This window comes from Medicago sativa, chromosome 5, assembly GCF_051527215.1.
Source record: "Medicago sativa cultivar Bolivia chromosome 5, Bolivia_mono, whole genome shotgun sequence".
Taxonomy (NCBI): Eukaryota; Viridiplantae; Streptophyta; class Magnoliopsida; order Fabales; family Fabaceae; genus Medicago; species Medicago sativa.
Genome location: NC_140753.1, coordinates 73225049 through 73297137, shown reverse-complemented (window position 1 = coordinate 73297137; position 72089 = coordinate 73225049). Strand labels below are relative to the sequence as shown.

Genomic DNA, 72089 nt, shown 5'->3' with positions numbered 1-72089 from the left:
ATCTCACCTTTTCAGAGACAAGTTTACTTGATGACAAGTAGTGCTATTAAATCAACCAAAGATAGCAAACTTCAATTAGGTAAAGATGCTGCAGAAAACAAAGACAAGGTGTTAATTGCTATAATTGCTATTCTTTAAGGTTTCTAAATAAAAAAACAGTACTGAGTTCATTAAAAATATCATCATAGTAACATAAAATGAACTATAAATATAAATAAAATATGATAATACACCTCAAATTTCATAATAGCAAAGGGGAAATTTTATACTAAATGAACAAAAAACATCAAACATTCCTAGAAATAAATGATCCTCTTGTTCATCATTCCAAGCTACCTACACATAATCCAATCTTTCTACAATCACATAATCCTTTTGTTTACTATTTTCTTTAATTTCATCTTTAAACCTTTTCACCTCCACCTTTACTATTACAACTTATAGGTAGAACAGTCACAATCATAATTCTCATATAACAAAAACCATGGTTTGTAGAACTCATAAAAATCAAATTTGATTTGATGCAAAATGATAAGACAGAGAAATCAAAAAGATAAAACGAGGCAATCTATAAGACGAGGAAAGCTAGTTATCAATATTAGATGAGAATAGTGAGAAAAGAATTAAAAGAGAAGCCGTTAGGATTTAGATTACCTTTGTAGAAAAAAACCTTATATCAATATTACCTCTACACTTTTTCAAGACTTCTTCCCACTACAGTCAAATCCCAAATAAAAGATAAATTCTATACTGTAAGACAAAAAGAAATCATCAAACAAGGGTGTACCAATTATTGAATATGGCAATCCAAAGTCTTAAGCAAAAAATTCCAGCCACATATGACAATGACATTGAATGAATTCTAATATAGGTAAAGCAAACATATAGCTCTATCTGAGTGGAATATAGGTAAAGCAAACATATAATCTTGTAGTTTCATTATGACATGGCTACAAATTCACAAGAAATAAAAAAAAACTACAGCTACTGAACCAGCCAGCTATATCCAATTTCATTACTGTGCATCATAACCAGCCATATCTGTTGAGTCTTGTAGCATAGACCTTAGTCCAAGTGAGTCTATCAGAAAGAGTATAAAATATGGCCAATTGCTAAATCAAATAATAATAACATATCAGATATCAATTCAAGACCAAGCTCAAACAACTCTGTAGCAACTAAAAAAATAATAGTGTGAACACAATGCACTGTGCTAGAAAGAACTCAAGTACCCACTTAACATAAAGCTTTTAGCAGTAAAAGGCTTAATAAACCATCCAAAAGCTTTGAAAATTATTATAAGACATAGCATCCAATTAAATTGATTCAAGAAAGCCTCTACGATCCAAAACATAAATAAAGTGAGGCATACAACAAATTATTCATGCCTACATAGACAAGCCTATGAATAAGACTTAATATCCTATTCTCATACAGAACTGATTCCATGAACAAGTTCTTTAGTCTGATGCAAAACTTGGATTTCTTTCATGTTTCAACCAATCAATTAAAACTCAAAATATATCATAGTTTTACGTTTTACCACTAATCATAGAATCAACAACCAGACTATACCATACAATAGATAAAACTCGCACAAAATTTAGAAGCAGTGTGTTTACGGTATGTAGTTTGGAAGATCACAACTAGGTGTCATTATATTTTAGAACAAGTTTATAAATCCATCACAAAAAGCACCAAACAGAAGCAAACCAAATATATATCCTATCTCAAGAAAAATTTGTTTGTCACAGCATAAGGAATACTAATATATTTGAGAAAAATTTGTACCTATAACCAGCTTCAACACTTTGTTCCTTTTGCTACCTGAGATGAAAAATTACATTAGTATTGGATTAATAAGGTTCACAACTTTATATTATATTTTTATATTATATTAAATGATTAATTGAATTAAACAATCAGCTTTTGTACCTATTGCACCAAACAGCAGCTGGCCTAAAAGAACATCGCCTATCCTATAAAATTGATGCTTGGACATACATAAAGGAAAGGCCACCTGAGATAATTAAAAATCAACAACAACTGGTCCTTAAATCCATTTTGCGCATACCCCTGCCTCAAAATTAACTAAGGGCACAAAACTTAAAAACATGCACTAAAAATTGCAGCTATTTATCGCCGAAACCAAAACTGCACCTTCTGCATCTAATGACAAAAACACGTCCCACCCTTCTGCCTGGACCTACCAGCAACTGCTCAAGCAAGAGCTAAAGCCAAAACAGTTGAAGAAACCGCCCCTTTGTTGGAGCAAAAATGCTGCTATTCCTCCAAAATCAACACAACAATTCCGCCAATCACACTATTTCCTCAATAGAGGATTGAATTGTGATAGCAAAGGAGAATCACAACACTTTGTGCATCACCAATCCATAGAAAATCATAAACTTAATCACCTCCCTCTCAACAACTTATGAACAGCAACTTCCATGATTTTCCCTTACTTTCACATGTTTTTCTTCCACCAACAATCTCAAATAAAACCATCTCATTATATATATACAAATCTTCCTATTTCAGAGGCTACTCAACATTATTGGAACTCATCAAAATTCAAGGGCTTACTAGTAAGATTTTTAAAACTACTACAAAATTATATATAGGAAACTAAATCCTAAACTTCCAAATCCTAAACTTCACAATCAGCATAGATAAAAGATACAATTATTACTTCAAGAACAACAAAACAGGATTACTGGGTCATCAAATTTCAACACTATAAAAATCCCATTTCAACATTTCACTCAAAATTTCAAAACAGGGTTACAGATTTTAACTAATGAAACAATGGATAACATTACCTTAAAAAATATTCACAACAACAACGTAAAACAAGAAGAAAAGATGAATAAGGTTTTGAGGGTTACCATAGAAAGAGAGAGTTGAGCACCGATTGAGTGAGTGAGTTGAACACCGATTGATTGAGTTGACCATGATTCAGCATCGATTTAGCACCGATTCAGACAGATCCAGACATATCACCGATTGAGTGAGTGAGTTGAGCACCGATTGAGAGGTTAGGTTTTGGGAGTGAACGATTGAGAGTGAGAAGATTCAGGGAACAAAGATTTTGGGGATGAAATTGAGAAAATTTTTGCAATTTGAGAGTGAGATGAAATATTTGGGTCTTAGGGTTTAGAGAAAATTTTGGGAAAGTGAGATGGAGTGGAAGGTGAAACTGAATATTGGAGTGAATGAAAATTTTGGCCAAGCCGAAATGGACAATTAACAACGCGGCTTCTAATTTAATAAAAAACCTGCGACTGTTGACCATAACTGTCGCAACAACTGTTGCAAATATGCACATTGAGGCAGTTATAAGGTAAGGGTCGCAATTGAAGTGTCGCAAAATGCTGATTTTCTTGTAGTGATTTGATTTATCTGTAACAATTGAGTCTTTTATCTTTTTTTTTTTGCCTCGTTCATATCCTTTATCTTATTTATTCGTGACATTTGAGTCCTTTATCTTTTTTAAGTCCCATGCAAATCATGTATCTCTTAGAACATGTACAAGTTAGTCATTTCTTTATTTTTTTTATTCAAAAAAAGCGTTGAGGTGGCTTGCCATGTATGATTATTACTTAATAATTTTAATTATAAATAAATTTTATCGTTAAAAAAACTCATAAGAATTTACCCTTTTAATTTTTTTTTCTCAAAAAAAAATTAGTTTTATTAATTAGTGTAAAAGATATATAGTTTTATTGATTAATATCATAGTAAAGTGACTGATCTCAAATACAAGCGAAAAACACCAACACACGTTGGCTCAGTTGGTAAGGAACGGGCCACTTCCTTGCAGAAGGTTGTGTGTTTGATTCCCTCTGCCGATGTGAGAGCAGTGTTGGTGGGTGATCTGTAAGTACCTCTATAAGTGCCCTTTGGGCCCGGAGGCGTGCCCTGACCCTGGTGGTGACCGGAGCCGAACCCACCTAAACTTTTCTGTAACCAAAAAAAATACAAGCGAAAAACATAAGTACACCCAACATAGCCAAACTAAAACTAGAAGGAGAGAAGTGTAACAAATAGTGGACAATAATTCACTATCTTCCTAAATCCCTCACTTCCCTTAAACTTATTAGAACCACATTTATTCTTTACCAGTATGATATACTAATCTCACTTCTCATGATAATAAAATTCTTTCAGCAACTAAGTGAATGTTTGAATAACTGATAAGATGAACAAAATCACGATGACACCACGATTTTATTAAACATGTAATATTTACTAAAATCGTGATAGCTCACCATATATCAGCCAATCTTACTATCAATCCAAACAAATTGGAGGTCTATATAACTGAAGAACTTTATTCCATGATGGTCTACTACTTATATCATCCCACCAAGCACTTACATTTTTCCTATCCTTTATCAAATGCTCTTTCCCCATATGGTTGACAATATAATCCATAAATGGAAGGTGACTTATATCTGCGCCTCTCTTCATAAATGTTCAACACCTTGCCCAACTTTGCTTCATTCTCTTCAATTACCTTAGGATTTGGAGGGCTGCCAGCTAGTAGTGAAGGGAACAAAATATGAACTGCCAAGTTGTATGCTGGTGGGTTGAAGCTGTGTGCTTCAACTTCTAACCATTGTTCCACAAGACCCTTTTCTTTCATTGTCTTTCCTAGCAACTCAACTCCTTGAGATCTATACTTTTCTGCATAGTATCTCATTATTGCCCGAGATTCTGCACAAATAAATTAATTGAAAGATTAAAGAAAGTAAAGAAACAGCATAATACTAGCATGCTAATATTTTTTTTTGGTAGATAGACGAAATGACAAAGTCATTATAGACTCACACACACAAGTGGAGGTACTAGGGTTCGAACCCCGGTCATGACGTCCGGCCTAACAATTTCGGCATTTTGCCAGTTGAGCTAGGACTTATGGACCTAGCATGCTAATATTTATTAATAAAAAAAATTTAAATAAATTTTTTGTTCTTGTAGACATACAAACTTTCGTTTTTATCCTTATACAAAATTTTAGGCCAAATTTTCGTCTCCCCTAAGTATTGAATCTTTGGCAGTTTTGGCCCCCAACGCTGACGTGGCACCCTAAATGAGGTGCCACGTGTCATTTTTTTTATTTTTTTTTTGCCTTGGGGGGCCAAAACTGCCAAAGATTCAATATTTAGGGGGCTGTTTTGTATTTAAATTAGTTAGGGGGCTGTAACCGCAAGTTTTGGAAAGATAGGGGGCCAAAAGTGCAATTAAGCCTTATTATTATCAACAAAGAACATCAGTGATGAGACAAAAATAATAGTATAAAGTTTTAAAACAGACTTTTGATAATATTCTACGTACCACATGCAGACATTTATGCTGCTATTTTTGGAAATAATATTAAGTATCAACTGAATGTGTAAAACCTTGAATAGAATATGTTTGGCACATTTAAGAAAGACGAAAGGAAAAAAAGAGATGAACATGTAATTTAAGGTACTCAGGATCCTTGTTTTCTCCCTTGAAGATGTCTATAGGGACAACCTCAAATTGGATTTCCTTCTCAACTAGACAGACCAGCACCCGTTTGGTTGAGGCACAGTGAGGACCATACACCTTCACTACCATGGTTTGATTTCTAAAAAAAAAAATTTAAAAATAATGCTTCAACAAGAGGGAAGGGGAATTATTTTTTAAAATTCTTGTGCACTTTCCTTTCATTTCATTTCATTATTTTTATAGTGTGCTCTCCTCTACAAACCAACAAGAATTCTGCTCTTTACCCAAATGGTTTAGCTCATTCCCGAAGTAAATGTCCAAAATACCCCTATGGATGTTAAGTCACGCAGCGTGAGTTAACTCATGTTAGTTAAATTTCTCTTCTTTTCACCATCAGCCACCAACAACAACACCTATTCTTCTTTTTTCTGCAACTTCCCCTTGTTTTTCATCCACTTATAATATCTCTCAAATTATTGGCTTGTCCTTTCCTTCTCTCTTCCATAATTCCTTCTCTCAAATTATAGAATGTTGTTGAGTTTTAACAATCGGAGTTGAGTCTTAAAATTATTAATTTTGATAACAAATTAAGTATGAAAGAGATGAGATGCAAAAATCTATGAAATTTTGCTCAAAAAAAAATCTATGAAATTGAAGCTTCTAAGTTGTTAAATTATTGTTTATTCTTACTATTTTTTTTGTTGGATGTTCAACAAATTGAAGCTTCTGATTTTTTTTTTTTGAATTTGTCTTCTTCTTGGAAGTGTTGTTGTTACTTGTTGTTGATGATGGATGATATTGTGACCAAAAAGGATACTAATAATGGCTGTGAATAAATATGTGGATGTGGCTGTGAATAAGAGAAGAGGAAAAAGCAATTAGAGGGTAGAAGAAAAAGAGAAGAGTACGATAGAGGGAAACGAAGGGAAACAAAAGGAGAGAGTGAAATTGTAGCAGAGGGTCGTGGATCAAGTTTATTGCTGGGTAGTGTAGCATGAAATAAGGAACGAATGGCTGAATGGCTGCAGTGAGAAAGAAACCAGCGTGAGTTAACTTAAGCTGGGTTTTTAGTGTTAATTTTCAGCGTGACTTAACTCACGCTGCGTGAGTTAAGTCGCGCAAAATTAACGCTAGCATGAGTTAACATGCGTAGGGATATTTTAGACATTCACTTTAAAAATGAGCAAAACAGTTTGGGTAAAGAGCACCACTCAACCAACAAAGCTGAGGTTGATGTGTGGAATCCTGGGACCCATCATGTGGGGCAAAGAGTGAGATTAATATAAGCACGTTTTTTTTCTAGAATATCATACTCTTTCTATTATTTGTCGCATTGTAAATATTAATATATTCTGGTTTAAATCCCTCTAAAAAAATTATGGTTTAAATATTTTTTTTGAAAGAAGAGTATGGTTTGAATATGTATTTTGTAAAAAAAACAAATTATACTTTAAAGATATCTAGTTTTAATTTTTTTGTCCTTCTTATTTTGTTTTAATTACTCTAAAATTTGTTCATATAAGAACTGATAAATGTTATATTTATTTTAGTTATTTATCTCCATCATATCGGAGGAACTAAAATCAAATGTTCTATTTATTACAAAGACCAATTCCGGTGTAGTTAAATTTTGTAGGAACTAAAACATAACAATAAAGACAAAAATATAAATGTGATATATTTGCAAGGTTGAAAAACAAACAAAAAATATTACTAGGACTAAAAGTATAAATTTGTCAAAAAAAAGTATAAATTTGTCAAAAACAAAAAAAAATGTATACTTACAGAGTCTAAATGTATATCTAAACCATAGACTAGTAACCAATATAATTTGTTGGTTGGTCTAAGTGAAAATTTTATGTTATGTGTCAAACATATTTTTCTACAAAAATTGGTCTATATATTGATCTAACAAAATTTATAATATCATTGCTTTTTGTTTTCTCTCAGGAGACTCTAGTATTTTAGAGTTCGGCCAGAAGATAAATAAAATCCGATTAAAGTACAATACTACTGTGGTTTTGATCCATGACTCATAGTTGAAGGAGGGGTTTAGGTGAGAGGTTTAGTATATTTTTGGTTTGGTATTAGACAAACAAATTTATGTGGTTAGACAAACAAAGTCAGGGCCTCAGGGGGTACTCCGTTGAGAAAGTCTATATATAATGATTTGATGCATTTTGGTAGTGGAAAATCTTCCTTTTACGAGGTTTCAAGGGATAAAATGTTTCCTTAAAAATTCTGCATATTCGCTTGGTGAGTGTTACACAATAAATTGCCAACAAACAATAATATAGTGAAAAAAGACATTTTAAATTATGGAGTTTGTGTGTGGGAAGGTGTTGTTTTGAAGAATCTATTTCACATTTATTCTTTGCTTTTCAATTTTTAGGAAGGTTTTGTGCTTTGAGTTTGCAAGGAATGAACGATAGAGAGAAACATCATGGTATTTGGTTTGTGTGCTTATGGTCTATTTAGAAAGTTTGGAGAAGATTAAAATTACCTCGTTGTAGTTGTTCAAATTTAAAGGTAACAGTTTCAGTTACGATTTCAATCATTAGTGGATACAACCTTTCAACATCTTCAGAGGTTGATGTTCTTGTAACTTTGTCGTTTTTCATTGTAAGTTTTTTTTTTTTTTTGTCACGTGTCTTTTGTGCTTATTTTTAATGTTTGTTTGTTTATGGGGGCGGTATCATACTATCATATCCTTTCTGATTTTATTTTTTTGAATCGGTATTATCCTTTCAGATAATTAGTGTTTGTCTTGTATTCATGCACATTTTGTGGTTTGAATAAATTTAATAATACTATTTCGGTTTTTAAAGAAGAATACAAAGTATTAGTTATAGACAAAGAAAATTGCTGTTCACACATTTGAGAAGGCTGGGACACACATGTAAAATACGCTTTTACCCCCTCGGTAGCTAACTGTCGAGGAATTTAAAATTCGGCTGCAGTTAACTGCCGAGGAAAACCTCGGCAGTTAACCTCGGCAGTTAACTGCCGGGGAAAAGCAATTTGATTCACAAACCCACAAGAAGCTCGTACCAAGCTACCATTTTGACTGTGTATTCTTTATACTTTTTTTGTTCCACAAGATGCTCTTCTTTGTCAATTTTTGTTCCTTCTTCATCTTCCAATTCTTGTTCTTCAATATATTTTTTTCTTCTTGCATGCTCACCAGATCCAAACACACATTACACCAATAAAAAATAATTGAAAATCTTAAGTTGAAGTGGGATAAAAATTCTCCTTTTTTACCACTTATCCCCTTCAATTATTCTTCTCTGTAACAAATTATCATTTTGGCAACACCATGGAAGGAGAATCCACTTTGGAAAATCATTTAATCCAGCTCGGTAATCACCAAATTCAGATCCATTACATCAGATCGGATCATGAGTGTTCTCACAGCTTGTAACAGTGACATCAGGTTTCATAGATATCCTTCCAACCATCACCCACCCTTATTGTGTACAAAGTCACCTTTTTAAATAAACAAATCTGACATCTGAGAGTTTTCTTTAAAATAGAAAGGAAGATTAGATATATAAACAAATGGTGACTCTTAGATTAACATTGTGGGATCTAAGGTCAATTAAATATCAGATTCTCCTTCATGGATTGTGTGTTTGTTGAAGCTTGGTACGAGCTTCTTGTGGGTTTGTGAATCAAATTGCTTTTCCTCGGCAGTTAACTGCCGAGGTTTTCCTCGGCAGTTAACTGCAGCCGGATTTTAAATTCCTAGGCAGTTAACTACCGAGGGGCAAAAGCGTATTTTACATGTGTGTCCCAGCCTTCTCAAATGTGTGAACAACAATTTTCATAGACAAATCATTATTTTGGTTATTCTAAATCAAAATATAACCTGAAACCATTCATCTCTTATGTTTGGTTTGGAGAAGAAAGTTAAAGGAAAGAAAATGAAAGGATAGATAGTATAAGGAAAGAAAGGTAGAAGAAAGTGAGATGATTGTTTTGGTTGTTTGGTATAAAAGAAAGTGCTTAGATTGTTAGAGGAAAGAAAGATATGTATATTTGAAAAATGACAATTATAACCTTAAAAAGTTTTAGCTGAATGTGTTTGTTTTAAATTAATTATACTATCTACACATTTAAACATTTTATTAATAAATATTAATTTACATATAACATTTGTTAATTTTTTATCAATTTTTTTTTTCAAAACATCACGGCAAGAGAAAAAAGAGCATGTTTCAAAATCATAACCTGCTTGCTTACCAATGCTTGTTGAAGTTGAACACATTAAAATTAATAAATTATAGAGGTATTTTTGACTTTTTACAAAAAGTTGGTGCTTCTTTGTGTTTTCCGTCAAAAGAAGGGAGGAAAGTTTTTAGAGTGGGTCCCACATCAAACTTTCTTTCCTCTTATTTTTTAAGTGCTGCCAAACCATGGAAAGATAATCTTTCCACAAACTTTCTTTCCCTTCACCTCTCTCTCCTTTATCTTTCTCTAGATCCAAACACAGCCTTAGAGCACCTCTAACAGGAGGTATTTTGCACTATCCGCCAGCATGTAATTTGGAAAAGTAAGATATTTGGTAAATTATACCACTCGAGTCCGTCAGAGTGGAATGCTTGTTACTTTCTGAAGCAACTTTGGTGACACGGTTCTCAATAAAAGGTACAATATTAAAATGTGAGTAGTAATAAAATTAAATGTGAATAAAATTAAATATGAGTAAAATAATAACATATGAGGAAAGTTGTGGGACCAAATATAAGTATTTTAAAGTTACACCATTGGAGCAAAATGTAAATGAGGTTTTTCAAAAGAGAAATGATATTTGAACAACCATTTTTTGATAACTTTTGTGACAACTTTCTATCTCATACTCACATTCTCCTTCTACTTTCTCTCTCTATTATTTTGATTTTTGTGCCACTATCTAAATTTCTGTGTATTATTTGGTTGTCAACAAGTTGTCACACGAAAGGGTTGTTCAAATAACATTGTTCTTTTCAAAATGATGTGGCAATGTAGACCCCATTTAAGAGATATACTTGGGTTGCACCATTGGAGGTGCTCTTATGGATAAAGGAGAAAGAGAGTTAGAGAGATAGAGTTTCTCTCTCTAAAAAAAAAAAGGTCATGTCGCTACTAGGGTCTTTTGCTTTTCTGAAAGAATTTTTTTTCTCTTCCTCTTGTTTCATCCGCGCCTTCCAAAATTATTAAAATACTCTCGTTTGTATTGTATAATCAAAACATCTTTTGCAGGATCTACGTTGACAATCAATATCATACCATCTATGTAAAAATTGCACATCAATTTTGAGGATAGTATGAATAGTCAGCAATGATCATGATGTCATAACTCATGCTATGAAATGAATCTTCCTAAATTGTCTTGTGTTCACATTCCATCTTCTCCAAAGGTGTGTGTGAAAGGGACGACAAACATTTACCTCCTTCTCCCTCAATCTCAGGGTTGTTCCTAACGTTTTACGGGCCTTAGACATAGTATGAGAAAGTGGCCCCTTAGATAATACATCATAAACTTTTTTAGCTCATTGTTATGATTTTATTAGCTCTTCATTTCATTTTTTTTCCGCTTTTCACTACCAGATAAATGTTTTTTTAGACAACATCTTAAAATAAATCGAATACTCAATAGAAACTAAAACAAAACAAAAAAATCGTAGAAGCAGAGAATAATAATATAGTCCTATTTTACTTTTTACTTTATTAAGGAATAAAAAATACAAGAACTCTTTTATATGTTACAAGTTCTTCATTCATCTTTTTATATGCGACAAGTATCTTTATCAAGTTCATTGTGATGATACAATGTCAGTGTTAGACTGTTGTTAATATTGTGCCTCCCATTGGGAATTTAAGCAAGGAATAAAAAAATACAAGAACTCTTTTATATGTTACAAGTTCTTCATTCATCTTTTTATATGCGACAAGTATCTTTATCAAGTTCATTGTGATGATACAATGTCAGTGTTAGACTGTTGTTAATATTGTGCCTCCCATTGGGAATTTAAGCACTCTTAACCCTTATATGAATAATTTTATCACACTTATGATAAGAAATTGTCTCATTGTCTCATTGAAATTAATGAGACATGTGTTAATTTTGACGGTTGATATGTCAGCTATGTTGACATCCCAAAACATCGTGTATTAAATTCACCCAATCCTATATATTATTGATAAAAAGGAAAAAACACAACAAACAAAAAAAATGGGGTGGGTCGCATGATCTTAATTGTCTCACATCGTGTTTCATGATCATGAATGTGTCTCACATGATTTTGCATTATCAAATTCAATTCTACAATCCTTTCAATCAATCCAAGAAAGTTGACACTATTATATTAATATAATTCATTTTTTTGGATCCTCTAAAGGAAGATTAAGATTGATTTCTCAAGTGGGCTCATTTTCAACTAAAATATCATTTGTTTTGTTAAAAAGATTCTCCAAATTTCTTGAATAATAAATATCACTAACATTTTTATAATTAGTGAGACACATTATTAGGAACAAGGACCCATAGGAACAAAAGGCCAAAAAAAAAGTATAGGTAGGGTGTATATAGAAAGCTATGTTTAATATGGGAGTATATATAGCAAATCGTATCAAAAGGGGCAAAACATTAGTAGACTTCAGTTCAGCCCATCATCATTTTTTTGAAAACTCAGTAGTCAATGTTTGGGGCCTCTTGATCCAATTTGCTAAATATACCCCGGTAAACCTAGGCTATCTATATACACCTCTCCCCTAAAAAAACAATGACACCATACCCCGGTAAACCTAGGCTATCTATATACACCTCTCCCCTAAAAAAACAATGACACCCTACGGGCAAGGGCCTTAGGCCGTCGCACCCCCAACCTATGCCTAGGGTTGGCCCTGCTCCATATTCTTGTGCGGCAGATTTAATGTTAGATGGCTAATATTTTTATGTAATAAGTCTTGTGTTAATGTTTTATTAATTATTTATCAAATAATAATATATGTTGCATTCTTGCCAATATATATTATGATCTTTTTTTAAAAAATTCATTTTACTTTATGTCATTTTAATAATCTATATCATTATAATGAAAAACTAGTTGAACACAATTTGAATTTCTTAATCTGAAAACTATCAAATATGTTTTGGATTATAAAATCTGAATAGTGTAAAAAGATCAAAATGAAAGGCGCGTGAGTAGGATGGAAAAAGAAATTATCGTTTTGTAATGTTAAGAATTCTCATTTGGTATTATTTCAGTCTTGACCTCTTGACCCACGACTTTTTATCTTCTCAAGAATTTGATTGATGGTTGTGGTAAACTCTCGAATCAATGAAAGATCAAAATGAAAGGCGCGTGAGTAGGATGGAAAAAGAAATTATCGTTTTGTAATGTTAAGAATTCTCATTTGGTATTATTTCAGTCTTGACCTCTTGACCCACGACTTTTTATCTTCTCAAGAATTTGATTGATGGTTGTGGTAAACTCTCGAATCAATGACGATCAATTTATGATTTTTTTTTTTTTTTGATTTTTAGCCTTGAGAATATGGCATGATATAGATCTTAGGCCCTTTGTTTTTTTTTTTCTTTTCAAGAATGAATGCATCTATAAGAGTGGGCTAATATTGTGTTTAATTCATAATGTTCGAAAGATACATAAAAGAAAGAGTGATTTCAAAGTACAAACGAAAAACACAAGCACACCCAAATTCAACACAACTAAACTAAAACTAAAAGGATAGAAGTAACAAATAGTGGACAATAATCCGCCATCTTCCTTCTTTAAAATAAAAAATAAAAACCACCATCTTCTTAGAACTTTTTAGAACCACATTTATTCTTTAAATTATTCTTCCTAAAAACTAAGTGTATGTTTGAGTAGCCGATAAGTTTAATAAAATCACAATGACACCACGATTTGTTAACCTCTAAAGTGTAACATTTACCACAATCGTGGTTACTCACTTGATTCAGTCAAATCTTATCGTCAATCTAAAGATACACTTCACTTAAGTTGGAGGTCTATATAACTCAAGAACTTTGTTCCATGATGGTCTACTACTTATATCATTCCACCAAGCACTAACAGACTTCCTATCCTTTATCAAATAATCCTTCCCCATATTGTTAACAACGTAATCCATAAATGGAAGGTGACTCATATCAGCAAGGCTGAAAAAATCACCAGCCAAATACTTGCTCTTTGATAGCCTCTCTTCATAAATGTTCAACACCTTGCCCAACTTTGCTTCACTCTCTTCAATCACCTTTGGATCTGGAGTGCCGTCAGCTAGTAGTGCAGGAAACAAACAATGACAGGTCAAATTGTATGCTGATGGGTGGAAGTTGTGTGCTTCAACTTCTAGCCATTGTTCCACAAGACCCCTTTCTTCTATTGTCTTTCCTAGTAACTCAACCCCTTGAGATCTATATTTTTCAGCATAGTATCTCATTATTGCCCGAGACTCTGCACAAATAGATGAAAACACAAAAATCAACAAGATAATACACTAATGGTATAAGATTTAATTTGCATGTAGAAATATGTTATAACAGAATTTTTATCAAGACCTTTTAAAATTATTTTTTTATAAAAATATTTGTGGAATCCAAGATTTAAACATATAACCAATAGTATTGGAGGTCTTTTCAATAACTTCATATTTTATTATTATAACCAAATATTATGTCTACCCTCAAAAAAAAATTGAGGTCTTTTTGTTATCCAAAATTTTGAGACATAAAACCTTGTTTAAAGTGTTTACAAGCTGTGACGACCATATCAAATATGTAGATAAGAGAAGTAACAATAAGTAGAAAAGCATGACATAGGGTCAAGATGTTTTAACCATAAAGGGTATAGTCTCCATCTTTAATAACAGGAACAGTTCCAAAAGGCTGCAGATTGTGAACAAAAAACATGCATGAGTTAGAAAATGAATAATCAGATAAATAAACTTTGAAACTTTTTAGCATATTAAACAAGGATGAAAGAAAAACAGAAGAGGTGAATTAACCTGTAATTTGAGGTACTCAGGTTTCTTGTGTTCACCCTCCAAGACATTAATAGGGACAACCTCAAATTCGATTTTCTTCTCAACAAGACAAACCAGCACACGTTTGGCTGAGGCACAGTGGGGACCATACACCTTCACTACCATGGTTTGGTTTCTATTGAAATGCTTAAACAAGAGATAAGGGGATTTTTTGAACCTCTTGGTTAGTTCACTTCATTCTTATAGTCACTACTGAGGTTGATCGGTGGGAATCTTGCTGGGACTCCACGTAGGGCAAGAAGCGGTGAGAGCATTACACGCACGTTTTCATAGACAAATTTTTTTCCACTATTATTTGTTGCATAGTTTTTTCTTTTGTTTGCAGATAATAATCAAAACTTCTTACACATAAGTGGATGAATCAATATTCAAATTCTGATTGGTCTCGCAATTTTGATATTTTCATCACTTTAATTAAGACTTACCGATATTTTAGTTATGACTTACTGATATTTGTTCTATAAAAAAAAAATGAATAATCTATTTATTTTATTTTTATTTGCTGGTTGCCGAGAGTATTAATTAAAGGACTTGCCAGCCTTAAACAACAAGTCCAAATTAAGCTGAACTAAGCCTATATTTGGAATGGCGTTTACTTTTTTTAATTAGCGGCTAAAAATTACGTTGAGCTAGAAGCTTAATTTTTTAGCTTCTTCATTTCTACGGTGGCCATGTTTTGAGACGTGTGTTTGACTGCCCCACCGCCAAACCAAACAGGTACTAAAACTATATAAGATATTAGAATTGGCTTTTTATGAACAAGTTATTTAATCAATACTACAAGATGCGTATAATTAAGACTCAATAATATTTTGATGAGATAGTTCCTTAAAATATTTTAATTTAAATACGAAATCAATACTGAAAATATAACCGTGTTAAATATATTTTAAAGAGAGTTGTGGTTGTATGCATATAATATATCTGATAGACAAATAAATACAGTTAAGTTCCTTAAAAAAAAAAAATACAGTTAAGTTTTGATTAACTTTGTATTACTTTTCTTTATTTTATTTTTTATTTTGAAAGGTACTTTTCTTTATTTAAAATTTTAAATAATAATTAAACTAAATCCATTAGTGTAACAAACAATATTATTTCTTAATCAAATAGAGTAAGACTCGATTGCCTGACCCAAAAAAAAAGGACTGAATTTATTTTAATAATAATAATAATAAAAATAATTAGTGGATAAACCCATTACGTTCTTTATTTTAGCAATTAATATATTTGGTTTTTGGTCTTCACACGGGATCAAGTGGTGGTGGTGGTAGAAAGGGACCATATAACGAAACAAAGACAAGATCAAGAGAGACTTTATGAGAAGATATCATGCATGCATGTTTAGTATCAAGATAGCTTTGTTAAAATCAGAATTAGCTCGTTGTGGTTTTCAAATTGGCTTTTGCAAAATCATGGGTAGTTCATGATTTTGACAAACCACTATAATACCAAAAATGTATCGTTTTTTAGAGTCTAATTTTTATTTTTTCGGACTCTTCATGGAATGCTATTTGCCAAGTTAACATCACAATTTTTTTTTTCCAATCTAACTTTTTAGGAGTTTTTAAAAAATCATGGTTGGTTCATCGTGATTTTGACAAACCATGACGGTACCAAACACTATATTGTTTTTTAGAGTCTAGTTTTTTATTTTCTTGCAATACTATTTGTTTTTTTTTTTTGAAGGAGCAATACTATTTGTTAAGAATCAACATCCCAATTTTTTCCAAATCTAAAATTTTAAGAATACCAAATATTGATGAAGATAATGAATATGGACAGTGACCACTAGGATTTAAAGTGTTTCAATTATTGTGTTAAGGAATAATCTTGTAAACAAATCTAAAGAAAAAAAGGTCACCAAAGCCAACATTTTGTAACATAAATGATCAAGTTGAGAATAAAAAGATAAATGACTAATTTAAATCTTAAAATTATGTTACGAGACTTGCGAAAATAATTTTATTTATAGTCATAAAATTGACTTGAGCTTACTCACTAGTCTGGAGTGGACTTTAAGAGAAGCTTAGTGAAAGGATAATAAATGAAGGGGCGATGGCCTTTCTTATCTTTATCAATTAAAATGAACCAAGCAATCAAAGAGGACCACTGAAAGCCTTTCTAATTGTTGTTTTCCGTACGACTCTAATTGCTTTAACAAGCAACTTTAATCAAAATTCAATGCTGGTAGTTTATATTCCCAATCAAATCTCAGGATGTTCAAAGTATGATCAGCAGAAAACTCCACGAGAAAAATCTCAGTTGTTTGATTAACTTCACGATTGCCACTAAATTAATCAAACAGTAATAGCAGTTAAATTAATCAAACGACAGATATTTTGACAGAGAGGCAAAAGGGGCTGAGCACACCGCTTTAAGCTTCCTATCATGTTCATTGAAAACTTTCATTTCTATTACTTTTCCAGTAAATGAAGGTTCTCCATAATATTTGTTTCCACGAGGATGGAACTGTACTGTCGCAAATAGCCTGATAGTTCTAAGTAAAATCTCAAAATTTCTACACTCAATCAGCATATTGAATGATAAGTTTATTGTAGTCCCTAAATTTGAACGATTTCTAACATAAGAGGGCATAGTTGGTTGGGATGGATCAATGGACATGTACATGTTTCAAAAACACCACTGATCGTGGATGATTGTTGCCAAGACTGTCGAGTATCACTCCTCAATCTCCTCAAATGCCACTGGTTTTGCAATAGCAAGTTTCCTGTAAGGTGATAACAACAAATTAAATGGACATTATAAATACATTAAGATATTAAGAATCAACTATTAACAGATATCCAACAATAACACTCAGCTATGCAAAGTGCAAACTAATGAAACGGCAAATTCCTCATTAAATTGAAATAACAAGTAGATTTGTCACACAGACATGTCAAGCAAATGAGCATTCTTTGATGATTTGTAATCATCACAGTGTGCTAAACTCGAGTTAAATTTCAAGCCAACATAGATGAACCATTAATGTCTGACGATAGCATGAACAGATGTTTTAGGGATACCTTTGAGAGACAAAATTCTCCTCAGACAGTGCTTTATCCAACCTCTCTTCGAATGGTGTAGCATGCCACTTTACCATCTGGTCCTGGAAACAATCAGCACTAATCAGATGCAGAATATTTAGATTTAAATAATCTTTCAAATAGGAAATAATGATTACAAGGCATACCTCCTTGTACTTCTTAGTTGAGTTGGGTATGCCATTACCAATGCGCCACTTAGGAGGAGAAATATGGGAATTCTTATCTTCATTCAACTGAGCAGAAACTACCCCAATAATAGGCCTGTCAGCAGATTGCAGGATCTCGCAATCAGCAGTCTCCATTTCCTTGTTTCCACCTTCCATAATGATTGATGCGGGTTTTATCCACGACGACAAACTTGCTTCTATCTTAGATTCAGTTTCATTTTCGATTTTCTTCAAACCTTTTTCAGGGGCAGGAGTTTGATTTTGATCTCGCTCAATAGAATCACCCAGCTCACTTGAATCTTGCTCAGGGTTAAAAACCTGCTCTTCAAGTAACTTGCTAAGGAAGATATTCTGACCTGGGTTGCAATTTGGATAGATGAACTGGGACCGAACACGATGCTTACCATCGCATAAATCTTCTAATGATGTAGGGTACACAGTTCCAGGTGTTTGCATATCATCAAATAACTTCAATGGGGTAGGATAAGGTGATTGTTTACGTGCACTTTGGCTATCTGGTGATTTGTTTTTCTTCATATGCCAATCATCTGGTGGGCTTTGATAAGATACCAAGTCTCTTTCACATTTAAAACGTACGGATTTGTTCTGCTTCTGAGTGTCTGTGGCTGGCCAAGGTGTAACTGAAGCTTCTTTCTTTCTAATCTTATATGCTGTATGAATACTCCTTGTCCAACTCCCTTCCACATAGTCAGGAGAGTCATGTTGAGTTCCTTGTGCCTTGAAGACAAAGCTACAAAAGAAATTAAGATCTCAGGTTCTAGTTCTATAACTTCAATGTAATTTAAAAAATAGACAAGTTTTAACCACCAAAATACATCAGGTCAAGAAAAGAAAAAAAAAAACACTACCAAAATACATCTCTACCATTCAGTCAAAATACAATACAACATATCCATTTCGAAAATACCAAAACAGAAAGAGACAGAGGAACCATTTGAAGGGCACCTGCTAGGTGTGTGCTCAAAAGAATCTGTGCTATCCCCCAATTCTTGGCAAATTTTAATGGGAGTTGGTGGGTCAACTGGCTGGACATTCAGCTGAAGTTTCTCAACAGATGTATTGGGAAGCCAGGAGTGAAACCTTAAAGGGTCAGAATCACTATCGCAAACAGGTGACACTTTTAGTTTTGCAGATGTTTTGCGTATTTCAGCAGGTGTTCCTGCTATTGTACCACAAGCTTTAAGAAACTTTACCTGCAAAATGAGTGACTTAGAAGTACTTAAAAAACAATACTGTGTTGCATAGATACAACTTTAGGCAATGCAAACAAAACAGCATATATAAGTTGAGGATAGCTTTTCCTAACAAAACATGACACAATAGTAATGACTTCTAACATTTCAAAATTGGAGAAAGAAAGCTAAGTGAGGGTCCGAGATTAGTCATTATTCGATTGTTTTCATTTGAATCTTGTAAGGTATATAAAATAACTTTGAATTGCTCTCAGAAATGCAATTCATAGAAATGATATATACCAAAACTCACATGATATATACCAAAATTCACACCTGTCCATCAACAACTCAGAGAAATGCAGACTATAATAAAATTTACATATCAGTTTGCATATTCATTTACGCATGTTGATACCAGGGTTTTAAATAAAGGTTCACAATACGATTTGAGCCGCAGCAAAATAGCTTTTGATGTTGCCTAGACTGCAATGCAAGTATGCAACGACAACTGAAGTCACATCGATTACATATCAAGGATTGTGATAAATTCAATATTACTGCAATTTTTATTTAAACCCCTACTAGACAAATTCACTAGTAGACTGCTATTTAAAACCCTAGTAGACAAATGCAAATTTTATCGCGACTGCTTTTTAAAACCCTAGTAGACAAATGGCTTGTTTGGATTGACTTATTTGAACTTATCTACTAACATAAGTTTTGTGAGATTGTTTGGAACAACTTATGAAAACAGCTTATGATAATATTGATAAGTTGTTTTCAGCTTATTTTCATAAGTTCAACAAGATGGTTTAGGAAAACAGCTTACAACTTATGCGAACACAATTTACTTTATTTTATCTTTTTCTATAGAAATAGCTTATACATAAGCGCTTATCATGATAAACGCTTGTGCTATAAGCTTATCCAAACAGGGCTAAATTCACTACAGGAAAAACTCAGTATGAACTATGAAGTATGAACAAACACCTCATCTCTAAGTCCCTGATCATAATCCTGAGTCCCCACACCAGCATTCCGAGCTAAATTTTCTTTCTCTTCTGAAAAATCAAAACACAAATCACTATATAACCACTAAAAAATTACGAAAAGCTGAAAAAACAAATTAACAGAAAAATACCTTTTGATACTATAGATGACAAACGATTCCTAGAAATCAACACATCCTGCTTTACAACATCAACATTTTTAATCAATAATAATTTTCATCATAAACCTAATATTCCACAAATTAACGATTTATTTCTTTACGATAATAAACCTAATACTCCATAATTTTGATCATTTAAAATTATGCATAATATTCACAATTTCTTGCAATTTACAATATCAAAATCAGCTGAAAATGAGAAATTCGAAATTGAAAGAACAAAATGATGAAAATAAAAATCTTGGAAAATCTTGAGGGAGGGAGAGTTACGGCGGTGGAGCGAGGAGGATTTGAAACGAAAAGAGGTGGAGGAGGGTGGCGATTATCGTCTCTGTTTCCAAAGAAGCACCGCATAGCTGCTTTGACGGAACGGAAGAAGAATCGTAACAGAAAACCTAATCCACGTTTCACAAGCCACAACATATCACGATGATTTTGCAATGTGATTTTCTTTCTTCTGTTTTGAGTTTGTTTCAAAATCGAGAAAGAAAAGAGGATTCAAGAAATGTTTTACGTTACGTTACTACTCAATATTTTGAATTTTTCAACTATGAGGGGGAAATTAAAATCATATTGTAACGTCTCATTTTGATTCAAGAAATGTGATTTTTTTTTTCTAAAAAAAAAAAACTTTAATAACACAAAATGAACATACATTATTATATTATAATAGTAATCTCAACAAAATCATGATTTTTAAGTTTAGTCCCTATAAAATTTTAATGATAATTTTAATTCTCCAAAATATTGTAGTTTGTAAAAATAGTTCATATTTTGAAAACTTTTAACAAAAAATTGATACTTTTAGTCCTCTAAAATAGTCCCTATAAAATGCAAATAGGGACTAAAAGTGAATAAAATAGGCACTAAACTTGAAAACTTGTAGTTTAATAGGGACTAAAAACATATTTAACCCTAAAAAATATTGTTATATTATAATAAGTTTTGCCGATAAAAATCAAATTCACGACGATTCTCGTGAGTTTAACTCAATTGATAAAGATATTGTAATATATATATATATATATATATATATGTCTCAATGCTTAGGTTTGCAAGAAATAGGTCTGAATTGAGAGGAAGTTTTAACTTGAGAGATGAGTGGGTTAAGATTAATTAATTAATGGTTGTAATTGAAGCCATTGTTGTAGGTTAAGAGAAGGGAAGAAGAATGAAGCACCGTGAAGGAAGAGAGAAGGGCAAATGTGCAGCATTAACCTCATCATAAGAAATTAAATCTTGACCATTTGTTTTAATTAAGTGGTTAATATTTAATGCTCTCACCCTCTCATAATAAGATATTCTCTCATTTGATACACCCTCTATATATATATATTAACGAGTTTGAACGCCGGACACCCACTTATCCACTTGAATTTCTAGCACTATGTTACTTAACCAACGAAAAAAAAGAAGCAAATCAACGATTAGATGAGTCCGAAGTTTCAATCCAAATTGATTATGTTTTTTCTTTTCATGTTTGGATCAAAACTGAACCAAACCAATTCAAATTGATCTTTATTTGTTTGGGTATCGGTTTCACGTCATTTAAAATTGATCATTTTGAGACTCAAACCAAATCTATATATTTTGTTTGGGTATTGTTTTTATTTCAAATTATATTAGCAATTTTAACTTTTTTTTAAAGATTGGTAATTTTCCCTTAAAAACATGTTGGGACTCGTGTATTTATTTTATCATTATATTATTTTTTTCATTATAGCTTAGTAATTAAAAAAATAAGTTGATATTTTTTAGATTTTTTAATATATGTTTTTAAGTGTTTTTATTATAAATATCAAATTGGTTGATGTTTTTTTGGCAGTGTACTTTTTTTTTGGTAGTGTCAAATTGGTTGATGTAAACCAATTTGTTCTTCGTCTACTTTTTTTTTTTTTAGGGAAAAAGAAGAATTGTTCTTCATCTACTTGTTTGGTTGGAATTTTCGTGAGAAAATGTTGTAAAAATTGAACTAAATCAAACCGGTTATAGTTTTATTGGTTTGGAATAATTTTCCGTCAAAATCCGAATCAAATTAATATACTACTTTCCTAGCTGAAAGTATACGTTTAGGAAGAATTTGATTTCGGTGTAAGAGGGACATACTCATTCATGGGGCAAAACCCAAAATTTAAACATAAGGATTTTTTGTTTTCATCTTACTCCATTCTCATGCGTTCTTCTAATTGATAATTTTATCTCGTTTGAATTTTATAATCGGAAGAGCATTTGATGGTTTTTAGATTATACAATTCGAATTGTGTCAGTTTTGTATAAATTCAACTTAATTTATTAAAATTGATCACAAAATTTAATAATTCATCACATTTTATTAATTGAACATGATTTCATAATACATTTACATTAATAAAACACTAATAGATTCGTAACCCATCTTATGCATGCAACAGTGTTAAAACTCTTAGGGAGATTTGCCGCTCATTTAGGACCCTATAAAGCTCGAGAGATTAGTTTTCGCAATTACGCGCGAAGGATGTCCAATTTACACACAAAAAATACATAACACTAGGTAGTACAAAATATTAACAACTAAAACTAACTTTGTAGCTCAAGAAGATGAAGATAGAAGGAGAGAGAAAGTTTTTATTCCCATCATACGCACTCGTAAGAAATTATGAGTACAATATGATGGAGCAAGAGAAGGGGAAATTGAATTGAACAATCTCAAAACCAAAATATCTAACATAAAAGTTGATGTTGGACGTCCCACTTTAACCGTTCATACCATTCACAAAACTACTACTAAGAAGGCAAACATCCCACAACAAACTAACCAATATTCACCTATCTATCAAATAACATTTATAGCGCAAAAACAACCAAACTTAAAGGCAAAAAAAAAAAAAAAAAGGAACACAAGATAAGGGAACCTATCAATTGAACAATTGGAGAGATCGGGCTTAGAGAGTAAACCACCTTTAACTTTGAGGGCGGGGGGGGGAGAAGATAAGGTTATGCATGAAAAGACAAATGAAAAAGGGAAACCTCCTTTAAACTAAGGAAGGAAAAGGAAATAACAAGAAGTGGAGGAAATGATCTAATGGTAGAGGTCAAAAGGACAGGGGGGGGGGCTCAGATAAGGTTATGCATGAAAAGACAAGGGGGGGGGGGGGGGGGGGGGGGGGGGGGGGGGCTCAGATAAGGTTATGCATGAAAAGACAAATGAAAAAGGGAAACCTCCTTTAAACTAAGGAAGGAAAAGGAAATGACAAGAAGTGGAGGAAATGATCTAATGGTAGAGGTCAAAAGGAAATCAACCGTCACCATATGACGGTTTGAAACTTCTCCCCGAACTGAGACCTCAAAATTTAAAAACTTATCGTCATTGTTTTTCGCACAAAGTACAACACTCCAAAAGATAATTAAAGGCCAGACCATTTGAGACATGTACACAATGGATTAGTGGAACATTGTGTCCAAATGGAACAAACACGACCCAAACATCACTATAATGCGACAACGTCCTTCAAAACGACCATTTCGCATCGCGGACTCAAAGAACTACAATGGAGGGTCATGTTCCCGAACCTCTTTTGTACACACCAAGTCGATGCCATACAGACCACTACTCACCACAAAAGCCAGTCCCGCTTAACCCTTGTATAGTCATATCTACGTCACAAACTCTTAGCACACGGACTAGTGACCTCAAGCTCACAAGACAAGGTCCGGAGGCTTGAAATCTAAAACGATGTTTGTACATCCCGAACAAGCCAAACCTCACATACTAGAGAAAAAAATACATTGAAAAGATCACCAATTAATATTTTGATGTACTACTCCTAAGGTGTAGGTTTTTCAGTCGAAACAAGCTTCTAGGCTTTTTCAAGTTTTTTTTTACAAATTTTTTCAAAACTTGCTATGACCGCCAATTTGAATGGGTAGTTTATTTTAAATAATATTGTTATGATCATTTTGAGATAATATTTCCTCTTTTTATTGGACAAAAATAATACAGAAAAAATGGTAAAGTGCAATGAAAATATGTGAAAAAGAAAATTGTTTCAAAATAATGGTACAAATATGATTTCTCTCTTTTCATTTTTAAAGTCAAGACTGTTATAATAAATTATATAAACATAATAATTATAGTTTTTACTATTTAGGTTGAAATATCTATCCAAATTGTCAACTTACAATAGTAAGTGATAATTACCTATTACCTAGGTAAATGCCAAATTAGAATAGTGAAACAAATAATTTCACACAAGTAATAGTGGTAAATTTAGTAGTATAAATACCACACTTTGGTTAATGTAAAATACACACCATTTTGAGAAATCAAAACATACCATCATACTTCTTTCTCTCTTGATTTCCTTAGTTTGATAAATCCTAATACTATATATATTATTTGAAGTATTATAATTAAAGTAGTAATTATATCATCTTATTAGTTCACTAATATCATAAAATAAGTATTTAAATATCTAAATCTTTAACAAAGACAAGCATATAGGCTTTTTCAAAGGGTCATTATAAATTTACCATAAATGTTCACATGGCTACTTGACAACATATTGTAGTGTGACCCTACACAATGACTTTGGTAAAGGGTCATTATAAATGTACATCCCATACACATTTACCATAAGAGTAATGATATTTTGACATCTATTTAATGACAACTTTGTTGACAACCTTGGTTTTCTCACTTCTTATTGGTCAAAAACAATGGAAAGAGAAAAAGGAAGAGAGAGGATAACAACATCATGTGAATATGAGAGAGAAAGTTGTCAAAAAGTGGTTGTCAAAATATCATTTCTCTTACCATAAATGTTCACATGGCTACTTGACAACATATTATAGTGTGACCCTACACAATGACTTTGGTGAGTAATATTCATTTATTTTTGAAGAGGTAATAAAAGTTATTCAGTCAAAAAATATATAATATTCATTCATTTAAATTGATATAGTATATCGATACAATATAAATTTGCTAAAAGTAAAAAGGATCAATCTGCGAACAAACTCACAACATTCATGTTAATAACATAAAACAGCAAAATACATAAACCTACAAATATGAATACATTAAAGTTTCTGGAATAACCATGCATTCAGATCTGCAACGCTGAAGACGCCAAAGTCATTGGTTGGATCTGCACTGAATCGTAGCTAATTTGACAATTTGAACCAAACAAACACTTGAACAAGACGAGAAAGACAAACAACGCCACACAAAGATGACAAACAAAATAACGTCGCACTAAGAAGACAAAATCACGATTGATGTGAAAATCACTTATTTAAATAAAATGGAAAGAGAAAAATGATTTAATATTTGTTTGGATTGGCGTTTAGCAACATATTACCGCGTCCCTAGGCATATTGAACATGAATTTTAAGAAGCTCAAAATTGTTGCTTCTTGTAGACGTGCGGTGGGAGGGAAATCCACCACAATTCCAAACAGGCTTTTAGAGGGATGATTTGGGGTCAAAAATTGACCTTAAACCCCTACTCTTTGGTGGATAAAGGAGAATAAATTATAGTTTTAGATGACGGCTCACAAGAGAGAACATTTATAATTTTGATAACTCTATTATTTAGAAGATACTTCTTCCAATTCAATATATAAAACAAAGTTAAACAAACAATAATTAATGTATCTTATCATAATTTCATAATATTGATATGCGTAAAAATCCTCTCATTAGCCATTATAATTGTTGGCTGTTGTAGTGATCACCTGTTGCCGGCTATTGCATAAACGAAGAGCAAGACAAAACAAGAGGATTAGGTTGTAAGTTGTAGTATCTCTTGTGTTCCAATTTTGGTTGCCAAAACAATTCAACTTATTTGAGTATCCTACAAGCTCGCAAAAAAAAATCCCATATATAAAATAATTGACTTTGATTAATCTACAATCACACAAAAAAAAAAGATTGACTTTGAATCTGAATAATAATGATAAAATAAAGAATACCACCTACCAAAAATATCACATACAGCGAATAAATACATGGATGCTACCCTTCTAAATTATTTATTCACCAAGGCAAAATTAGTGGTGATACGTTTTCCATTTTGATCATTCTCACATCTAATCTAATCACTAAAATGAGTATTGGAAAAGTAGAATTCAGTGTGAATATTACCAACGAGGAGGTAGTTGCAGCTACCAAGGCAATGCAAGAACATAGGCTAGCACTATCAAATCTTGATTTACTACTTCCCCCTGTTAGTATTGGTGTGTTCTTTTGCTACATGAATCCTATGATTACTATTGGCACCACCAATAACACTATTGTGGGGTGTTTGAAAAACTCCTTAGCTGAGGCTCTTGTTTCTTATTACGTCTTTGCTGGTGAAATGGTCACTAACTCCATGGGTGAACCTGAGCTACTTTGCAACAACCGTGGTGTGGATTTTGTTGAAGCTGTTGTTGATGTTGAGTTACAATCTCTCAATTTGCATAAGCCAGAGGAAACCATTGAAGGGAAGCTTTGTTCCAAAGAAAACACATGGTGTGCTTGCTGTTCAGGTGAAAGTTTTTAATATTTGTTCATATTTACAAAAACATTTTGATCTCAAGGGAGTATTAGAATAGTGAAAGAATTACTATCATTATGCAGGTTTTTAGTTAATGATTAGTAGTAAGAAGCGTAGTAAGAAGTGTTTCAATTGTATGTATAATTGTGCAGGCAACTTGGATGAAATGTGGGGGGTTAGTAGTGGCATGCAACTTTGACCATCGGATAGCGGACGCCTATTCTACAAACATGTTTCTTGTATCATGGGCTGAGATAGCCCGCTCGAGCAATAACAAGTCTTTGATCTCAACAACACAACCTTGTTTTCAGAGGTCCCTTTTGACCCCAAGACACCCACCTTCCATCCATCCTTCACTCTATGACATGTACATCTCCATCTCGGATCTACCTCCTCCACCTGAACCCAAGCCCGATTCAGATATTAAAACAAACCCGCTAATAAGTCGCATGTACTACGTAACAAGCTAAGAACTCAACACCATGCAGTTACTAGCCAACACAAAAAATAGTGGAAGCATTAAGCGCTCAAAACTTGAATCATTTTCTGCTTTCTTGTGGAAGATGGTTGCATCAGCCGCTTCAACCAATAGTGGAAATGTTGTTGCAAAAATGGGGATTGTGGTCGAAGGAAGAATGAGATTAAGCAATGGTGACAAAAACAAAGAAGAGTTTATGAGTTCGTATTTTGGGAATGTGCTTTCAACTCCCTACAGTTGTAAATTAATAGAAGAACTTGTTGACAAGCCATTATGTTGGGTTACAGAGCGAGTTCATGATTTTCTGGAGGCTGCAGACACGGAAGAACATTTCTTGGGACTAATTGATTGGGTGGAAGAGCATCGACCGGTTCCAGGGCTGGCAAGGATTTATTGCGGAGTTCCTGGTGGAGCAGATGGACCGACATTTGTGGTGTCTTCCGGACAAAGATTTCCAGAGTCAAAGGTAGATTTTGGATGGGGGAGACCCGTAGTTGGATCTTATCATATTCCTTGTGGTGGTGATGCTGGCTATGTTATGCCAATGCCTAGTCCTAAAAGGAATGGTGATTGGTTGATCTACATCTTCCTAAGGAATACTTGCACTTCATGGAGGCTCAAGCTCCCCATTTCTTTAGACCAATCTCATGGGATTACCTTCTCAATTAAAGATTTTTATTACTCAATTCATTTGGTTGTTGTATACTCAAAAATTTAAAGGCCTAAAGTCCTAGTTTAGGCTGGTCCTAAAGGAGCGTACCCGAATCTAACTAGGAACAATAAATCCGATGAGTTTCCTAACCACACAAAGGCCAAAAAGGGTGATAGAAGCTTGAATAAAAGCCATGAAGTCCACGGCACTTATCCGACTTCGGACCGCGATTGACTGCAGTCGCAAAAACACGCAGTCACTGCAGTCGGCTAAAATCAAACCGTTCAATTCATCAAAGGGTTGTCATTAATTATCATCCTCTCTAACAACACACAAAGAATCAAAATCCTTTCTCTTCTCCCTCCATCCCTTCTATTTCTCCAACAACTGCAACAGATGGAGCCGTGCAACCCAAAATGGACTGAGCAGTCAAAATTCTATTGGAACTTTTTCTTCCTCTTGCTAAAAAAAAAATCCTTGCCTTCCACTACCCAAGCTTATTACTTCCTGCTCTCATGAAACAGTAATTGCCCAAACGACACCAACACTGATTTTGTGAGTTATTGGACTGAATCAAACACAAAAGAAGAACTCATAACCCACCATCAATTGTAAAATTAAACATTTACCATGTTTTCATACAATCCCTAATCATTAACACAACCAAAAAATGAAATCAGTTTTGAAATGAGGAATTTACAGATGACGATTTTAACATAAAAAAAGCTTCAATCGAGTAACAAAAGTAAGATGTGGGTTGATGAACACAAATTCAGGGTTAGCGACAAGATTTGAGAACGACACCGCAGTTGGCAGTTATGGAAGAAGAGGGATCGGAGATGAGCCGCGCCGGTAGGTGAGGACGGAGTTCCGTCGACAAATACGTTGGGCTCAAAGGGAGGAAGATGGATCATCAGCTTGCTGGGTTGGAGAGGTGGAGACGTGGAGGAGAAAGGTAGAAAATTGACAGATTGGATTTGCTGTGTTGTGGTTTTTGAGTGAAAGTGAATCTGAAACATTGCTTTGATCCAATGGCTGCAGTTAATTTAACTGTATCGCTGTATTATTATATTGACTGCAGTCAATCACATTCCATCCGACTTCATAGACAAAAATGACATCTTTGAATTTCTTGATACTAAAGGGTGTTGTAATGTTATCGTTGTCTTCCATAAATATGGACATATACGTGATCACTTGATAACTACTCCCTCCATTGTTTTTAAGTGTCTTTTTAGGGTGAATTAATTTTTCGTTATTTAACTGTGTATTTTAAGAATACGATTTGTCAATTATACCCTTTGTCAATTACTCTTATCTTTTTTAATAAAACTAATTAATGCTATCTATTTGAAAAACTAAAGTTTGTTTTTTTGTTTTTTTTAAACAAAGTTTGTTTCTTGTTATCTTCAAATTTAAACAAAATTTTGTTACAAATAATGGTTCCAAAAAGAGTTAAAATTCTATAAATAAGATGAATAGCAATTGTTAAAAATTTCAAGTGCAAAGTAAAATAACATATTTGAGAGGAGAAAAATGAAAGATTCCATGAATGTTCAAAAGGAAGAAAAAGTGGAAGACTCATTGAAACTGCTGATGAAAGGTGAAGAGGGAGCAATAGTTGAAGACTTATTTGACAAGATACAAGAACAAGAACAAGATGACAATGAAGAAGAAAAAGTTTCATCAATATAATTTTTATATTGACTTAAAATAATTAAAAAGATGTGTACAATATTTAAAAAATTAACAATTGTTTGTTATGAGAGAGAGAGAGTGCGCACAAAAAATAGGAATTTATTGGTGGATTAAAATGAGTGTATAATAGGAAGAAAATGTGAAAAAATACACGTTGCTATTTTGGTGTTAATTTTCTAAAAATACACTTAAAAAGGAACGAAGGAGGTATGCGACACTAGCAGAAAGACAGACACTTACGTGCCTGTTTTTCTGCTATTTTTATTGCGCTAACTTGTGTAGATTATCAACCATATTTTATAAAAAATTTAAGTGTAAATTACAAACGATATTTTATATAATTTTTTTGATATAAACTAAAATTATAAGTATAGATATTTGTTTTTTTTTTTTGAAGGAGTGTATAGATATTTGGGAGCGGTTATGGTGCATAAGGAAATCCTTATGCTCCGTGCATAAATCCCATCATCATAAGGAAATCCTTATTACTCTTATGAACCAAACGCGGAAACAAATTGAATCATCACCGTCGTTCATCATCATCACCACTGGAATCTTCAATCTCATCATCAACACTGTCGTTCATCATTGTTATACCCTAATTTTGGACCTAAAAATACTAGCTTCATTCTTCTTTTCTTGCATTCCAAGTCATTTGAACTGTCTCTGATCAATTACATCTTTCTCTGCATTTTGTTTCAATATTACTTGCAAAATTCATGAAAAAAGGGCATTTTAGTCATTTCCTATGTTAAAATTTCTTTCAATCTTTGAAAAATTATTTGAGTCTTTTCAACTGGTTTGAATAAGTCCTTATTTCAATTCTATGTCAAAATCCATTTCAAAAATTACATTTGTAGTCATTTTGAGTCAGTTTAGCCCCTAGGGGCATTTTAGTCATTTCCAGTGTTAAAGCTCTGTTTAATCTCTAAAAATTGTCTCTGAGTCTTTTAATTTGCTTGTATAAACTCTTGCTTCAATTCCCTGTTAAAAAATCCATTTTTAAATTGCATCTGAGTCGTTTTAAGTCAGTTTAGCCCCAGGGGCATTTTGGTCATTTCACACGAAATTTTGGCAGAGAGAGGTTACTTTAAAGTACCTCATTTAAGTAATTGGTTCGTTTTAGTCCATTTTGTGTTTTTTATTAGTTTCACTTTACGTTTTGTTCATTTTACCAATTTTATTTCAATTTTATTATTACTTTTTCATTTTTTGTCCTTTTATTTTCAGAAATTGCATTTAAGTCCTTTTGGGCTAAAATTTGTTTTCTGTTTTATTTATTATTGCAGAATGGTCCCTATTAGTGTCAAGTCTTTTTTTTAGTCCATTTGTCTCAATTGCAGATTGGTCCCTTAATTTCAAAGAATTGCAGATTAGTCCCTCAAGGCAAAAAGTCCAGAATCCAGTCCAAAGCAAGTCCAGTCCACGTGTCAGCTCATTATTGGCCCAGAAGGCCACATGGCAGCCTATAAAAGCAGCCACTTCACCAATTACACAGAATAATCACCATTCCAGAAACGACACATCATCAAAAAGTCCTAACAAACTTTCTCTCTCTCCTCAAAACCCTAGCCACCGTAACAAACCCTCAACCACCACAAAAACCACCGTAACAGAATCAGAAACCACCCTAACTACCCCAATTCGTCACAAATCCGTACCAATCATCATCAGAAAACTCAATTCAACGGTTACTACACAAAATTGATTCGAATTCATGGAAGATTCTCAGAAAGATCATCATCACTGAATCTTCACCTTCGCAATTCAAGCAAAGGTTCGTCAAAGACGAATTTGCGATCACGAAGGGTTTGGTGAGTGAAGAAGAAGAAGAGGATCGAAGCAAAGAAACGAAGAAGATCAAATACTAGAAAGAGTTCGAAAAGACGAAAAGTGAGAAGACGAGGGAGCTTCGATTTATTTTCGAAGGTTGAATCAAAAATAAGCATCAGAGACGAAGAAGAGGCTTAAAACATCGTTCTCACCTTTCTCTTGGTTCGAATCTCCAGTTTTCAACAGGTATATTCAAAAACCTTCTCGTTTTTCACTTATATCTTCATCGAAGGCTCGAATACGAATATAAACGGTGAATCGAAGCTAAAACTTCGAAAAGATTCGAAAAAATTTGAAACGAAACCCTAGGAACACCAATCCTCAAAGATCCACCGTTTACTTTCGAAAACAGAGTTTATAATCATCATCAGCAAAGAAAATAGGTTAGATTAGGGTTTGGTTTCAAGAAGATTAGAAAAAACTTGAAAACCCTAGAAACCGTAAGTTCAAAGTCCGATCTACTTCGTTTTCATCACAGTCTCACAAAAATAACCTTGGATCTGTAAACTAGAGAGGAAGACGAACGTTTCTGGGTGTTTAATTTAAAAGGTTAGCATCAGTTCGTCGGAGAAGATGAAGATTCCGATGAATCTTCATCTTCCACCGCCGTCCACCACCGTCCTCTCCAGTTTCAGGCGAGGTTAGGGTTTAGAGAGAGAAGAGAGAAGAACGAGTGAAGAGAGAGAATGAGAAGTGAGAAATGAATTAGACCGGTCACTAGGCATTTATATAAGCCCTTTGGACCGGTCTAGTTCATTTGGTTCGCTTCCCTTCGTTTCCTGGCCGTTGGATCTAGGGTTGATCCATCTGGATCAATCCAACGGCCCCTGAATTCCCTGAGAATCCAAGATCCATGCAGGTTTGGGTTGGGCTTAGTTCCTTCGTTCGTTTTGGATTTCCTGCTATGTACACCACTGGACCTTGCTTTTTACACCTCCTGCATGTCAAAATTTTGTGCAAAAACTCCAAATAAATTTCTATGAGTTCTTGATAATTTTCTTGATGTTTTTATAATATTTTTGCATAATAAAACTTGATGAAAAATATGTGTATTAATTCTTGTTACTTGTTTACTTTTCTTGTTAATTTTCGAAGAATTTTGCTATGATTTTGATCATGATACATTGGTGCATGATATGGGTACTTAATGTGCGATTTTGAGGTGTTTGCCACTAATGTTTGTGTTTACTCCATTATTTTGTGTTTGGCTTGTTAGTTTCTTGTCTTACAAGTTTTGTGGAAACAAAGTGTCAAATATATCTAAAAATGCATCATGCCTTTTGACTTGAATATGTTCCTATAATCCCCATATTATGGCTGCAATAAAACCCTTTGGAAATTGCTATGATAAGAGAATCATGGGCCACATGCACATTAAGAGGCTATGATAAATTCTTAGTGTATTTTGACACTTTGTTCTTGGTTTGATTTTACCATTTCATATAGCATTTTCTTACCTCTATTTTAATTCATATTATTTCTTATGCCACTAACCACTTTATTTCAAGTTTCATACATTTCATAAGCTCATCTCATCCCACATTCTAGCATAATTTTCTTGCAATTTCATTTTCATACAAAAGGCTTAGAATGTAAAAACTTAGGTTTTTCTTGTACTTTACTTTTATGCCATTTTTAATTCTTGCAAAACCATAGAATGTATCTAGGCCAATGATGTAATATGGACTATGGACTCTAATGATGTACACCGACACAAGCACCGACACATGCACACACATCACATAGATATTTTTAGATGTATGGCTAGGATATGCATGTTTAGATATATGTTTAGGATTGTATGTTTAGATGAATGCTGAGGTTTTACACTTAGAAAAATCTCTTTTCCAAAAAATATGAACAATATCACTCAAACCATTTTCTTAATAAACCTTGGGGTCCAAAACCCCATTGATTTTCTTTTTTTATTTTCTTAATCAAATTTCAATGAAAATTAATCATACTTTGACTTTCTTTTGCAAAATAACTAATTCAACCTCACAATTTCACAATCTTATGCCCTTGAGGCCTCTCTCTCTCATTCTTCAAAGTTCCATTTTCAAACTTAAAATCAACCAACAAAAACAAAAACATTTTTGGAAGAGAACTACGGTGGATTTGATCCCTTAAAAGGGTACGTAGGCAAGGAATCAAAATTCCTTCAATTCAAATAAAATAAAAATCCAAACACATTCTTCTCCCTCCAATTCTTCATTTAGAAAACTCTTAGGCTTAATATCATCTTTCAAAATAGCATTTAAAAATAAAGCGCGTGCGTAGAAAGTAAAGACGGTTCCTATAGGATACTATAGTCGTTATGGGTGCCTAACCCCTTCCCGTAGCGAAAACAACTCCCGGACCTCGATTCTCAAGGGTTTTGCTTACTTTTTCTCTTCCCAAGAAAAAATAAGATATCACCGGTTAAAAAGGTTCAAACGTAATCAATGTTTGACACCCGAAAACCAAGATAAAACAATCATCATCACCGTCATTATCACCGTACCGGAATGCCAAAACCATTTTGTTGTGGATATGGTTTCTGTGAGTTGTACTCCAAACCCATTTTGCTGTGGAAATGGTTTCCAGAATCTTCAATCTCATCATCAACACCGTCGTTCATCATCATCACTGTCATCATCACCGTACCGGAATGCCAAAACCATTTTGCTATAGAAATGGTTTCCAGAATCTTCAATCTCATCATCAACACTGTCGTTCATCATCATCACCGTACCGGAATGCCAAAATCATTTTGCTGTGGAAAACCATTAGATGTACTTAATGGTTTCCAGCAGTTGTACTTCAAAACCATTAGATGTACTTAATGGTTTCCAGCAGTTTCCTAGCCATAAATCCCTCTAACATCACAAAGATTACGAATCCAGTAACAACTTCAGATCTGAAACCGTGAACACAAACAATGACGAAACAGTAACATATAGCAATCAACACAGCGCCACTGGATCGAAGAAGGAGAAGAAAACGCGAGGGAAGAAGAGGAGCAAACCGATTTTAATCTTTAGATCTACTCCTTCTCGTTGTGTTTTTGCACGATCCGAGTTCGGATTTGGCTTTAAAACGAAAATGGATGTTGAAAAATGGATTTAGTTTTTAAAAAGGGTGGGTTTGGTTCTCCGGCAAGGCGGTGCCGTTGCCTCTGGCCGGCAACCACCGCGCCGGAATCATCATGTGTGGCCGGAAGAGATGAAGACTCATCTGAATTGTAGAGAGAGAGGGAGAGCTTTATGTTTTAGTGAGAGAAATAATTGAAGCAAATGAAGTTTGATTTGGTGTAGTTTGAGAAGCCTAGGATTATTACACGTGTACACTAGATCTGATGGTTGTGAAGTGTTTATGCACGGTGCATAAGGATTTCCTTATGCACCATAACTTTTGCCTAGATATTTGTGACTTTCAAATGTAACAAACTCAACAAACCATATTTATCTTTTTCAATGACAACAATAATATAACAAATATAACAAAAATTCTTATTTTTTTTAATAACACCAGCAATATAACATTATTTTAGAAAAAAATTGTTTAAGGGTATAATTAATTAGAATAACAAAAAAGACAGTCCAAAATCTTTTCCAAAACCCCTTATTCTCTTAATATATACTCCCTCCGTCCTTTAATGTAACCCCCCTTTGCTTTTTTCACATTTCATAAGAAAAGTTGTCAGTGTAATTAATATGTCTGTTTTGTGTGTTAATATCACCAAATTGTCCTTTGTTTGTATATGTATTAAATTTGACTTTTCAAATTTCAAGATAAGTTAGTAGTATTAATTAGGGGTATGTTTAGGAAAAAAATAATAAATGCATCTAGTAATTTGAAAAGGGGTTTAGATTTAGGGACAAAAATAAAATCAAATGGGTGCTTAGATATAGGGACGGAGGGAGTAATATAGATAAATTTGAACGTTGAATATAACAAAAACAAACTTTAGTTTTTCAAATACATAAGATTAATTGGTTTTATTGAAAAAGATAAGATTAACCAAGTATAATTGACAAATTATACTTTAAAATAACAAAATAACGAAAATACTAAATCTCTAGTTAAACGACACTTAACGAGGACTTTTTATTTTTTTTTATACTTTTAACAACAAAAAAAAAGTTTGATTATGCTATAAATTATTAACCAGTTAGTCCACTACTGACTACTCCACTCCACTTCAATCTAATGGACTCCCCAAGACAAAACCGTTTCAAATTTCAATAAAGTCCTTTATTTCTCCCTTCACCACAACATAACCGCGCACTCCAATCCTTAATCGCGCGCTTTCCTCCGTCGCTGGTTTTTCCACGTCCACGGTAATACTACTCCGATTACACTACTTTTAACATGCTCTTATTTATCAATTCATTATTCCATCATTTTTAACCATGTAGTACCATAATTAACATGAATGCAGGATGAACTTATGATTATTCATGCACATATACTATAATTTCTGTTTTTCTTTTTCTTTTTCTTCAAGAAAGTTATAGTATAATGCTTTCAGTTAGTTTTTCTGTTATTTGTACAAATTTGTCTACAAATATGTAAATTATAATATGATGATTTCAGTTAAGTTTATATGTGACTTGGACAAAAAATGTGAATAAAAGCTGGCGTATAGCATATCATGGTGAGTTCTTCGGTGATTCGCGTTCCAACAACTGTAGATGATACTATTAGAAATAAAAACTCGTGTTGTTTCTCATATTTATGGCTAAGACTATGACTTAAATTTTTTTTTTTGAGGGAAGACTATGACTTAATTGATACTGGTTTAATATGAGCTATATATTTATTTTCCGTTGTTTTAATCAAATTAGTACTCCCTCCATTCCTTTTCTTTTGATGTTTTAGAACTTAAACTTTATTCCAAAACTTTTGATGTTTTAGAATTTTTAATACTTTTTATCCAATTTTACCCTTGTTAAAAAACACACTTTGAAAATTGAAAGTTTAAATAATAAATGCAAATTGTGTGGTGAGTTTCAATAATTAAGGAGATTGGAATTTTGAGAAAAAAAATTCAAGGAGTAAGTAAGGGTATTTTAGTATAAACCAGGGGCGGAGCCACCCCCAGCTAGGCTGGGCTAGTGCCCAGGCTCAGCTCCAACTTTCCTTTGTAGCCAGCCCAACCATTACTACAACTTTGAGCTTTTCCTGCAGATTTTTGGGCTAATTCCTGCAGATTTTCTTGAGATTACTACAACTTTGAGCTTTTCCTGCGGATTTTTGGGCTAATTCCTGCAGATTTTCCTGAGCTTTTCCTATGGAAACACATTTCCTGCAGATTTTGCCAAGGATTTAGGTTCCCAGGTGAGGTAATACTAGGATTTTGCCCAGACTCTAGAAAAATCCTGGCTCCGCCACTGGTATAAACCATACAATTATTCCTATAATTTAATGATTTCTTAATATTTGTGCAATCACCTAAAACATCAAAAGAAAAGGAATGGAGGGAGTATCAATTAAGTCATTGTTTCAACCGTAAAAATAAGAACCATCAACATATACTACAAAGAGTGATGCCCGCTGTCTTTGGAGTTTTAAACATTTTGTAAATACTAGTCATAGGTGGACCACCTTAATGACCACTTATTAAGGTGGTCCATATTAGAATTCTCATCATATATTCCTCCAATTTATGCAGCAAGCTAAGTTGTAGTAGTGTTTGTGATTATTGGTTCTTGTATCCGTGTGGATAAAATATTCAAGAACCTTCGTATGTGTTTGAAGATTTTTATTTAGACTGTAGTTATATGTGTTGCTACAATATACTGGTGTGAAACATTGCAGGCTTTCAAGTATGACAAATAGCGTGTTTAGTTCGAATAAAAAACGTGGTGGAAATGATGACAATGAAGAACTGCGAAGGCGGAAGCGAAGGCGAATGCTCCATTGTATGCATATGCAGATGATTATGGCTGCGGCTGCGTTGATATGCATCTATTACCTGAACTTTTTGGAAGAAAGTGACAGTGAAAGTGAAGACACAGACACTGATAGTGATACGGATACTGATAGTGATACGGAAACTGAAAGTACTTGAAGGACAAACCAAGTTCCTGATCAATAGAAAAGGAAACAACTGCGGCGTGTTTTACTTCTTTTCTGCTAATTACCTTTTGCATTGTGGTTTGTTTTAATTTTACGAGAATCAAGCATTTTGATATTTTGTTTTTGATGAACTTTTGAAGTCTCAATATAAGCATTTCTGATCTCTAGTTTTTTTTTTTCCCTTTCAAAATATTGGTTTTCGCAGCATTTACCATAAATGCTTATATGGCAAGTGCAATGATAACATGTGCTTTTGCATTGGAGACAGAGAGAAGGACTAAAACAAAACCTGTTATATGTGTGAAACAAAAAAAAAAGAGTATCCAAATATTAAAACTATTTTTTTTTCTTGCACTCATATCATATGCGAATATAATATTGACGTGCATCTGTAGTTGAAAATTTGGACATATTAGATCTGAACTGAGTTATAATGAGAATGATTAGAATATTGATGAATCCTTAGTTGAAAATTTGAATATGACAGGTCTCAATCTTAATAACGTGGTTGTCTGCTAATTTAAGTTTTAAATTAGCTGAAATAGCGGGGAAATACTTTGGTGCCATTAATGGCACCATACCATTAGATCTGGGCCACACATTGCCCAAGTGTGTGTGTGTGTGTGTGATGTGTGTGTGTGGGTGCCATTAATGACCAGGATTTAATGGCACGGTGCCATTAATGGCACCCAAGTGCTGCTCGAAATAGCGCAATAAGCATACCTTTTGAAGTTTTTAAACAAAAAAAAATTACTCACGTTTTACGCAGACCATTATAATATACAAGCATGTTTAAGATGCACAATCTTCTAGTTCAGATTTTCGTTTTTTGTACAAGAAACTTCATATATAGTTCATATTTCATGGTACCCTGCTGCTTGATTCGTTGAGACTGTTTTGTTACTAAATAAAAACTCTCCTCTCTCCCTCCCTCTCTCTAGTGTGTTCTGTTTTGTTCTTTTCTGTTCACTATGTCTATGGCAAAATATGGAGACCAGTCACGTGGTTTTACCTATGATGTTTTCCTTAGTTTCAGAGGGGAAGATACGCGGCACAATTTTATCGGTTATCTTCGCGATGCTTTGCAGAAGAGGGGAATCAATGCTTTCTTTGATGATAAGAATCTGAGAATAGGGGAAGATATTTCACCTGCACTTTTAAAAGCCATTGAGGAATCTAAGATCTCAGTTATTGTTTTTTCGGAGAATTATGCATCTTCCAGGTGGTGCCTTGGTGAACTCGCGAAGATCATCGAATGCACGAAGAGAAACAATAAACAAATTACTTTTCCAATTTTTTACCATGTTGATCCATCGGATGTACGAAACCAAAGAAATAGTTATGGGGAAGCCATGGTTGCGCATGAGAATAGGTTTGGAAAAGACTCGGAAAATATAAAAGCATGGAAAGCAGCATTGTCTGAAGCTGCAGACTTGAAAGGCCACCATATCCACACTGGGTATGTAACTGCAACTTTGTTCTTTTTCTTTGGAGAGGACAACTTTGTTCTTATGTATGTACTTTGTTTGAACTTATATTTTAGGTGAAATAAATCTATAATTGTTTAACATGATCATTCATCCCAAGTTATAAATAGATATATCAGTGCAATTCTTACACCTAAAAGAACGTCAAAGATACATAAAAAAATTGCATTTTTTGCAGTACTTGTAATTTTTTTTTTAATAAAAAATGTGCACAAGATTAAGAAACAATGTGTTGAATTTCTACAGGTTCGAAATCGATCATATTAGAGAGATTGTTGAAAAGGTTCATGCTAAGATAGCCCCTAAACCTTTACTTGTTGGTGAGAATCCCGTTGGACTTGATCAACGCATAGAAGAGGTCAAATCACTTCTGGACATGAAGCATAATGACGACACTATATGTATGTTGGGTATATGCGGACTCGGTGGAATAGGAAAAACAGAACTTGCCAAAGCATTGTATAACAAAATTGTGCACCAATTTGAAGCTGCAAGTTTTCTTGCCAATGTTAGAGAGAAATCAAACAAAATCAACGGCCCAGAAGATTTACAGCAGACACTTTTATCAGAGATGTTTGAGCAGCCAGAAACCGAGCTGGGAAGTACAAGTAAAGGAATCTATGAAATAAAATACAAGCTTGGAAGGAAAAAGGTTCTGTTGGTTCTTGATGATGTTGATGAGATGGAACAAATAGGAAATTTGGCAGGAGGAAGTGATTGGTTTGGTCCAGGTAGTAGGGTCATTATAACTACAAGGGACAAAGGTTTGCTTGTAGGTACTCATTCTTTTGTAGTTCAAAGTATTTATGAAATGACTGAACTTAGTGATCAACATTCTCTTGAGTTGTTTTGTCGAAATGCCTTTGGAAAAAGCAATCCTGAAACAGGATATGAAGCTATGTCTTCTCGTGCGGTTGGTTATGCAAAAGGTCTTCCATTGGCTTTAAAAGTAATAGGCTCCAATTTGTCTACTAGGAAAAGTTTAAAAGCTTGGGAGCATGCGTTGAAAGATTATGAGAGGATTCCTCGTAAAGGGATTCAAGATGTGCTAAAAGTAAGCTATGATGTGTTGGAGCCGTATGCTCAGAGTGTTTTCCTAGATATAGCTTGCTTCTTCAAAGGGGAAAGAGTAGAATATGTTGAAGAGATACTTGATGAATTCAGTGCAGTATCTAATATTGAAGAGCTTGTTAATAAATCTCTCTTGTTTACTGATCATGGATACTTGAATATGCATGATCTCATACAAGAAATGGGTAGAGAGATTGTTAGGCAAGAGGCACCGAATCCTGCGAAACGTAGTAGATTATGGTTTCATCAAGATGTCATTGATGTATTATCAGCCAACGATTCTGTAAGAAGAAAATCATCCAAACTTTTATGTCTATTTCTACATTATGATGATATGTTTTATATAGTAGTAATAGTATTGATACATATTAATGGCAATGTATATGCAATTGATCTTATCTTTTGTTTACTTGTTTCAAAGGGAAGTGATGCGATTCAAGGGATAATGCTTGATCCTCCCCAACATATAAAAGAAGTAGATTGGAGTGATAATGCTTTTGAGAAGATGAACCGCCTCAGAATTCTCATCGTTCGAAATACAATTTTTTCATCAGAGCCTAAACATCTGCCAAATCATTTAAGGCTACTTGACTGGGAAGCATACCCTTCAAAATCTTTCCCACCAAAATTTTATCCGAGGAATATCATCATCTTAAATATGCCTTATAGTCAACTTACAATGGAAGAACCATTTAAGGTAAATGTTTGTTTTTCTCTATTGTTTTCATTTCATTTTTTACATATAAGAATAACTTAGTTTGACTGACCTCTTATTTTCTTTTTGCAGCAATTTTCATATTTGACTGTCATGAATTTCTCAAACAATCAATCTATCACCACAATGCCTGACCTGTGCAAAGTTGAAAATTTGAGAGAATTGCGACTTGAGAATTGTAAGAATCTAACAACAGTTCATGAATCCATTGGATTTCTCAAACATCTTGTCATCTTAAGTGCTTCGGGATGCACCAAACTTGAAAATTTTGTGCAAAGAATGTGTTTACCATCTCTGGAAGTCCTTGACCTTAATTTGTGTGTAAAACTTGAACACTTCCCAGATATAGTGAACAAGATGAATAAACCACTGAAGATTTATATGACAAATACCTCTATTAAGAAGCTGCCAAATTCCATTGATAATCTTATTGGACTTGTTTCGATAGAGATGCCATATAGCAAGAATCTCGAATATCTACCAAGTAGCTTATTCACATTACCAAATGTTGTTGCTTTTAAATTTGGCGGATGTTCTAAACTTGGTGAATCTTTCAGAAGATTTCTACCTAATGGACAAGAAGCAAATGAAAGTTCAACAGTAAAAGCTATGCATTTTGGAAATAGTGGGTTGTCAGATGAAGATATTCAGACAATTCTCACTTATTTTCCAAAATTAGAAGAATTGATTGCTTCAAACAACAATTTGGTCTCTCTCCCTGTGTGCCTTAAAGAGTCTGATCACTTGACAAAACTTGATGTCAGTGGTTGCAGTATGCTTAAAAAAATTCCTGAATGTACCAACTTGAGAATTCTTAATGTTCATGGTTGTGTGAAGCTTGAACATATTTCAGAGTTGCCATGCACTATCCGAAAAATCGATGCAAGATATTGCATCCACTTGACTGGAGAGACATCAGACATGCTATGGGATCAGGTGCTTAACCTCTTCATTTTCAATACAATTTGTTTTTACTAAAATGTCATTGTCGTAGAAGTTAGATAAAATGACTAATTAACATAGTAATGGAGGTGTGATTGTAGGTATAGCAAACTATTGACCATAGAGATAATTTTCTGTATGTAAAGAAAGGTTTTTGATGCTATATGACAATATGGTACCTGTGTTTAATTTAACTTTCACTTACGGTTTTTTGCTGCCACTAAAAAACAAGTTTCTTATAGAGTGTTGAGACATGCAAACAAATAAGGGTATTATTGGAAAATGTAATTTATTTGTACTCTCATTATGGGATAATAGGAGTGAAACATGGAAGTTGAAGACAGATATGTTACCCAATTTTTTGTGTGGATATGACAGGTGAAAAAAGAGAGGCATGGATTAGAAATTGTGATGCCTATTACCAGGGCTCCAGAATGGTTGGATTATAGCTGCATAGGAGGGAATCCATGTTTCTGGGTTCGTGGGAAGTTTCTCAATGTTGCTTTAGCATTTGTGTTCCAAGATGTGATTAAGAAGAAAAGAAAATCTCGGCGGCTACCTGTTGAGCTTCACTTGGTTATCAACGGTCAATGTGTCCCTCGCAAAGGCTATTACAACTTCAGAATTGAACCAAATCATGTTCTAGTTTGTGATCTACGACTCTTGTTCAACGATGAAGAGTGGCTAGGCCTTGATGCATTATTTCTTAAGCATGAATGGAATCAAGTGCAAGTTTCATATGAAGCCTCGTCCAGTGTGACACTAGGTGCATGGGGAGTTTATGTGTACAAACAAGGAACTACCAACATGGAAGAACATGTTCAATTCACGTGTCCTGACCCAACAAGGTACTCAAACATAGCTAATACTATAGTCCCTACTAAAGATCCTCTGAAGGAGCAAATTATGATGATAGAGGAGTTAGCTCTTGATGAAATGCTTAATGGGTCATTGGCGGAAAGCATGAACATGGAAGACGAAATTGTAGACAAATTTCAAGATCAATTGACAATGTTGAGAGAGTTATCAAAGGAGGTTAATGATGCATTAAAAGGTAAACCACTAGATGAAAACTCTAACTTGGCATGGATGCTACGAACTATCAAGGAATCATATGATGATGTTGATGATGAAAACGAGCCTCCAACTCCAAACTTAAATCATAAGGATGAATTGATAAAGCCACCTATGGATGCGTATGTAGGAGAAACTTCAGCTTCAGGCCATAAGAGAAGTTTGGAGGCACAAGCACAAGAAATAATGATGAAAATATTTTTGAGTGGAATGAGAGCAGGACTCTGTGAAGCACAAAGTAGCTTTCCTTCTCTAGATATAGACACAACCATGGTTGCTGCTTTTACAAGAGGTAAATGGATTAGTTTGTCACTGCTAAGATCCGAGGTAGGAATGAAGACATATATTGAAGGAATTTTCAATGGACTAAGGGAAGCAAAATTGAGCTTTCCTACTTTAGACTTAGAGGCAACAGCAAATAATGTGTTAAGTAAGACTACTATAAACGGTTACATGCCTGCTCCGACAACTATGGTTTGGGGCCCCGATTGTGGTTCTGTTGCACGACGATGGAGAGGGGCCCCTTATTTGTCTTTGCTGAGAGGTGATATAGTGAAACCAACAACTTCCTCTTCATATAGGATGAGATCTCGATCCTCGTATTCGACATCTCATGCCTACTACACCTGTCAGTCACCAATGAACCTTCGCACGCTCCAGTCTCAAGAGACTAGACGTGCAAGTATCTGTTTGATCTCCTCTGGTGCACGCATTCATAAGAACTTACGGAGTGGGACTCTACCAAAGGTGCACATGTGCGCTTCACCTGGCTACACGAGGTCTACACGTCAAAGTTGGTGTGTTGAAAAGCCTGTTGGGATTGTGCAACAAGAGCATTTCTCTGGTATCCGGATCCGGGTACCACCATTTTTGTGAACAAGAGCTTCACATATGTCTATATCTGCTGCCAGGGGCGGATCCAGACTTTCATTATACGTGGAGCTAAAATTTCTAGGTCCTTAGATTCACTATACTCAATCCAATCATACAATCCAATCATACAAATTAAATCAATTCTTACAAAATCTACGTCTTTGTCTACCATGATCAGACCAAGGGTAAACGAAATTGCTAGGTTTATAACGACCTTTTTTAAGGTAAGCTTTACATACCTCATCTTGGATGTTAGGATGATAGCTTGAAATTGGAGACCTAAGTCCTGGATCCGTTTCCAACAAATTGTAATCAACAACTTGAATACCCTCATTGGCCGAGTTAGGTGTAACTTCATTTTGTGGTTCACTTGGATGTCGAGTATTTGATGGTTCTTGACTAGCCGAAGAACTAGCTTTGTCTCTAGAAAGCACGGGAAAAAATTTCTTCATCATATAAAAGTAAAACACACAATCATTGTTACAAGTAAGTAACAAGAATATCACTAGTCATTAAATCATAAACAAATACAAAATACATATATATCGGGATACATTATAACAGCTTCATAGAACTCTTATAGCAGCATTATCAATTGTTCAATAAAAGATGGCTAGTTCAACCATTACAATTCTTAGTATAGTTTTCTACCTTATGTTCATTTCACAAGGTAGTATTTTCTTAAACAATTTTTGTAAATTATTATTCAAAACTGTCATAATTTTTTTTGGTGATTATCTCAGGTTATAGCCTATGTTCATTGAAAGATATTTCAGTAACCCAGTATGAGACAGGAGTAGTGGAGAATAAGCCAGAATGGACTGTATATTATCTCCAAAAAATATCATTATGCTCAAAGAAAATTGCTTTTCTGACCCAACCACTTATTACCATTTCCACTTATTACCTTTGAGAGAGATTGTAATTTAAGAGAGAAAGGGGCGTGTTTAGTTACGGTACAGGAAGGAAATTGGAATAGAAAATGAAAGAGAGAGAGTGAGACACACATCTGTCTTTTGTTTAATATACCCTCCGATCACTATTATAAGCAAATGTTTGCATTTTAGATTCATTCATTGAATGATGTATGTGACCTACAACAAAGACCATATATATCATTAATTGTTGAATGAACCTAAAGTGTAAACTTTTGCTTATAATAATGACCGGAGGGTATATTTAAAAAAAAAAAAAAAAAAGGAAAAGCATGTGGAGCTATAGTCCCACATTGCTCCTGCATGCATCCGCCCCTGTCTGCTGCCTACCCAAACTACTCTATCTGATTTCTTGGATAGTACGTAACAGAGAATATAGATTTTTTTTTTTCCATGAAAAAATTCTGATATTTACATACTAAATGAGTATAAACTGTTGGTTACAACTGTTTTGCTTGAAGACATGTTAAAGTTACAAAAGAAGATATGTTAAAGATATTCAAGCTATAAATGAGTATAAACTTAGCTAGGAAATCATATTAAAATGGTTAGTATTTATAAAGTAAAATCTTGGGATTACACACATATTATGACACTTCTAAGATAATTTTTTCTTGAAGGAGACACTTCTATGATAATTAAAAAAGTAAAATCTGCATTCAGAATTTTGTTTGTTCATTTATGCTAATAAATATTCCTACTGTGTTAAACTCTTGCTACAAATACAATTAATCTCATTCCATAGCACAATCTTTTCCTTCATATCATCATGAGTCTAAATTTTTCAACAACATTGTTGAAGTTCCAACCTCGAAATTTATCTTATGGTTTGTTAGACCTCATATAATGATATTCTATGAGAATATAGAAATTCAGGAGATATTTCTGACAAAATCCAAATAGAGAAAGCAAGGCATAATGAGTTGCATTAGTTCAGAACAATATCACACCCTCTTCTAATTTCTATCAAGAATTATGGAATCATAATATTAAATGACTCACTGAAGTATAAACAGGATTCTTACCATTCATCTAATCTTCTTTTCAAGATAATACTTGAGAAGTTGCCATGAAACTTAAATAATTAAATAGAAATATAAATACTTGTTTTTCAAACAAGACAACTATAAATAATACTGCTAAATATATTATACCACAAAACTAGCTATGTCAGAGTACTTGGAAATGAAAAAAGACTGTTAGTGTGAAGCCATACTTCAAAATCACCCGAGGCAATGCCCTCAATCTTTGTCAATTGTTTGGTCTTGACATTGTAACTAAAATGTATGTTTTTCTCGTTTGTCAACGTATTTCTTATTGGACGTAGAGCTACTCGAATGATAATTTGATCGTTGATCCACAGACGAAATATCACACTCATAATATTAAGCTGGTTACCACTAGCAGCAACATAATTGAAAGGTCCCATCTCATGATAAAGAGACCATTTTCCTGAATCAAAATCCAAAATGTAGATTTGATATCTTTTCTGAAAATGATCTTTATACACAATGCAAGAAAGGCAATTTCCCATCCATAAAAACTTCACAGGTGGACGACCACGCATCAACACAGGGGAAAACGGATATTCTCGTACAATAATTTCCTTATCAACATCCATCACAATAACTTCCTCATTTGTTATCCAGTAAAGATCATTGCCTCCACTATAAATTGGTCGTTGAAAAGAGAACCCCTTAAGGGGAGCTTCTTTTCTAGCTATCTCTTTCCATGAGTTATCAACTCCAATTCTTAGAACATAGAAAACATACCAAAAAACACCTGAAACCACATGGATAACTAGAGAGAACACCTTGAATTTGTCAGTGCAAGGAACACGAGCTATAATAAATTGATCTCTGAATACTATCCGTTCATGTGAAATCGGAAAATGAGGAATCCTAAGCCAACACTTGAGAATGGGGTTCACGACGAAATTTTCTCTACAAGCATTCGAAAGTAGCAATATGCCATCACAAGTACTGATTAAATCCCCCATTTTTTTAGGTGTTCCCAAATCAATCCTTTCAAATTGGCCATTCATATCATCTTTAATATCCAAGAAATAAGAACTACTTTCTTCCATGCGGTTTTCAATGTAAAGACCAAATTTAGAACGCCCATTGCGTTGGTACACTTTAGCAAAATCGGAGCTGCAAATAGTAGTAGCCCAAGATTTGCAAACATATCTTGTAGAGTTAATTAGGCAATTAAGAGGAACCAAACTGAAGATATCAAACAACAAGTCTTCAGGGAGCAACAATTTTGAAATATCTTTACAACTCTTACTATTTGAGTTTTGGTTCATATTCTTCTTGGCATGATCATGTGACCTAGAGTCTAAATATGAGCACCAACAACTGCACTTGTTTATGAATTTAAATCTCCCACATCTTCTACATCTACTTCTTTTGAATAAATTAATTACTCTAAGCATGCTTCAATGGCTGCATATAGTATTGATATTAAGATATATTCAGTGAAAAGTAGCATACAGATGATAAGCTAGCTTAATAAGACAGGTAATAGCCGATAGGAAATAAGCTAGCAAATTGAATTTGAAGTGTTTGGTAAAATTAAAAGTTAAACTAACTAATAAATATAAAATGACATAAGAAATATGTTAATTAATATTTAATTTTTTTCAATTAAAATAACAACAATAAAAATGAGAAAAAAAAATTGATACACTATAAGCTATAAATTGATACACTATATCAATGCTACTTCAAATAACATCTTAAAAATTGCTATAAATTAGTAAAATGAAAAACGTTATAAACTAGTGCAAAAAGTCAAACACATCATTTAATTTGTCCTCTAAATTAGATGTTTGTAACAAGTTATTCACGTATTATATTTTTTTTGATACGATGAACATAATGTTCCAGCTTGATATTATAAATGACAAACGTATACCAACTTTTTTTTAACATAATTTGTTTAAAAGGTTAACATGTATACTTTTACGGTCTAAAATAACCAATTTGTTAAGAAATAAATTAGAAAACTAACTTGGTACAAACATATAATATGTATTTGCCCTAAAAAAGATTATAAACACTTGAGAGAGTAAACAGCTCTAATTTTATTCTGCAAACTAGCCGCTATAATAAGCTATTGCCAAAAGCCTAATTACCAAATTCATTGATATGTCATCTCCAAATAAAGCATATTTTAATACTATAAGAAATCTTTTGCATGGTACCAAAAAATAAAAACTTAAGCAGATTGTTTAGTTTCTACTACTGATAAAAAATATATATGACATAAGAGATGAATAAATAATGGCAAGGAGAGTGTGTGATACCTAAAGAAGAAGCTCCTCCACTGCTAACCGCTGTGCCTCTCTACTCTCTTCTCTGAACGCCTTGCCTATAATTATGATAATCTTAAGCAGGTTGTTAGCATATGTGTATGTATTACTTTGCGGCTGGGCTCAAGCCCATTATTTTTTACATTTTATATTTTGTGAGTATTACTTTTCCCACCCTACTGCCTTCTCGCGCGCCCTGTTAAAATTCCAAAAATACCCCTAATCCGGATTATGTTTTCCGAACCAGATTGTTAGTTACTTCCGGAACATAAAATTCAGACAAGATGTCGTGCGCTTTTTTGTGTCTTTCTTTGATGTCAAGGGTCTCTATTGACCGTTATATGAACCCCACACAAGCTGAAATGTTATTGCAGGGTTCATATGAACGGTCAACAATGACCATGACACCACCGACACCCCTAAAAAACTAAAAACATTTGAAGAAAATTGAAGAAAAGAGATGAAGAGATTTCCAGAAAATTAAATCCGAACAAAAACGATATGAATATTTTGTGTCTTTCTTTGATGTCAAGGGTCTCTGTTGACCGTTATATGAACCCCACACAAGCTGCAATGCAATTGCAGGGTTCATAGGAACGGTCAACAATGACCATGACACCACAAACACTCCTACAAAACTTAAAAAATTTGAAGAGAATGGAAGAAAAGAGATGAAGTGAAGAATGAAGGTATTTGTTGAATGGAAGCCTATTTATAGCTTAAAACAAGTCCTAGGTCATTAATACAGTCAATGCAAACGTGTTAGTGGTTGTAACCGTCCAAACCCACATTGATGGCTCTCTTTCAAAAGTGTTGAATCATTCCGGATTATACATTCCATAATGTCCTTAGCCCTACAAAGAAGTGCCAACTTTTCCCTCGTTCACCATAATCGCATTAATCCGGAAAGTATATTCCGGAAACCAAAGGTGCATTCCGGATTGTATTTTCCGGACCGCGACAGTGTCATGGCCGGTGGTCTGCACCACACGTTTTTGACAGTGGTCAAGTTAAAAAAACGTGTTTTACCACGTTTTTGACTGCATTTATGGCTTCCCAACCATTTTTCACCCACCCCTCCCTATAAATAGCCTTCCAAACCCCACCATTTCTCACACCATCCTCTCCCACCCTCTCCTCCTCTTCTTCCTTCTACAACCATTTTGCTGTGGAAATGGTTTCTGTGAGTTGTACTCCAAAACCATTTTGCTGTGAGTATGGTTTCTGTGAGTTGTACTTCAAAACCATTTTGCTGTGGAAATGATTTCTATGAGTTGTACACCAAAACCATTTTGTTGTGGGAATGGTTTCCGTGAGTTGGACTCCAAAACCATTTTGCTGTCGAAATGGTTTCTGTGAGTTGTACTCCAAAACCATTAGATGTACTTAATGGTTTTGAATTTGGGGTCCGGCATCTTTAAGGCCGCACTGAAACCCATATAAACACCATTGAATAATACGGCAGCCTCAAAATTAAATCAAAATCTCTTTTCTCTCCAAAATTTATTCCAGAACTTTGAAGTACACTTTCCCAGATTATGAAAATACAAACAAAACATACTTAAGAATCCATTTCCAGATCGCAACAAACTCTTTCATAATCCAAAACGAATCTGAGCTTCAATCATTCTTGAATTCAGAAGTATGTTTCTGAAGCTTCATGAATCTGAGCTTCAATCGTTTCCAGTTGACTCAGAGCGAGTTGACTCGGTTTCCGATTCCATGGATTCGGTTGAGGATCTACTGAGATTAAGAGCTGAAAACGCTAATGCAGATTCTTACCTGAACATGCTTCGATTGCATGTTTCTGAAGCTGGCGTGAAATACGATTTTCTGAAGAAACAAAGCGTTTCGGTTTATAACAGAAATGTGATGTCGTTTTTGCGTGAGAAAGGACACAATGCGGCGATTTGCAAGACGCGGTGGGATTCCTCCGGCGGACTCACCGCCGGCAACCACGAGTTTATTGATGTGGTGCGAATGCGATCTGGATCGTCCATGGCAGAATCGGTACTTCGTTGAACTCGATTTCGCCGGATAATTGAACGAAGCTGAGACATAAAAGGAGCGGATCGGAGATCGGAGATCGATGGTGGAGGAACGGAAGTGACGGCGATAGAGTGGACGGAGGATGGAGGGTGTGGTGGAGGTGGTTGGTTGAGAGAGGAAGAGCTGAAGCTGAAAATCATGATCGTTAAAGAAATCGGACGGTTGTGATATGTTTGAGCTGAAGCACCAGATTATAACACCTGTCCTTGATCTAATGGTTCTGATTTGCTTATGCACCATGCATAAGGAAATCCTTATGCATAATAACTTTTGCCCGTATTATTGACCTATGCAATATAATTAAAATGTGACCGCATATTTTACTCAATTTTTCATTCACAATATCATTAACATATAATTTTAAATCCTTTTATAAAATATGAAGTAATACAAAATAAAATTCAAATCTTGAAAAATTACTAAATCCGATAAAATAAGACTTTTCTAAAATGAACTTTATATTTTGTGGAAGAAATAAATATGTGGAAACCTCAAAGAAGGAAAGAAATAAATCGAAAGTGATGACAAGACAAATTTAATAAGAATAAGTCAACCACCTATGGTCATGTTTTAACCAGATAATTTTTTTCCTAATGCTACCAATCAAAGGATCCCAAAATGATAAACGACGCAGGTTACTATCAATTGAAAGACACAAGTAAGTAAAAGAAATTTGACCAATTTTACAATTCAACACAATCACAATCTTAATCAATCAGGACTCTGTCGCATTAACACCCACTAATAAATTACTTACGAAAATTTACATTTAACCCTGATATAATTTCAAAAAAGATCAAGTTAACCTTCTAATATTTCTGCAAAATTTTTCACCCAGATGCAGCGTATCACCAAGCTTGTATCATCTTCGATTTCTTGTCATCAGATGTTTAAACTTACTCCCTTCAATCATATTTATAAGCAAAAAATTACTTTTTAGGTTCATTGAACACCTAATGTATTTGGTTTATTTTAGAGACCAAATACATTAGGTTTTCAATGAACTCAAAAAGTAATTTTCTGTTTATAAATATGATCAGAGGTATGGTCGAATAACCGATAAACTAGTCCAATAACACAGATATACTCCTAGTTCAGTACTCCATATATTATGTCACCCAATATTTTAAAAGTTGATTTGATGAACATAATTGAAATAAGACTAAGCATGCAGGGTTTTGTGTTAAACAAGCATGATTTTGTGTTAAAGAAGCAATAAATTTTGACCCCTGAAAAAACAATAAATTTTACGTATATCGTCTCGTCCAATGCCATATAATTCTTTTATATTTAATTATTTCAAAATAAATTTTAAATTATCCGTATCCAACAAAACCCCATAGTAAAGGATTTAAGCCATTTAAAGATGTGGTCGGGAGTTCGATTCCATACTCATGCGTATGGAAAAATGCGGTCGAGAAGGGAGAATCCACCTTATATGTCTCATAGGTTCTTCGGCAAAAATTAGTCATCATTATGCAACGGTGAAAACTAATTAATTGTAGATAATACCGCATCTTCTGTTCTTATTACTATAAAATAACATCAAAATCAAGACATTCTTAATTGTTGTAACTTTTTGAATATTTTACAAATATACCCTCGTAGCAATTTGTATTCAATTTATTGAAAATGAAATATTTGAATTTTATAAGAAATATTTACTTACTTTAGAATGATTAAAGAGTCTCGCATAACACTAGTTAACAAATCTCTTATTAGAACCAGAGATTTTTTTTTTTTTTTTTTAAATTTCTAATAATAAAGTGCAGAGAGTACTTCCAATCAACAATGCAAAAAAATCGTGTTTTGTTTAGATGTATGCATCCGAAATGATTTTCTGGGTGCAAAACGTTAACATTACTATTTTTTTTTTAATAAGAAAATTATGTCACGGTGCAAAACTACTTGGCAATAGGTTGTTTTATAGGACTTGGTTCGTGGGTCTCCCTTTGTATTCATTGACTAAACTTTGGTGTTCTTTTTTTTGACAAATGTATCATTGACTAAACTTTTTCTCTTTTTTACGCTTGTATCATTGACTAAAACTTACCTTAGCAAAGTTTGTATATATTCTTTGGGAAATGTTAAGAGAATAGGTAAGTGTGAGTGTAACACTCTAAGTCAAAGTACTAATGATGTTTTAATGACTAACACTTTGGTTGTGCGTTTGGTCACGGCATTGTACGTCTATGTTCTTTTTTTAAGGAGAACGTTAAAGGTATGGTTAACTAGTACCCATAATAATGATGGTTAAAAAAAATCTATAAATATAAATTTTGTTTTAAAAATGTTTTTAATTTTGATCAAAGCAATAATTTTTTTTGATCAAGCAATAATTATATAATTGTTTTTTATAAAAATTTATTTATTTTGATAACTTAACCAATGTCCCCATGTCACCCTTTAACATCCTCTTAAAAATAAAAGGCTAATAGTAGTATATGTAGTTATTGAAAAAAAAACGCATTTCTATCTTATTAGATGCAGAAACAAATGAAGGCTAATTGATTTATTTAAAAATAATGGAAATCAAATAAAAAATACGTAAACTATATAAATTTATTTTAACACGTAGGTTAACTATATTTTTAAAAGGTTAAGCATATTATTAGTTTTTTTTTTACATAACATTGTTTTTTTTGAAGGATTTTACATAACATTGTTGTTTTGATCTTTGTCTTTTTTTTTTCCTACACAGTTGTCTTTAGGTTTCTTTTACAATGATCTAAGTTTTATTCAGGCCTTTTATTTGTATGTAATACTTTACATTTAATAAAAATAAGCCAATTTTTTCCTCAGAAAAAAAATATATAAGATAATTTTAATATCTTAGGAAGTAAATGAATCGAGATAAATGCATGCATTTTACTACTGAAATTACATGAAATATTTTTTATACTTTAAAATATAAAAATATATTAAACTCTAATACTCATAAAAAACATAAAGTTAATATTATTTTCTATGTTTTTTTAATAATTATTTTCTTTATGTTAAAATCTAACGAAATATTTTTATATACATCTTTTGTAAATAATTTATCAATCTTATAAAATGTATCAATCTTTTGTTAATCTAAAACACATTTTATTTATTTCACTACCAAAAGGAAAACACATTTTATTTATTACTTAATCTCTACCATATGATTTGGTAGAAAATAAGACGGCTGATTTAATTAGTTTTTTTGTACTTTTTTTAGTCAAATTTTTTTGTATAATTTAATTAGAGTTAACAACTTCAACGATTAAGAACTTGTTTAAAATTTTCAGAAATACAAAGACTCTTTAAAATTTGTAAACTATAAAGACCCAATTGACAATTCAATGTAAAACTCAGTTTTAACTACCCCCACCTAGAAAATAATATTTTCGAGGTTTCCCATTTTGTCATTCATTTTAATACTCGAAATTTAAAGATCTATTCACCAAAAAATAATATTAAATTAACATTAATAAAAAGTCTCCTTCCTTCAAAAAAAATAAAATAATAGAAAGTCTCTTAAAAAAAAAAACATATATAAAAAAGTAGGTGTACCAAGGGACTACCAAGGTTAGAAGACTAGGGAGCAATTAATATAGAGAAATGATAACTGTACAACCATTTTCTAACAACTTTTTGCAACTTTCTCTCTCATACTCACATTATCTTCTTATTCTCTTTCTTCCTTTTTCTCTCTCTAATATTTTTGACCAATAAAAGAGATAAAACCAAAGTTGTCATGATAATTGTACCAAAAAGTTGTACATATATCACTGCTCATTAATATGCGTACTCCAGTCTTTATAAGAAGGACCTTGCTAACCAGTGCCCTAAGGGCAATGGTTAAGGATTCCATTAAAAGAAACTTTGTCTTGAAAATACAAGTCTTTACCTTTTTCTTAGCAATAATTACACCACTTTCGAAGTAAATTTACTTATTTTAGTACTTTAACCAATGCCTTAAGGGCAATGGTTAGCATTCTCCTTATAAGAATGGATAAGAATGTAGTGCAGTCTTTATATAAAAAAGAAGAATGTAGGACAGTATTGAGAGGATTGATAACCCTTTGCTCAAAAAAAAAAAAAAGGATTGATAACCCAACTCTTCTCTATAAAAAGAATAAAAGTTTGACTGGAGTCATCCATTTCATTTTAGTCATAGTCCAATTTCGTGTGCAAAATTGAATATTCCATTGTTAATTGAAGATTAATATCATAGCAAATCTAAATATAATCTAAATGACATAATTACATTTGGTTTGGAAAAGAAGTGGCGCAACTCAGAAAAATTACGCACAAATTCACATATTTTAACAGAGTAACGATACATCTTTTGGAGATGACATTACTGAATTTTGATTAGTTATACGGAGAGCAAACATTGCTACAAGTATAGTTTATTTTTTGAATTTGAAAACTTAATGTTAGAGTTGAACAGAAGACAAAAGTCGCTCATGCTTTGGCACACCAACTTGTATTGCACATGTTACTAGACTACTAGTTGTTATAAACATCCTTTCCTAAAAAAACATATCAATATCTGTGATATTTAGTTAACCACCTTAAAAAATATGCAGTTAATGCTGATTGATAGTTATATTAATTCATGGCAACATTATGGATAATTCAATTACGTGATCTAAATTAACTGTATATTCGAATGTTCAATGAATTTCTCTCTCCACCATCTTAAATCCTAGTCGATACCACTTTTCTTCTTCTTGATTTATCGAAGAGGAGGGATTTCAGATCAATTGTTTCTCTTTCTCTTTTAATTAAATAATTGATTTTTATATATTTTAATTCTTCTTTCGTTTGTTTTGTGATTTTGTCGTCTTAGCACGACTCTGTTTGTTTTGATTTATCTCTTTGTGCAGTGTGTTTTTTATTTTCCGTCTTAGGATAATGTTTTTCAATTCAGGTTAAAAGATTAATTTTGATCAAGTGTAAATCCAATCAATACTGCAAGTCGGAGACATGATTATTCTGAAGACTTGAATATATTTGTAGACATATGTACTCTGCTACTTTATGCTATTAGCATGAATGATGTCAATTTGATCGCAAATTCACCGTTTTTGATTTTAGCAACTTTGAATTTGTATATTTTATTGATATACATATCAATTAATTGAATGAATGCCGTTTATTTTTGTAAAAAAAATAAAAAAAATTAACTATATACTCAATTAAATTAACCATAGTTTTGTTATTAACCAGGTGTAATCCAATGATTTTAAAAGTATACCCAAATTAATGATGGGATGGATGGATCTATATTCTACTGGATCGCCCCTAAGTGGTTGTGATGATACACAATAACACTGTGTAATCCTGTATATCCTCATGCAACCCTAAGTATGACATATTCACAAATATGAGATTTCTATCTATAGCCTACAGGCACTAAAAATATAAAAATATATACTTAGCTACCACCACTATTTTGGATTGAGTTTGATCATCTTCTCCTTCGTATATTTGAATTGTCATATTATATTTGCAAGTTGATGTCATATTTATCAGACCATTTCCTTCTTATATTTGAATTGTCATATTATGTATGCGAGTTGGTGCCCAAATATAGCTTTCCACGAAAAACCTATGGAGTAGCAAGAATAATAAAAGCATATTTCCAAATGACGGCAAACTTTTGGAAAATAAAAAATAAACAACTTGGTTTAATTTGTTTTTTCTTCTTCTGAAGGAAAACAAGTTGGTTTGTTTCCTACCTCCTTGCAATACTATACAAATTATTATCTCTATATACGATAAATAAGTTTACCAAAAATGATCGTAAAAAAAACAAAGAAAGTTGACCAAAAATGATAATCTTAGATGCCTATGAGATGTTGGAAAAGTTTAAAAATCAAGAGAATAGAAAAGAAAAAGATTATTAAAAAAATAAAGAAAAAGATTTAATTAATTGATATGTATTGTAAAGATTTTTCACACCGCCAATCAATCACCACCGTTAGTTGATTAAAGCATCCGTCCATTATTTTTGAAATTATTTTAAAATGCTTCACTATCAAATGTGTTGGATCAAACTTGAAAAATATTAGAAATATGATCCTATATTAAAATAATCAGCTATAGTCAGGGATAGGGGTGTGGTCAAGGAGTGATTGTTTCACTACGGTTTGTTTTTTAGATTAATAAGAAAAATGATTGATCGACATTCATATGAATGTATATATATCTTCGAAGAGAAAGAGATTGAGTGATATGGTAGATATGATAGTTGGTGATTTGATAAGAAGAAAGAGATAGATAGATTAGAAAGTGATAACTGAGAAAATCTTGTGTGGACCAAGACCAAGAATTTTGGTTTGGTCACACACAAAGAGAGAAGAGAGAAGAGAGAGAAAATGTAGAAGAGAGAAGAGAAGAGAGAGAAGGAGAAAATCTTGTGTGTGTGACCAAACCAAAATTCTTGGTCATGGTCCACACAATGTTTCTCAGTGATACCTTGATGGGTTATGATATTTTGACAACAAAAAATGGTTGTCATTATACACACCCTATCACCAAATGTACAATTCAAAGCCTAGCACGCAAATTAAAGTAGGGAAAAATCTTTAAAAATCAAAAAAAAGTAGACTGAATGGTGTGTGTGTGTGTATAACGTCGACAACTATGAATGTCAAAATATCATAACTCTATCTTACGTCTTAATGTTATATTTAACTATGAATTTTTTTGACACAATATTTAACTATAAATTTTAGAAGTTAGAAAGTAAGAAGTCGGTTGGATGTGAGTTTTTGACGCGATTTTTCAAACACACACTAAATGAATGTAAGAGATTAAGAGATATCCAAACAAGATTTTCGTTAGGTTATTTGTGAAGGAAAATGCTATACTTTCCGAAAAATATCATAGAGACAAATTCACGACAATATCTCTCCCGTTAAATAGCACTGCTCGTTTGCGAAATAAATGAGCTGCTATTTAATAGGTAAACTATCTAATATAATTTTAATGATTGTGGTAACTAAGTATATTAAAAATGACATTTTTTTTTTAATACAAAAAATTAAATTTGTTAAAACTTAAAAATTTGAGAAAAAATATTTAAAAGCCAAAATTCTCTATTTTTATTTTACATAAAAAAATCTCAGCAAAATTACAACATTAAAAATAATTTCATTCTTTGATTTTATTAATACTAATAAGACTGGACATGCTAAAAACAATGTCTCCAAAATAGATATAGAAAATTAGTACTCCCTCCGTCCCATATTAAGTGACTTAGTTGACCATGTCACGTATGCCAATGCACAATTTTGAACTTAAATATCTTTAATAATTTATTAGAAAAAATTATGAAAATTTGATATTTTGAAAATAATCTTCGTGACGAATCCAACAAGATCTTATATGCTATATTTTGTATTTATGTATTAATAGAAAAATGAGGTCAAAATATGTTATATGAATAGTACACTTTTTAAAATTAGGTCATTTAAAACGGGACGGAGGGAGTATGTGATTCCTTTTTTTCACTACTAAAATTACCACAATTCTTTTTTTTTTAGGGAAAAAATTACCACAATTCTTATGAACAATGAAATAATATTTCTTAAATCCCAAGAGTTGATTAATAACTCGTATTCACTTTTTTTTTTTTTTTTTAAAAAAAAAACACCAAACCGTTCATAACAAACAAAATTTCCCATATATAATTCTTTTCACATGCTACCAAGATTGACTTTGATTCTGAATAGTAAAATAAAAGCTACCACCAACCAAATTCACCTTGCTCTACGTTATTCTATAAATACATGCATGCACCCTTCTACCTTATTCACCAAACAAGACAAATACTTAACTAGTAGTGAAACATTCTCCTAATCTAGTCTCCAAGATGTGTATTGGAAAAGGAGAATTCACAGTGAATATTACCAACAAAGAAATAGTGGCTGCTGCTCTGCCAATGCAAGAGCACTGGCTTCCACTATCAAACCTTGACCTAATTCTTCCCCCAGTTGATGTTGGTGTGTTCTTTTGCTACAATAAGCCTGTGATTACTACTGGCACCCACCATAACATTGTGGGGTGTTTGAAAAATTCCTTAGGTGAGGCTCTTGTTTCTTATTATGCCTTTGCTGGTGAAGTGATGACTAACTCCATGGGTGAACCTGAGTTACTTTGCAACAATCGTGGAGTTGATTTTGTTGAAGCTTTTGCTGATGTTGAGTTACAATCTCTCAATTTGTATAATCCAGATGAATCTGTTGAAGGGAAGCTTGTTCCAAAGAAGAAACATGGTGTACTTGCTGTTCAGGTAAAATAGTATTAATTTCAGGGAAATGTTAACTTGTGCCCCAAGGGCACAAGTTTAAAAACTAAACATAGAAACTTTTTTTTGGAAACTGTACATTCATTGTATTAAAAGTTTAAAATTTTTAATAGATATCGACCAAACATTTTGGTCTCGAGGGAAAATTAGAATAGGAAAAGAATTATCATCATCGGCATGTAGTTTTTTTAATAATCATTAGTATTATCCCTTACAAAAGAATTAGTATTATAAAGTGTTTTAATTATCATTGTTATTGTGCAGGCAACTTGGATGAAATGTGGTGGCTTAGTAGTGGCTTGCACTTTTGACCATCGCATAGCGGATGCCTATTCTGCAAACATGTTTCTTGTATCATGGGCCGAGATAGCTCGGCCCAATGATAACAAGTCTTTGATCCCAACAACGCAACCTTGTTTTCGACGGTCACTTCTGACCCCACGACGCCCACCTTCCATCCATCCTTCAATTTATGACATGTATGTCCCCGTCTCTGATCTACCTCCACCACCTGAACCTGAATCTGACTCTGATATTAAAACCAACCCAATAATAAGTCGCATATACTATGTAACAAGCAAAGAACTCAACAACATGCAGTCCCTAGCCAACTCAAACAATGATGGTAGTTCCAAGCGCTCAAAACTCGAGTCCTTTTCTGCTTTCTTGTGGAAAATGGTTGCTGAAGCCGCTTCAATGGATAATGAAAACATTGTTGCAAAAATGGGGCTTGTGGTTGACGGAAGAAAGAGGCTAAGCAACGGTGACAAAAACAAAGAAGAGATTATGAATTCATATTTTGGGAATGTGCTTTCGATTCCCTATGGTGGTAGATTAGCAGAAGAGCTGGTTGATAATCCGCTATGTTGGGTGGCAGATCGAGTTCATGAGTTTTTGGAGGCGGCGGTGACAGAGGAGCATTTCTTGGGTTTAATAGATTGGGTGGAAGAGCATCGTCCAGTTCCTGGATTGGCAAGGATTTATTGTGGTAGCACTGGTGGAGAAGAAGGACCAACATTTGTGGTATCTTCAGGACAAAGGTTTCCAGAGTCGAAGGTTGATTTTGGATGGGGGAAGCCTGTGTTTGGATCTTATCATTTTCCTTGGGGAGGTAGTGCTGGCTATGTTATGCCAATGCCAAGCCCTAAAAGGAATGGTGACTGGTTGCTTTACATGCACCTTCCTAAGGGACACTTGCACTTCATGGAGGCTCAAGCTCCCCATTTCTTTAGACCAATCTCTTGGGATTACCTCATCAATTAAAGTTTGTGTTTACTAAATTCATTTGTTTGTTAATTGTATTTTTCCTACATCCACATGGATTCATCATATAGTAACTATAAAAAATTTGCATTTTGCTATTAATTTGCTTTGAATTTAAGATGAATGATAATGTAATGTTCCTTGTTAAGGTTGTAAAATGTTTTAAAAAAAATCCGATTAATATTATATGAGAAATGTTAACGAGTGTCACCGGAGCACTCGTTAAGAGCCGTAAGTAAAAACATGTATATTTAATGCGTTAAAAATTTGACTAGTTGACTTGTAATTTCCTAATTTAAAATATTTAAAGAGAGTCTCGGAACACTCGTTAACAAACCCTTAAAATACACACAAACAAACAATTTTCTTGATTGGTTTATCGCACATGGGTCAAAGCGACTCAATCTTCCAATCTTCACCCTCTCTATGTCTTGTGTGTGGATCATGTACTACAATCACGCAGAAGGAAAATAGTACGTATAATTTAAAGTGCCTGAATTTGCATGACTTGAAATAAAATGTGAAAAATAAAAAGACTTGGAATTAAAATTGTGAATAAAAGTAAATAAAAAGAAAGATTGAATTGAAATGGCAAAGAAATTGTATAGCTTGAGTGATAATTTTTTTTTAAATAAAGTCAAAGAAATTAAAGATATGAAAGACATACTAAATGTTCTTAGAAACTTGAATTTGTTCTTAAAAACTTGAATTTGTTTCTATACTTATCATATTGCTATAGTTTGTCGATGTTCTCCACTTTTTGATTGCTTCTGTGATGTTGGTGATCAAATATTTTGGTTGAAATATTGACTTTCATCTTAGATTTCTTGTCATCACCTTCGAACTCATTAGATTTCTTTGATGAACATAATTGAAACAAGGTTGAGCATGCATGATTTTGTGTTAGGTGAATACTATAGTATTCTGAAATTTTGTTAGGTGTGTTAACAATCATGCAGTGCCATGTCCTTTTTTATATTTAATTATTTTAAAATAAATTTAATTTTGAATTAATTCTTCCTATCAAATATTGGTATCCAACAAAACTTCAAAATACAATTTTTTTTATTATTATAAATTTGCAGTAGTATATAATTCTGAACATTCATGTCTCTGTTTGATTATGTTGCTGATAGTCCTATTTAAGGCCGAGAATGCTACTATTTTTTCTTCCTTTTGGAGCTTGATGGGAAATATGCAATCCTACTATATTCAGATTAGGCATGGCAACAAAACCCATACCCGTGTTTACCCACCCGAACCAAACCCAATTTGACGGGTTTTCCCATTTTGACTGGGTTTGGGTATGGGTTTGGGTTTTCCCCAATTTCAAAACACGGGTATGGGACGGGTAACGGGTATATAGGTACCCACCCCGAACCCATACTCAAACCCGTCTCGAATGCATAAAACTATTTTATGTTGATATGTCATGTTATTTTATTTGATAATTGTCGTGTTATAAAAACTACCATTGATATTTAAAGGAACAACTAAATCAATCGGTCTAACAAATGTTAAAGTGAACATATTGTTGGATAATGCATTACAATATTTCTCTAGGAGTTGCAAAAAATCTTCTATTTTTTATTAAAAAAATTTATTCAATGCGGGGACGGGGATGGGGCGGGGATACCCGAACCCGTTGGGGACGGGGATGGGGTTCAATTTCTCATCCCCGTTGGGTATGGGTAGGGTAACGGGTAAGTATATGAGAATCGGGTATGGGGACGGGGAATGTAAAACCCGTCCCCACCCCGCCCCATTGCCATGCCTAATTCAGATACTTGTTTAAGTCTTGCCAATAAAAGATACTCGTTTAAGTAATCGATGGCTTAGATTTCAAATGGCTTAAATAGCACAAGTAGATGAGACCTAAGGTATATTTTTTGTGTGATTCCAAGGTAATTTTTTAAGTCAGATCAAATGAGCTATGAAAAATAATATTTTTTTAAGAAGGATAAAATATATAATTTTTTTTTTTAAGAAGCTAAAATATGATCTATTATCACAAACCAACAAGTCCTTCAAACACAAGAAGTGTTAGAAAAGACTATGAAATACTAACAACAGTAACATCAAAATCTGGAGAAAACAGAATACTGAAACAAAAACCAAAAAACAAGTTGTGCCCTAAACAGAAGCAAAGCACGTAGTCAAAAGCGAGTGTAGCATATTTCATTTTTAACCACCAAAAAGATTGTAACTTAAAAAAATATATAATTTTGTTTGCAATAAAAGAAAATATTGTTTGTTTTAAATAATTGTTTTGAAAAAAAAAATGAAAAGATCTTCACTTTTAGTTTTAAATCAGGAGTTTGTTTTAAATATTTGTTTGGTTTAAATAATTGTTTCAAATAAGGTGTTTTTAAAGGGATTTGGAGTTAAGAAGAGAAAGTCGATGATGAAGAAGATGTTTGATTATAAGAAACATGTCCATGCATCTATACGAAGATGGTTCAGATTTTATAATCTGAACAGAAAAAATATGCTCTAGGCTATAAAATTTGAAGTATGTAATTTTGTTAAAAGAAAAAGATTTATTATTATTATTATTTTTTTTTTCAAAAGAGGGGTTCTAAATGTATACTCCATTCGTTTCAAAATGAGTGTCGTTTTAGGTGTTTACATACATATTAAGAAATGCAATGATTAAAAGAAAGAGAATGATTATTTTACCAAATTGTCCTTATTAACTATTGGTTAGTTTTAAAAGTAATATTTTGGAAGTAGTGTGCAGGGTATTAATTGAAGGGTACAATTGAAAAGAAAAAGTTATTATTGCATTGAAAACTGAAAGTGACATTTATTTTGAAACAATTTTTCTTTGCTAAAGCAACACTCATTTTGAAACGGGGGAGTACAAGATAAGTTCAAATTCTAAAACTCTAAACAACAAAAAAACACATGGTTAATTCCTAGTGTGCGTGAGAATTTTGGAGTGAAAAGAATTTGATCGTGGGCCACTTTTTACTAACTTTTATGAATGCTAATTAAGCCTTTCTTTGTTTATAAATAAAATACTGTAGGTAAGTGTGAGTGTGACCAATACCAATCTACCAAATGTGTATAGTTTAATGAGAGAGTTAACGACTTCATTGATTAAGAACTTGTGTTGGAATTGTTCAGAAATGCAAAGACCATTTAAAAGTTGTAAACTCTAAAGACCAATGAACAATTCAATGATAAACTCGGTATACAACTACCCCCACCCAGAACATCATTTGTTGGAGGTTTCCCATTTTGTTATTCATTTTAATACTCGAAAATTAACGAAGTCAAGTTACACAAAAAATTATTAAATTAACATTGTAAAAAAGTAGGTATACCAAGGTCAGAAATACTAGTAATTAATATATGTAGTGTTCATATGGTGGAGGGGATAAAGATGTAGTACAATATTAGAGATAGTTTAGGCACTTACGAGCAATGATAAGCTCCACTTATGTATCATAAGAAGGGAATGTCTCACATTGACCAATCCAATTGTGATATATAAGTCAATTCAACTATTTTCTCTTTTTAACATATTTTATATTTAAAAAAAAGAAATGTTAACCGGTGCTCCGGGACACTAGTTAAGGAATTATAAAAGGAAATGTTTTCTCGAAAATTGTGTATTTTACTTTTTGAAACTTGAAAAAGTGTTGATTTGTATAATTATGTGTCACACTTGAATTGATCAATGTCATATGATATTATGCCACGCAATTTTTTTTGTGATGGTGACATCGCAAATCTCATCTAAATGACCTAATTAAATTTGGTTAGAAGAAAAAAAAAATAGTTTGGCGCAACTCCAAAAATAAGCATAAATTCACATAGTTTTGGCAGAGTAACATATTCAGACAACATATTCCAACATGCCTACTTTTTTTCTCTCTTGTTGAGAGGGTGACATTTAGTTAATCATGTTAAATCATATGGTTGATTTAGATAGATAGTTACTTCAATTCAGGGTGAAAATTGTGGTCATTTCAATTACACGATTAACTACAATTTCACAATTTTTAACGTGATCTAAGTAAATCAACTATATACTTAACTAAATTAATCATAGTTTTGCATGTGATTAATTAGATATAGCTAGCTAATATTGGGGAAATTAGGTGTTGATCAAATATTTTTTATTTTAAATGTAGAGCAATAATATTTGAACAACTAAAAGTTGACAACTTTTGTAACAACTCTCTCATACTTTCATTATATTCTTACTTTCTCTATTTTACTTTTATCTCAAAAGAAGAATGAAAAAAAAAGGCCGTCTTAAAAGTCGTCAATTTTTTTTCCAACTATATTACTCTTAAAAGTATGCTCAAATTAGTAGCGATGGGGAATGAATTTTCTCATACGTATAATTTACACATGAAATAATAAAGAGCGATATATAACCATTCAAACTCACTTTATTTAAATTCTTTATGTGCTTCTCTTTTATGATGAATGATAAGATAGTGTATTTTACTCTTTGATATGTAAAATACATGTAAGAGGATCTATTTCCGTAATCAAAGGAGACTATTCAAAAAAAAAAAAAAAACGGTAGTGATGGTATGGATGTACATGTATATGGACCACCTTCAAGTAGGGGTGTTCGCGGTGCGGTTTGGTTCGGTTTTGAGCAAAAAAGTCATCCAAACCGCGAGATAAAAAAACATGCGGTTTGGTTTGATTCGGTTGATTTTTAAAAAGTCATCCAAACCAAACCAAACCAAACCAAACCAATGCGGTTTGGATTGGTTCGGTTTGTCGCGAGATAAAAAAATATTACATTAACTCTAATATTGCCAACTTGTTACAAAATAAACATAGGACATTTTATTTTGATGTTTATATGACAAAATATTAGGTAAAACTTATATCAAAATAGGTAAAATTAAGAAGAAACATAAGCATGAAACAAATTATTGGGAAGTAAAGAAAACAAATTCATCACTGGAAATGAATTGAAAGAGATGGAAAGGAATTATAATCGAACCTGATGGTGCAACGATGGAAAAATCAAATCAAAAGAGATTATTCTTGAGCTATGTAATTGGGCTAGTACATATTTAAGTAATATTCATTATTCTTGCGGTTTGGTTTGGTTTGGTTCGGTTGTTGAGATGCAAACCGCAAACCGAACCGAACCGCGCGGTTCAGTGCAAAAGTCATCCGAATTCATCCAAACCAAGTGCGGTTTTTTGCGGTTTCGGTTTGGTTTGGTTTGCGGTTTTTCTATTGGGTTCGTTCGGTTTTGAACACCCCTACCTTCAAGTGGTTGTGAATATGTACATATATATGGACCACCCTCATCATGAGGACCTCATGCACTCCGAAGTATGACATGATCACAACTACGAGGTTTCTAAATTTAGCAACTAACAATATAAAAAGACTTCGCTAGCGGTCCTACTATTTATTTGAATTGAGTTTGATCATCTTTCTTTTTAGAGGAGTTTGATCATATATGCGAGTTGATGCCATTTATATCACACAACGGGGTGCCAATGTCACTCAAATGATACCCCATGTTCATCTTGGAACCACACACATCCCAAATCCGTCCCACCCCAATCATTCCTCTTTTAGACAAAATTTTACTAATTGAAAGCCTTCGTAAAAGTATTTCCCAAGAAAATATAATCACCTTTGGTGATGCATGGATCTCCTACCCCAAAGGCCAAAGCCAAATCTAGAGGAAGAACGAAGATAGTATTACTAACAAGTTGGTTTTTTACCTACCTCCATGCGATACTATACAAATAGTCCCTATATATGATAAGTAAGTTTACCAAAAATTACCATCTTACACGCCTATGAGATGTAAGATAATAATAAGAAAATGATTATTAAAACAAAATAAAGAAAGAAAAAGATTTGATTGTAATGTATAGAAAGTGTAAACATATTTTACATCGTCAATCAATCACGGTTTTACTTCATTAAAATATTTGATTTCAATCATATCTATTTTAAAATTCATGCAAATAGTGATGTGTTATTGTTTGACAGTATAAATTATTTTACATGAAAGTGGATAAAAATTAATTTCTAAAAAAAAGCAATGTGATGGATGATATAATAAAAAAGGCATTTATAAATTTCAAAACTGATCCAAGGGTCAAACGTTCCAAACTAAGACTTTAGACCTCAAAATTTTAGGCCAAAATAAAGCCTAAAAAAATCAATTTCCTTATAAAAATATAATATGGAAAATTAAGTGTATATGTTTGCCAACTCAATTAGTCATATACTTGCCTTGGGATTCAAACCTTGTACTTAGCAAATTTTATGTGTTTTTTTCTTCAGAAACTTTGTATTATTTTTTAAGTTATTTTAAAATGCATGTATTTATAGAATAATGTAAAGAGAGTTGAATTCGATAAAAAATGATTTCTAGTGAAATGATTTTGTAAGATTGGAAGATTTGTCGGACGAGCTGGAGTGAGGTCTAAATAAGGACTCCATAGAAGTTTTAGGGAGATGCAAGAACAGATTCGCTAGGTGAGCAACAATTTCCCTATCGAATCAAGACAATTTTAGTGACCATTCGGATGAATTGTCTTTTTCCTCCATATTCGCTAGGTAAACGTATTATGCTAGGCGATTATGCACTTTACAGACTTGTATATAAATAGATGTAAATCATTGCAAAAAACAAATCAATGTACCATATAAGTCTTGATTTAGAGAGAAATATAAGGAAGAGTTTAGTTTCACCATTTAAGACCATTTGGAGCTTGTGTTCAAGCCTAAAATGCTTCTTAGTATAGTTAGCTAGGATTTCAATGTAAACTTTTAGTCTGCCTGGTTATATATAAGCTTTATTTTATTACATTGATGATTTATGTCTGTTATTAATGCTTTTTCCGACTAATTATCCGAAAATAATATTTTGATTTAGAAAGCGCAAGACACCAACTATTTATCTAAAACAAATGAAATGAACTCATATGTGGATGCTAGTTTCTAAACATAGGGTTAGGTTTACACTGACATTCAACGTCAGATCTGAATACCATTGAACCAATTAACTGAGTGAGACATCGAAAGTTAATTGATAAAATGGATCTCTCGTCGTATGTCATCCATAAAAATGTACGATAAGAGATAAGTGAAAACATAATTGAAATTTAGAAAGTATATAATCAATCAAGATCGATAATGTTTTGAATAATCCCAACACAATTACCTTTCATATTATTTAATCACTTTTGTGATCTAATCTTTCAAGAATCTTTTCACAAACCTTTGATTTAGAATATGGCGCTGTCTACACTGAGAGTGTCACAAATCTCTCACCGTGAGAAAGTATTTCATACCGTCAAATACAAAGGAGTATATGATATTATGATAAACCGTCCACATTAAATTATTTTTTTCATTATCTCAGTTTTCAACATACTATCAGTGTGTGTGCTGTGTGAAAGATGTAATTCTCCTTTTCACTTTTTTATTTGGTGTTGTCCTTTTTGGATGTTCTTTTGGCTTTTTACCAACAAAAAAAAAAAAAAAACTGGACCACTGTAGAGTATGATCCAGCTCAAGAAAATTGTTGTTCACACATTAGAGAAGGCTGGGACACACATGTAAAATACGATTTTGTCCCCTCGGCAGTTAACTGCCGAGGAATTTGAAATCCGACTGCAGTTAACTGCCGAGGAATTCCTCGGTAGTTAACTGCCGAGGAAAGCATTTATGCAGACAGCAGGTCCTGCATTAATGCTAACCCTTACCAAGCCGTTTTTAGGCCAGTTTTGACCTGTAATTTCACAAGAGCATTTCCATAGGCAATTCAAATTATACAACAATGAAACTCGGTCATAAACAAGAAAAATACAATATCTTTTACATATGTCCATAATTAAATCAAACCGACATTTGGTTCAAACCACACAAAAGTTTGAAATTCATCAAAACGGAACATAGTGTCCATAATCGAACAACACATTACAAGTCATTACACATCATTACACATCATTAAATTAAATCCCTACTTACATTCATTATAATTGCATATGGAACGAACATATATATATAATACATTATTTTCCACCATATTCCTAAACATAAATCCGACGTCGCTATCGTCTTTAATAATCCAAGGCATATAGCTTGCCGTTTTCCATGCGAATTCATCTCTATCTTCTCCTAGGTCTATCATTGGCATTAGAGCAGACAAGTGACGTGTATATTGATTTTCACCAAGATGTTCAAAATAAGTGTAACACCCCGTTTTCCCAACTTGAAAATTTCATTTAAAATCAGAGTATTTAATTCATAAACGGAATGTCACATACTACTTTTAAGTCATAAAATAGATATTAATAAATATCCTTCCAGGTTCAACATCATAAAAGTATGGAAATACGCAGCGGAAATAGTTCAACATGAACAAAGTCTTGGCACGCAGGCCTTATCAGAAAATCTCATAATTTGATTCAATACTTATTCGTAAAAAGTTCATAAAGACACGTAAGGAATAGATAAGAAAGCAAGCCCCATCCCGTTACGTATCAGAGCACCTAGACACAAGTGAGGAGTCCTCTCACGAACACTTCTAATCTTTAATACCTGCACATTACCCACGGTCGAGGCAACATATACGCAGAAGGGGTGAGATTTCTCAAACAATAATATTAAGCTCATAAATCATAAATTACATTTAACAACTTTAAACTTCATTAACTAGCATCATTAATCTCTTAGATTAGTCATATACTTCATCTTATATCCCTTAATCATAGCATCATATATCATCATATAACATCAGTTACTAGTCATAAACATCATCATACATCATCAAATAATAATCACACACATCATCACATATATTAATCACAACATCATCACATATCGTCAAATATTAATCATAAACATCATAGCATTATCAAACATAGCATTATCATAACAACTTCATAATCAAATTCATGGTCAGCTTCATAATCAATCATCAACATCAACTTCGTATTCAACTTATAAATCAATCTTAACGACTCAACATCTTAACCTCTTAACAACTCGACATCTTAACCTCTTAACAACTCGACTCGACTATGCAACTTATACTTCTCAAATCATCTTAGACAACTTCAACAACAACTTAGACAGCTTCAACAACAACTTAGACAACTTCAATATACATGTGGTACCACCAGGGCATTAAGCCCCCTTCGCTAAGGTCATAGTTGGACCTGTCAGGCATTAAGCCCCCATCGCTAAGGTCATAAAGGACCTGTCAGGCATTAAGCCCCCATCGCTGACTATGCAACAACACAACTCTAAATGCAACTTGGACAACAACGTGAGCATCTTATACAACTCCATTAAAATTGACAACTTCCTAAATCATGACAACTTAGACCGACTTATACATCTTCATGACATTAATGGTCAACAACAGCAAACAACAACAAGTGTAGCATATAACAACTCTTATATAACACATCTTTAAATCACACAACTTCAAATAACACATCTTTATATAACACATCTTTAATTCACACTTCAAATAACACATCGTAATTTAATAACATCACTATATAATCATCTTCAATTATCACATCAATTTCACATCATCAGATAATTCACAAATTACACTTAGTTAAATAATTCATCAATTACACTTTGCCTATATTAATTTATCATTAAAACAAATGTTCCACAATCATATATATATATATATATATATATATATATATATATATATATATATATATAATAGAGTTCATTCTATAAATTAGGAAGATAGCACAGATTCGGGTTCTCTCTTTTTATCTCAAGTACTATCTCTCTTCATTCAAAATCTATCCATGAATCCATTCGTAATTGATTAATGTGTGAAAAATCATGTTCTTTTAAGCATTACTATATAACACTGATCCCACTGCCAGCCACAAACAAACAAACTTGCCATATTTTAATATATATGATGCCCAATATCATGAATCTAATCCAAAATATATATCAGTAGAACCATTGAATATCTCAAACAAAATTAAATATGATCAAACTTTTCATAAATATCACATGCTAATTTCCTTCAAAATTAGTGGCAACTATTTTAAGAGGAATCCTATTCCTATTGAAGTTTCTAATTTAGACCCAATCATATAACTCCTTCGCAGGTTTATTAGGGATTCAATTCAAGGATTCTTTAACGTAACATGAAAATCAAGACTTCTACGAATACGCTTTTTCGATTAGGAATTTAAATTCATCAATTGAAAATAAAATTGAAATACATGATTAAACAATAACAAATTTAATCGAAGCAGATGCATAAACAAAGATCATATCATCACAATTCATAAATGATAATCAAACATGTAATTTTAGCAATATATAAGAACATAAATTTAACATGGTTTTATCAAAAGATAATCGAAGATAATGAAAAATAAAACCCTTCACTACCCATATGATCATACAACTCTTATGAATAAATAGAGACTTCCCCCTTACATCAATTCAACAGTTTTTCATCACCTAATCATCAATTCTCACTCAAACTCTAATTCTCACAATCTTACAAAACTTATCCTAAAACATGTTAGATGCAATCTAATGATCTACAGACTTAATATTAGTGAAAGATAGTCTCACCCTTACCTTAGATTGTTTTTCTGAAATCAAAAGCAGCGTTCTTCGTTCCTAGGGTTCTCTCTCTCTGAGTTCTCCTCTTTCTTCTCTTTTCTCTTATTCTCCTCTTTTCCAAAAAGCGGTTTAACGTAAAAACTCTTTCTAACCTAAGCTTCCTTATTTATAATACTAATCACTCTTCCTAAATCTATTTAGGCCCAATAACTTATTATTCTTTCTATTCTAACCTCCAAATCTACTTACTCTAATAATTCTCATATTCTAATAAATAATAAAATAATGCCACATAATAAAATACTAACACCTCATATATATAAATAAATCACATAAATAGATTCTAACTTAATAAAAATAATTAAATAAAAGGAGGGCGTTACAACTCTCCCCAACTTAAAAGAATTTCGTCCTCGAAATTCAAAGCACAAGAGAAAATAAATTTAGTCATTACTTCTTCAAACAAAACACAAAAACCACATCAAGTTAGTCAGTTAAACATGATCACATAAAAAACATAACTACTAACTAGAAAACATGACGACACGACACAACGACTCATCTACTTGGCCGGACGGACCGACCTGCTCTGATACCAATTGTAACACCCCGTTTTCCCAACTTGAAAATTTCATTTAAAATCAGAGTATTTAATTCATAAACGGAATGTAACATACTACTTTTAAGTCATAAAATAGATATTAATAAATATCCTTCCAGGTTCAACATCATAAAAGTATGGAAATACGCAGCGGAAATAGTTCAACATGAACAAAGTCTTGGCACGCAGACCTTATCAGAAAATCTCATAATTTGATTCAATACTTATTCGTAAAAAGTTCATAAAGACACGTAAGGAATAGATAAGAAAGCAAGCCCCATCCCGTTACGTATCAGAGCACCTAGACACAAGTGAGGAGTCCTCTCACGAACACTTCTAATCTTTAATACCTGCACATTACCCACGGTCGAGGCAACATATACGCAGAAGGGGTGAGATTTCTCAAACAATAATATTAAGCTCATAAATCATAAATTACATTTAACAACTTTAAACTTCATTAACTAGCATCATTAATCTCTTACATTAGTCATATACTTCATCTTATATCCCTTAATCATAGCATCATATATCATCATATAACATCAGTTACTAGTCATAAACATCATCATACATCATCAAATAATAATCACACACATCATCACATATATTAATCACAACATCATCACATATCGTCAAATATTAATCATAAACATCATAGCATTATCAAACATAGCATTATCATAACAACTTCATAATCAAATTCATGGTCAGCTTCATAATCAATCATCAACATCAACTTCGTATTCAACTTATAAATCAATCTTAACGACTCAACATCTTAACCTCTTAACAACTCGACATCTTAACCTCCTAACAACTCGACTCGACTATGCAACTTATACTTCTCAAATCATCTTAGACAACTTCAACAACAACTTAGACAGCTTCAACAACAACTTAGACAACTTCAATATACATGTGGTACCACCAGGGCATTAAGCCCCCTTCGCTAAGGTCATAGTTGGACCTGTCAGGCATTAAGCCCCCATCGCTAAGGTCATAAAGGACCTGTCAGGCATTAAGCCCCCATCGCTGACTATGCAACAACACAACTCTAAATGCAACTTGGACAACAACGTGAGCATCTTATACAACTCTATTAAAATTGACAACTTCCTAAATCATGACAACTTAGACCGACTTATACATCTTCATGACATTAATGGTCAACAACAGCAAACAACAACAAGTGTAGCATATAACAACTCTTATATAACACATCTTTAAATCACACAACTTCAAATAACACATCTTTATATAACACATCTTTAATTCACACTTCAAATAACACATCGTAATTTAATAACATCACTATATAATCATCTTCAATTATCACATCAATTTCACATCATCAGATAATTCACAAATTACACTTAGTTAAATAATTCATCAATTACACTTTGCCTATATTAATTTATCATTAAAACAAATGTTCCACAATCACATATATATATATATATATATATATATATATATATATATATAATAGAGTTCATTCTATAAATTAGGAAGATAGCACAGATTCGGGTTCTCTCTTT

The 72089-nt window shown here is 32.9% G+C and overlaps 5 protein-coding genes, 2 long non-coding RNA genes and 2 pseudogenes across 10 annotated transcripts in view; 3 read left to right on the top strand and 6 right to left on the bottom strand.

The window, feature by feature from the left end:
• LOC146924809 (uncharacterized) overlaps positions 1-3240 on the bottom strand; it is a 4006-nt gene extending 766 nt beyond the window's left edge. The window contains exons 1-5 of one of the 2 annotated variants that reach the window (XR_015010263.1): positions 2889-3240; positions 1936-2020; positions 1792-1827; positions 655-750; positions 8-88 (exon numbers count right to left, since the gene is read on the bottom strand). This is a non-coding gene — a long non-coding RNA (uncharacterized LOC146924809). The remainder of the gene's footprint in view (positions 1-7; positions 89-654; positions 751-1791; positions 1828-1935; positions 2021-2888) is intronic. The other variant, XR_015010264.1, reaches the window with a different exon arrangement.
• A 922-nt stretch (positions 3241-4162) lies between these two features.
• Positions 4163-5711, bottom strand: LOC146924808 (glutathione S-transferase F9 pseudogene; annotated as a pseudogene).
• Positions 5712-13088: 7377 nt separating this feature from the next.
• Positions 13089-15078, bottom strand: LOC146924807 (glutathione S-transferase F9-like). The gene is made up of 3 exons (XM_085709754.1): positions 14491-15078; positions 14323-14371; positions 13089-13940 (listed from the first exon to the last, which is right to left on the bottom strand). Exons 1-3 carry the CDS (start codon positions 14632-14634, stop codon positions 13483-13485), a joined length of 651 nt encoding a protein of 216 aa, XP_085565880.1. The 5' UTR covers positions 14635-15078; the 3' UTR covers positions 13089-13482.
• Positions 15079-16923: 1845 nt separating this feature from the next.
• LOC146924806 (protein JASON-like) lies at positions 16924-20717 on the bottom strand. 2 transcript variants are annotated; one of them, XM_085709753.1, is made up of 7 exons: positions 20384-20717; positions 20084-20129; positions 19933-20003; positions 18713-18960; positions 17726-18497; positions 17559-17641; positions 16924-17260 (listed from the first exon to the last, which is right to left on the bottom strand). In XM_085709753.1, the coding sequence occupies exons 1-7, from the start codon at positions 20534-20536 to the stop codon at positions 17212-17214; spliced, it is 1422 nt and encodes a 473-aa protein (XP_085565879.1). In that variant the 5' UTR covers positions 20537-20717; the 3' UTR covers positions 16924-17211. The 2 variants fall into 2 exon arrangements, with proteins under 2 accessions (XP_085565879.1, XP_085565878.1); XM_085709752.1 differs by having other exon boundaries at positions 20084-20132; positions 20384-20677.
• A 5390-nt stretch (positions 20718-26107) lies between these two features.
• Positions 26108-27777, top strand: LOC146924805 (coniferyl alcohol acyltransferase-like; annotated as a pseudogene). The gene is made up of 2 exons (XR_015010265.1): positions 26108-26622; positions 26783-27777. The product of XR_015010265.1 is annotated as a coniferyl alcohol acyltransferase-like (transcript).
• Positions 27778-35410: 7633 nt separating this feature from the next.
• Positions 35411-44251, top strand: LOC146924804 (TMV resistance protein N-like). Its single transcript, XM_085709750.1, has 6 exons — positions 35411-35613; positions 37094-38813; positions 39088-40195; positions 40334-40609; positions 40700-41563; positions 41948-44251. Exons 2-6 carry the CDS (start codon positions 38326-38328, stop codon positions 43517-43519), a joined length of 4308 nt encoding a protein of 1435 aa, XP_085565876.1. The 5' UTR covers positions 35411-35613; positions 37094-38325; the 3' UTR covers positions 43520-44251.
• Positions 44252-45411: 1160 nt separating this feature from the next.
• Positions 45412-46893, bottom strand: LOC146924803 (uncharacterized). Its single transcript, XM_085709751.1, has one exon. It carries the CDS (start codon positions 46886-46888, stop codon positions 45617-45619), a length of 1272 nt encoding a protein of 423 aa, XP_085565877.1. The 5' UTR covers positions 46889-46893; the 3' UTR covers positions 45412-45616.
• Positions 46894-57613: 10720 nt separating this feature from the next.
• On the top strand, positions 57614-59611 carry LOC146924802 (coniferyl alcohol acyltransferase-like). The gene is made up of 2 exons (XM_085709749.1): positions 57614-58091; positions 58371-59611. The coding sequence occupies exons 1-2, from the start codon at positions 57672-57674 to the stop codon at positions 59367-59369; spliced, it is 1419 nt and encodes a 472-aa protein (XP_085565875.1). The 5' UTR covers positions 57614-57671; the 3' UTR covers positions 59370-59611.
• Positions 59612-67654: 8043 nt separating this feature from the next.
• Positions 67655-71032, bottom strand: LOC146924801 (uncharacterized). Its single transcript, XR_015010997.1, has 2 exons — positions 70825-71032; positions 67655-67925 (listed from the first exon to the last, which is right to left on the bottom strand). It is a non-coding gene; the product is annotated as an uncharacterized LOC146924801 (long non-coding RNA).
• Between the last annotated feature and the right edge of the window lie 1057 nt (positions 71033-72089).

Excerpts from the sequence above, each read along its gene's own strand:
- LOC146924804 (XM_085709750.1), top strand. The coding sequence starts at position 38,326 with ATGTCTATGGCAAAATATGGAGACCAGTCACGTGGTTTTACCTATGAT. Across the intron at positions 40,610-40,699 it reads CAATGGAAGAACCATTTAAG|CAATTTTCATATTTGACTGT; the intron begins GTAAATGTTTGT and ends TTCTTTTTGCAG. Across the intron at positions 41,564-41,947 it reads CAGACATGCTATGGGATCAG|GTGAAAAAAGAGAGGCATGG; the intron begins GTGCTTAACCTC and ends TGGATATGACAG.
- LOC146924803 (XM_085709751.1), bottom strand. The coding sequence starts at position 46,888 with ATGCTTAGAGTAATTAATTTATTCAAAAGAAGTAGATGTAGAAGATGT.
- LOC146924807 (XM_085709754.1), bottom strand. The coding sequence starts at position 14,634 with ATGGTAGTGAAGGTGTATGGTCCCCACTGTGCCTCAGCCAAACGTGTG. Across the intron at positions 14,372-14,490 it reads CTGAGTACCTCAAATTACAG|CCTTTTGGAACTGTTCCTGT; the intron begins GTTAATTCACCT and ends CACAATCTGCAG. Across the intron at positions 13,941-14,322 it reads TGGAGACTATACCCTTTATG|AGTCTCGGGCAATAATGAGA; the intron begins GTTAAAACATCT and ends CTATTTGTGCAG.
- LOC146924802 (XM_085709749.1), top strand. The coding sequence starts at position 57,672 with ATGTGTATTGGAAAAGGAGAATTCACAGTGAATATTACCAACAAAGAA. Across the intron at positions 58,092-58,370 it reads ATGGTGTACTTGCTGTTCAG|GCAACTTGGATGAAATGTGG; the intron begins GTAAAATAGTAT and ends GTTATTGTGCAG.
- LOC146924806 (XM_085709752.1), bottom strand. The coding sequence starts at position 20,536 with ATGTTGTGGCTTGTGAAACGTGGATTAGGTTTTCTGTTACGATTCTTC. Across the intron at positions 20,133-20,383 it reads ATCCTCCTCGCTCCACCGCC|CAGGATGTGTTGATTTCTAG; the intron begins GTAACTCTCCCT and ends GATGTTGTAAAG. Across the intron at positions 18,498-18,712 it reads TTTGAGCACACACCTAGCAG|CTTTGTCTTCAAGGCACAAG; the intron begins GTGCCCTTCAAA and ends TTTCTTTTGTAG.